Raw genomic sequence first — 58,030 nt, 5'->3', positions numbered from 1 at the left:
TAAGTAGAAAAGCCATAGAGCATTGGTGCCATGGTCATTTTAACAATCAAAACCCAGCCATGTAGTATCTTGCATGCATTCAGCCCTGTGGCATTTCCTGATGTGACTATTTCTTGAAGTTTTCTTTCTATTTGGTCAGTAAATTGAAGAATTGTGAAGCAATTAGTAAATAATTAAACATAAGGCCCTAATGGTATTAAAACTATAAATACTATTCAATTTGAGAAATGATGAACAAAATAATACTAAGCATGTAATTGATTAAAATTTTAAAAGATGGTAAAACCATTTGTGAGAAAGGGAAGAAAAGTTTTCTGTGAACCTTTTCTTCTATCAATATGCTAAGACAGGGTGCTTCCAAAAGGGGCAGTCTCCCTTGGATGGATGCCTTCCTCCACACGGTCCATGGAGACAAGACCAGGTCCATTTCATTTTCCTCTCACCACTGTTAATGAGGAGGAACTCCTCCATCATTCCAAGACTGTCAGTATCATTTATATATGACTTAAGCTGCCAAAATCGGCATATTTTATAAATATCATCTCAAACAAAATGTAAAGCAAGATTTCCCTTCACTGCTTAAGAGTTAGGGTATTGACTTACCTAAGAGATAAGAGTGATATAGCACTTACGTTTGGGTTTAGAAATGAACCCAGAAACCCAGGAAATGAGATTTAATAAATAAATAAGTAGAATAGAATATAGTTTGAGTCATAGCTCCAGCCCCGTATATTTACTTGAGGGGATAGCATTATTATGTGAATAAATGGGTTGTCTTAGAAAAGTTTTGTCAGGTGAAGGGAAAGAAAGACTTCAGGAAGACAGAGAGTATTTATAAACTTGTTTCAGAAAAAAAAATATTAAAAAAAATTTATTTTGGATTAGATGCTTCTGATTTCAATGTATTACCAATGCAACAATGTTTTATATATTTCTTCAATAAAAAATATGTGATAAAAACTGTTTTGTTTTCTCTGGTAAATGTAATATTCCATACACAACCGCACATCAAAAAAAACTTCCCATTGTGTTTTGGGTGAATATCATTTTTATCACTATGTATATAATACAGGAGCATGGATTCATTTGTAAATTGAAATTTAGAATTATTTATTTATTTATTTGTCAATAATAGAATTTCTCAATGTAATTATTATTACTAAATGCTTGCTATAAACTAATAAATCAATAGAATAATATTCAGATATTGTTCTAGATATCATGTAAATTATAGAATTAAATACTATCTCTTCCCATTGGATTTAAATGCAACAAAATTATTACTACTTTTCCTGTATCAGAGGCACCAAATTCTGTTGAAATAATAAAAGAATAATTAATTTCAAGAAAAGGGACTGAGTGAGGGAAGCTTTTGAACATGATGAGATCTGAAGTAGACCAAGTAGAATTTTGTCTAACAGGGATTTTAAAAGGTATAAAAATGAAAAACACAGGATATATCAGAGAATATTAAGTAGTCAAATTATATATTTTAACATGCCTGCATAAATTAAGGGTTATAAAATTATTGCATAGTCATTTTATATAATATTCACTATACTAATTACTCAAGACATATTATCCTATTGATTCTCAAAACACTATGTGGTACAACTTACACCAATGTCATAGATGAAGACACTAAAGCTAAGAGAAATTGTTGTTTTTTTGTTTGTTTTTTGTTTTTTGTTGTATTTTTCCAAAGTTAGAAGAGGGGAGGCAGGCAGACAGACTCCCACATATGCCCAACTGGGATCCACCTGGAGGCAGTGTTCTGCCCATCTGGGGCGTTGCTCTATTGCCTCCAGAGCCATTCTAGCTCCTGAGGTGAAGGCCACAGAGCTGTCTTCAGCCCCCAGGCAAACTTTGCTCTAGTGGAGCCTTGGCTGCGGGAGGGGAAGAGAGAAATAGAGAGGAAAGAGAGAAGGAAGGGTGGAGAAGCAGATGGGTGCTTCTGCTGTGTGCCCTGACCAGAAATCAACCTAGGACTTCCACACACCGGGCTGATGCTCTACCACTGAGCCGACTGGCCAGGGACAAGAAATTGTTGTTTTTATGTTAGAGTAGCAGCGTTAAAAGTCAAACCCAGGATAGCCTAACTCCAAAGATCTTATTCTTAGTAGTTACCAAATTTTCTAAAATTTAATTATGGAAAGATATGTGAGAAGCGAATGGAAGAAGAATCCCATTTAGGGGTGTGACCTTAACTTGGTAGAAAATGAGGATTCAATGAAATTCTTTGTGCTGGTGAATGGCTTGGTACTATTTGACAAGACAACACTGAGGCAGCCCTCAGTAGTCTTCATGATAGTTGCCATGGTGTTGAGCACCAGGACAGAGTCACCACCATGGCTGGATCACTAAGGCAGAGAACCTAGTATGGTGGTCAGGATCTCCTGAAAGCCAGCATTCCAAGGTGATCTTACTGGCCCCAAAACCTGAGAGATCCTCTAAATTACCACTGAGTTGGGCAGGTCCATGTTATGTTGTCTAAAGCGACAGCAATCAATCATTCTATATGCAAAGTATTTGTACATTGGAGCCCTTGACCCTTTTTCATTATTTTAGGTAAGGTGAATGGACTATTTGCAGTTTCTAGAATAGGGCATGCTTTCTCATAATTCTGTCACTCTGCCTTGCCCTGTTTCCTTAATCTGAAACCCTATTCATCCTCCTCATCTACTTAACTTTTTCATAATCATCCTTCCTAACTCCCCTGAAGTTTGCAACTTCCTAGGAGCATTTCTTGATATGTCTTCCACTGTCCCAACCTGCTTTGCTTAGCTAGCTCTCCTTCTTTACTCCCGCTCTTAACACATTATTTTAATATACACATGCCTGACAGAGAGCATCTGAGATAAAGACAATACTTTTCTCATTTCTATATCTCCAGCAGAGTAGAATGTCTAGCCCAGAGCCTGCACTTTTTAATTTTGGAAGTAATAAATATAGTCAAATTCTGTCAGGCACTGAAAAGAAAGTATCTGTAGTCTAACAGTGTTACCTCTAGATAGCACCCATTGGAAATCCCTGAGAAGCTAGTAAACACCACACTTAGCAATTGCAATTTCAGGAAAAATTTACCTTTTGCAAAAAGAATAAAATAAAATTATTGGAAACAACCTCATATTTCTTTTGAAAGAAATTACAGGATAGCTAAATAAAATAAATTCTAAAATGTTACAAAGAAATTAATTTTATGCTAAATAAATACTTTAGAGGACTTGAAATCTCTATAAATTTGAGAAAGACTGTTAAAAATAAGATTATCTTACACTATAGCCATTGGTTGGTTTATTTATTTATTTATTTATTTATTTATTTATTTATTTATTTTTGCAAGAGAGAGAAACAGAGACAGAGGGAGACAGGAAGGGAGAGAGATGAGAAGCATCAACTCATAGTTGCATCACTTCAGTTGTTCATTGATTGCTTTCTCATATGTGCCTCGACCAGGGGACTCCAGCTGAGCCAGTGATCCCTTGTTCAGGCTAGTGACCTTGCGCTTCAAGCCCATGACCATGGGATCATGTCGATGAGCCTGCACTCAAGCCTGCCACTTCGAGGTTTCAGAACCAGGACCACAACATCCCAGGTCAACACTCTAGCCACTGCACCACCTAAATTTATATATAAATTTAGTAATAAACATATACAACAGGGGGCAAAATACAGTTTCTGATATTAAAATAAAACAACCATAAAAATCAAATAAATAAACCCTAGACATTACACTTACATGTTACATGAAAAAAAAAATTCCCAGAAAGCCAGCACTCATTGCCACCAAATATAGAATATTTTTTTTACTTCTTGAATGTTACAGTGTGGGAACAATTGTTACAATATTTTAAACATGGACTAAATAGTTAGTACAGAAAATAAAAACTAATTTTCTAAGACAACTTCTTTAAATTCTATTTTGGCTTACTTAAATTAATAATAAATCTAAAGAAACTGCATTCATACTGGGAAGGAATTACCAGAGGGGATTTGCCAGTGTTTCTGTGGATTGTTAAGAAAGTTAATAAACAAAAGATTGTGATATGTCTTATCACTTTTAAATGTAATAAAGGAAAAGGCAATAAAAACCATTCCAATAATTATACAAATAAGCTCTGTATTACAGATAAAGATGGCAATTATGTGGTACTGAACTGTTGGCAGGCAGGCACCATGTGCTTGCATGAAGTGCCTGTTCATTAGCGCATATGTGGGCTGAACCATGCATAACAAAGGCACTGTAAGGCTGCCAAAATACAATGTGATGACGTGAGTTGAATGACCATGGAAAAATTGAAATCAAGGACTACCCATATTTATTGTTATTGACATAAAAGATCAACTGTAAGCATCAAAATTGTTTTCTTGAAAAGAGGACCATACTTGGGTTGGAAATTCATAGTTTCTCTGGGATTAGGAAGATGACTGAGTTATAGGTAAGAAAGATGCTGAATGTATACTTACTAGGGAGGAGGTGAATGTGTGTGGTGAGTGATGGTGAGGTGTTAGTACAAAAGTCACAGTGTGCACATGTGGTCAGCATAATTATTGGTTGACTGGAAAGTCTTCATCATGTATTTAACAGGAGGCCCTAACTGGGTGGGGACTTTGGTATCAGTGAGGCATGAGCCACCAGGTGTGGGGAACATAAAACTAGATAGAGGTTATAAAGTGAGAGAGAAGAAAAACAAATATGGACTATCCTATGCCAAACATTATACTACTTCCAAACACTTTTTTACTTAACCCACCTTTTTATCTTTATAGATAAAAAAGTTTTAAATAAAAATAAGATGGGAACTACTGCGACCTCATTTCAAAGCCCATTCATACATTAAGTATATTTTGAGCATTTCACTAGTTACTTGTGAGCTAAGGGCTAGAAGCAGAGAAGTAAACGAGGGTCCTTGTCATCAAAGATCTCACATCAGAGGCGAGAAGTAAAGAGTTAAAATACAGTATGTCAAGTGTTGCACAAGGGGAATGAGTGAAAGGACTATAGGAGAAGAGAAGGGGCCCCAGACCTGTGGAGTTGGAAAGGGCTTCTCAGAAGAAATGACCTTTGGCTGAGTATGGAAGCACCTATAGGAAATATGCAGATGAAGCAATGAGAAGGGCAATGTTGGCCAATAAAACAGATTGAGAAAGAAGAAGAGACACTGGGAATATAGACAAAGATTAGATCCTTTTGAAAACTCTAAGTGAACCACGGAAACACTAAAGGAGAATAGTGTATTTGACATCACTTGTGAAGTTTGCTCTGGGACATGGAGGAGGGGTGTGAGGCTGCCGGTAAGGAGATCGGGGAGGAAGTTGTTCCAATGAACCAACACAGTGAGGGAATGATTTGAGTTTCATCTGCACGTCATAATCCTTGGGATAACTGACTAATTAATGGTCCATATCACCAAATCATATTATAATTGTGCATTTCACAATTGGCAGCAGCAGTGGTGCCAATGATAAATGGCAGCAACCAATTATGCCAAAGATGTCACTGTAACCTAAAAACACCAAGCCCAGTAAAGGCTCTTGAGACAGTACGATCTCCCTGGAGGACTGTCTGAGGATATGCAGACTAAGACCCAGCCTTTCCCATTAAGAATAACAGACTTTCTACATTTACAAAGAATAAAATAAAAATTATAAACAAATCAGTGTTAAAATTTTAAGGTTGTTGCCTGACCAGGCGGTGGCGCAGTGGATAGAGTGTCGGACTGGGATTTGGAGGACCCAGGTTCGAGACCCCGAGGTCGCCAGTTTGAGCGCAGGCTTATCTGGCGTGAGCAAAAAAGCTCACCAGCTTGAACCCAAGGTCACTGGCTCAAGCAAGGGGTTACTCGGTGTGCTGAAGGCCCACGGTCAAGGCACATATGAGGAAGCAATCAATGAACAACTAAGGTGTCACAACGAAAAACTGATGATTGATACTTCTCATCTCTCTCTGTTCCTGTCAGTCTGTTCCTATCTATCCCTCTCTCTGACTCTCTCTCTGTCCTTGTAAAAAAAAAAAAAAGATTTTAAGCTTGTTTTTTGCTGTTAGTGTAGCCAGCATTATTTCCTAGCATAAAACTAATGTGTACTTATTTTAGAAAATGTAGAATTATTTTTAAAAATGAAAATCATATACCATTACCCAGAGCTGACTACTGCTAGCATCATGATAGCTTTCCTCTTACTCAACACAATCAATCACAGCTTACCCATTAGTTGACATGTAGTGCCTTAGAAACCCAAATTCATGAAGGTCACTATACCCTTTCTCTATGTCCTTATTTGTTATATATCATTTTAAAATAGAGATTATTATATATAAAAGTTTGTGTCTAATTTTTACATTTAAAATTATTTGTGAAAGTACTTTAAGGGATACCGTATCCCATGAATGGACGTTAAGGCTTCTTTCACTCCTTTTAAATTGTAAATAATGATGTGGAGCTTTGCACTTGCTATACATTGTTTCCATCGGGTCAAAGACCATGCACATAATTAAGAATCTGTATATTATAAGACATTATTAACAAGATAGCTTTGTATGTTAATGAAAATACCTTATACCTCAAAGTTCAATTATCATAGCTACACTATGTTTTTAAAATTTTTGGAGTTCCAGTTTCCCTTCCGGCTCCCAGAGTCAATCGTGAATCTGATATATCATTATAAAGCTTATATTCATCTGTAAGGATGCCAGTATTATAGAGAAATAGATAGATCCCCCAGCTATCAAGGCTTAATTGGTCACAGGCCCAATAAAGACAATAGTGGCTCTGCTATCTCTAATGTGTTCAGCCCTGATCTATGTATACTATAATCCCAGTTATGGGCTATAATTTTCTAAGAAAGTACCAAATTGTCATCTAACAATTTGAATCCTAAAAAAAGTCTCTCCCTCCAAATGGCAAGAGAAAAATCTAAACCACTACGCCACACGGGCATCTCCCAAGTGCCACCTGTTGGTTGATAGAATTAAGTTAACCATCCACCAAGAAAAATCCTGAGACTTAAATGTGCGCTTAAGGCAGGGGAAAATATTCCCAGCAAAGACTGGACATGATCTGACATGAAAATGGTAGATCCCATCCCAACATGGCACTAATTAGTTATCTTTGTTCTTAATTTCTAAAAGCTTGAGATTTGTTTCACTGTCCAGAATATATTACACTATGACTAATCTTTCCCTGTACTAGCCTGTTCCCTGTTATTTTCCATTTCCATAGTTTCAAACCAATGTTTGAAACTCATCTTTCCTCCCTTAATTTAGGGAATTTACTTTCTTTCTTTCACCTGCACTGACATATCAACAGGGGAGAAGTTACTGTGGCAACTGAAGATGAAAAACTAAGATAAAATATTATGTTTTAACCGTTGAACAAGGAGGATGGAAACCCTAGACACGGGAGGGAACATCTGGCTTATACAGCAATCACCGCCATAACAATTACAAGGTGGGGTGCGAACTTCCCCAAACTAATATCACAAGCTAAATAAGCCATTAATTCTTTCTGGTGGGTGTTATCAGCATACTCTTCACAAAACGGTTAGAGGCCAGATGCTTCCACCCACTGCTGAGATCTTGTAGCACGTTAGGATCAAACCACACAGCAAGTGCTACAAAAGGTTAACTGGAACTTTCATGCTTTTCACCCACCCCAATTTCATAAAATGTACCAGTGAAAAATAATTAGTTACCTAAAGAAATGAAAACAAGAATTCCTTTATCATATTCTGGTACTAGTCTAAGTAGTTAGTGCCTTCTTTCCTCCCTCAGTCTTCAGTATTTCTGTTGGGAGGCTGGAGGGGGGGGGTGTCTTTTTTCTGCTGAGAGGAAGCAAGCCTAAGATCTGAAAGAGGGAACAGTTCTCTGGCAGAAGATGGAGCAAGACACCTACCCTCCATTAACTCCAGCCTCTCCCAGTCTGTCTCCAAGCCAACAGATCCTTTCTGCCCTGCACCAGGGGCAACCTGAGAAAGGGAAACCCAGCAGGTCAAGAAACGAGCAGGCTCCTCCCAGATTCTTCCCCAACACTGTTCCCTCCTCTGGAGAGCAAAAGGAGGGAGGGCAGAAGAGACCACAGCAAATCCCACTGGTTTAGGACTATGGTTTCCACGGAAAGATGATCTTCCTCCGAAGATCAGGGTGTGTTCAGTTCATTGCATGTTTTGGCAAAGCACTCACTAGTCAAGTGCCCTCAGCCAAGGCAGGAAAGCATGCAGCTTAACAGGAAAAAGGCGGAAGCTGAAACCACTAAGCTCCATGATAGACTGAAGAGCAGTGAATACTTAAAAGAGAAAGCATCCATCACTTTGTCAACTGGAAAATCCAGCCAAAATACAACATGCTTTATAATGAGTTTGCAATGTGGAACAATTGATGGTTCTGAGGGTTATGTGCATAATTAACAGTAAGCATACCTCATAGATTTCCAGGACAGATTATTAATTATTGATGAATTATCACTATCCCTTTCAGTCTTAACTTAAAATCATCTACCTATTGCCCTCTTATATACTCATCTTGTTAGACTGAGTTGAGTTTTAGACAATATACCGTATTTCCCCATGTATAAAACGCACCTTAATTTTGGGGCCCGAAATTTGGGGGGAAAAATGTATTACATAAAGTTACTGAACTCAAGTTTTATTTATCATAGAATTCATACAACTCCTCATCACTGTCAAAACTCCCATCTATTAGCTTATCCTCATCTGTGTCTGATGATAAGTCACTGTCTTCATATATTGCCTGGTCCTCAGTTCCATCTATGGCATCTGAAATGACACAACCACTCTATAAAACGCATCCAATTTTTAGACCCCAAATTTTTTGAAAAAAAAGGTGCATCTTATTCATGGTGAAATACGGTAGTCACCATTTTAGGCATTCATTAAATGTTTGTCAATTTCACATGCCCAGTTAGTCATGTAAAATCCCTCACAGCATGAATTAAATTAGTTCCTTTCTTTCCAAGCACACCCTGATCCAAAATTCCACCACTATCTCCCTCATCTTTGTATCTGTAGGCCCAAACAGTGCTTGGAAACTGTTAGACACTTAATAAATGCCTGCAGAATATATATGTGCTAACTGAATTATCCTTCTCAATCACTTCTTAACATTGTTATTCAAAATTACTCCTCTACCATCTGTAAATTTTTGGACACTCTATCTTTCTAAAGGAGAAATTATAAAAAGATTTTAATAATCTATTGAGAGGAAATAATAATTAAATGCTTCAACTTCTCCCTACCAAGGCTTACTGCTCTGCATAACTAGACTGGGATTTCTATTCATATTTGGGTCCAATTCTTGGATAAATTACTTAAATCTGTTCACCTTTCCTTTTGTAAAATTAGAGAATTGGATTAAATTAGTGTTTTTCACACTGTGATCTATACCCCCCAATAATGATCATAAACTCAATTTAGTACATCTATCTAGACAAACGTTTTTCCATGGAATTAAATAGAATATATAAAAGAAAAAAGCAAAGTACATCACACAAAGTAAGAATCTGTGTCTGTGTACATGCGTATTGGTTGATGACAAACTAGTTTTGACCATGTTTAAGGAAGTTTGGACACCACTAGACTAGGTCATCTTCAGTGTCCTTGGTCTCTCAAATGCTTGGATTCTATGAATAAGTTGGAAGAAAGATAGGAAGGGTTTTAGTATTAGGAATGGGAAAGCTAGACAGGGGATAGTGCCTATTGGAGCAGAGCAAAAGCTGTGTGGCTGAGAGACCTAGCATAAGGTTGAGCTTTTGTACAGAATACCTCTCCCTAGAAAGCACTGGGAAATGAGGAAGTTATCAAAACCCTGGGATACTGAAGAAGAATTTGTAAAAATGCATCCTAAGTGATCCTCATCTACCATAGGCCTATTCTAATCATTACTAAGAAAAGACAGTTCATTGAGATGGGGAAAAGGCAGTGGGTTACAGATGCATCATATCTTCATTCATTTACATTGAACCTAGCAAGCCCCACTGTTGACTCTCTTGGCTTTGATCTTCAACTTTGGGAGTATGAAATAGATTGTACTTTATAGATGTTGAGACATTTGTCCATGATTCCTGCTCAGGGGCAATTTGTCATCTTAACCTGGCACTGGGGATGGGATTCTTGCCCAGGTTTTACCACAGATGAGCTATGCAGTGGTAGGTGAGTCCCTTATCTCTCTGGGCCTCATGATTATCATTTGCAAAATGTGAGTTTTGGGGACAACATATATTTCTCTGGGTATGAAATTGCCCGGCTCTCATCTCTTCCTACTTAACAAGATAATCCTGTTAGATGCTAAATTTTTCCTAAAATGAGAGTGATCCGAGGCCACTCCAGGCATTCTAGGTTTTTGAGTAAAACCCCAGGTATGTAATTCCCAGGATGTTTTATGATCAACTGAGAAAGTTGGGAATCAAGCCTTTTAGAGAACAATGTCCTCTGAGAGACAATGGCTCTAAAACGTCCTCCAGAACTCCTGAAACTTTGTGTTTCCTCACTTCTTTCCCTGTGCTGCTCTTCTCCATGGACCGGGTGGGGGGCAGGTGTCAGAATCAGTGCGGCCACGCCCACCAGCCTTACCCCACACATAGTAGCTCACTTATCTTCAAGCTCTAGCGGAGTGGGTTTTAATTAAATCTAAATGGGTATCAAGAAATTCGGGGTCTTCTTTTAACAGTAGAGATAGTTTGCTGGTGACATTTGCACTTTTTAAATAAAATACAAAGCATAAAATCTCCTGATAAAGGGGTTAATACAAACTTCAGATCTACATTTTACCCACAGGTAGTATGAAAGAGGGGAAAGAAAAATTTTAGAAAAGAAAAATAGAAAATGGAATGGATAGGCAGATGGGGGGGAGGGGGCTGGAGGGGGCTGAGGCAACAGGAAGGAGAAGGAGAGGGAGGGAGAGGGTATAGGAATGGAGAGAGGGAGAGAGGAGGAGGTAGGGACTGCCCTGAGCTGCTTAGGAGTCTGTTGTGCTGGGCAAGCCGGCCTCACTCGGGAACCAGCCACACCCGCCCAGCCTTCTCTGATCTCACCAGGAAGTCTGCAAAACAAAGAGCAGACTTAGTCTCATTCTAGGATAGAGACAGGTCCTGATTTGGAGCTGGGTGAATTGACTAGTTGCTGCTTCTGGTTTCTCAAGGATTGTTCCTAATTCACACTGCCATTTTTGTTTTTGTTTTGTTTTTTTCTCATCTAGTTCTATACGCCTAACTCTTGGCTTTTATTTATTTATTTTTTTATTTCTTCATTTTAGAGAGGAGAGAGAGGGAGAGAGAGAGACAGAGAGAGAGAGAGAGAGAGAAGAGAGACAGGGGGGAGGAGCTGGAAGCATCAACTCCCATATGTGCCTTGACCAGGCAAGCCCAGGGTTTTGAACCGGCGATCTCAGCATTTTCAGGTCGACACTTTATCCACTGCGCCACCACAGGTCAGGCCTTGGCTTTTATTTTGACTGCTTCTCCCTTCTACCTGATGTGGTTTTCTGACTGCTAAAATAACAAGAATTTTTTCAGACACTGACACTTGTCCACTTCTTAAAGTCTGACCTGGTATCTCTGATCATTATCTTAGATTTCCCCCTAGGACTCTCAAACCTGACCTTCCACTGTAAGGCTCCAGAGGCATGATTCCTAGCCCATAATTTGCTCAGACTTTCAATCCACTAAGTTCATTTCATTTCAACATATATTTATTGAGTATCCAATATGAACAGGCTGGGTACTGGTGCTACAAAGTCTCATCCTTGGGGATGTGATACACTTGTAAGAGAGATCAACTGTTAAGAAAGCTGCACACAGGTGCTTATGTGTGGGCACAGTGACAGCACAGGCTAGTTTGGAAGATCAGAGACAGAAGCTGAAGAAGATGAATCCTCAGCTTAGTGTTAGAGAAGCAGCCAGCAAAAAGGTGGGGAAAGGGGAGGAGAGAGGTGAGGGAACCCCCAGCAGTCTGCAGTTGGTGTGAAGCAAGCATGAAACACACAAAGTTCCCGCCCGGGAGAAGTAGGCCAGGAGACTTAGACATCCATTGGACCCAATCATGGAAAACCATGTGTCTACATTAATTGCAAGACACATGCAAGTTTAAGAAATTGCAAGTTTATCTTATAGAAGTTGAGGAGATCCTGAAGGGATTTAACCAAGAAAAACACATGCTCAGACTTGCGTTTCACATGAGTCTTTTCAGAGCCTCTGCTGCTGACTTGTGAGACGAAAACTTGATGAAGGAGGGAATTGGGCTGACCCTGCTTTTGGTTCTGCACACCCAGCCCTCCTCCTCCTGTGATATTCTGTGACTTGTGGTATCTTTTGACATTGAAGGATGTTACCAATGAGCCAGTGTAATAATAATGTATTTTTGCAATAGTAGGTATTAAATATTTTTGGAACTTGTCTCACAGGCTAAAAAAGACCACTACTTCAAATCACTGGACTCTGCCTTGAAGTCTGCATAAGCTGAATATAAATCAGCAGTGTTAAAACAGACAGACAGATAGACAGAGGCTAGTGGGTTACCCAGATATTATTCTGTTTCCTGATGGGATGCAAAGTGAACTACATAGGATGCAGTCTACACAAAAGTGCTTGATTTGAATTTGAAAAACCTTTAGATATAACCAGAAAAATCAAGTGATTGGGAATACAAGGATAGAGGGGCAAGTTAAACACCACAAGACCAATTCAAAAGTGAGACATTCTGTAAGATAACTGGCTCAGTCTCTTCAATGAATTGTTGTCATTTTATTTTAAATTTAAAAATAAATAGAATAACATAAATTTAAGGTAGTCCTGAATTAGGTGCTAATTTGGAATAGCTACGTATTTGAGAAAACATGTTTATTGACATGGAAAGGTAGAGATCAATCATATTAAAAAGCAAGTGACAAGAAAGCATGTTCAGTGGACCCTCGTTACAGCTAAAACAAAGTCACATATATGTGAACAGGAAAGTAAGTAGAAGAATTTCAAGCATAAAACAGAATATTTATCTTTCATGTGTTTAAATGTTGTGTATTTTTTTTACATCACTTATTGAATTATTTAATTCTCCCAAACACCCTGCAAAGAAAATGTAATTTTCCAGACAAGACATGCGCTACTTTAAAGGTTAACAGAAGTCATCTCGGATGATGATCAAAATTCAGTGACTTTCTTTTCTTTTTCACTTGTTTGTATTTTCTAACTTTCTGTATGGCACATTTACTGTTTACATAATAATAAAAAGATATTTTTATTTTTTAAAAAAAATAAGAAGTAAAGACAAAATAAGCAAATACAATACTATTCAACTTTTGCGAACCCACATCTTTTTTTGATAGACATAAAAATCTGTAGCCATTTGAATTTCAAAAAAAATAACATATTTTTTTAAAACCAAAGCAATGGAACAGAAAGCTGCTTTGTTTTCAGTCTATCAATAAGCACCATTGCAGACTAGAAATGCAGTCCCTGTCCAATTATGAAATGCTCCCTCATGTGGTTATAACCCTCCTTCTAGAGCCACTAGGGTTGTGAAAAGAACATAAACTTTGAAGGCAGACAGACCTGGTTAAAATTCTAGCTACATTACTTACCAAAATAGTGATCAAGAAGAAAGTACTAAAACTTGGTTGTCTTGTCTACAAAATGGGTTTAATAACATCTTCCTTGCTGGGTGTTTGGGGAAATTAAATAATTAAATAAATGATGTAAAAAAAATGCTTAACGCCACAATCAAGTACATAGAGGGTACTCAATAAGTAGCCTCCATCTTGTCTGCCTGAAATGAAAGTATGATAAATGTTCAAGGAGCTTGAGGCTCTATGTGCCCCAAGGGAGCCCCACTGCATATCATCATCAGTTCCCTAACAGGTCCTCTGCTCCACCTTGTACTCCTAGCTTCTATTTGACTTTCCTGCTCAATCTGGAGCCCAGCTAAAAATTATAATTCAATTCTCTTCCTCTCTACCCCTTCATCCAATGATTCATCCATCTACTTATTTACTCAACAAGTAACTGTTGAGAGCCAAGTAGTGGACCAGGTGAGAAGTGGTAAGAAGTGGGAAGGGGCAGTGTGTACAATTCCTACTTCCACTGTCACCAAATGATCTGTCCTCCATCCATAAACAGGAGCCCAGGAGGGATGGGGAATGAAGTCAGCTTTACTGCAGCTGAATTCCCCACACATAGAAATGTGAGTCCAAAGGCAACGTTTATATCTGACAGATGCTTTTTGAATGATAACTGCTTTATAACAAATTTTTCTACCTGGTTAAGGAAGTAGTACCCTTCAATACTTTTCATAATCATTCTTTTATTAGATGTTGAGGAGGCTTTTTCTTCCATATAGACTTTAAGATTTTTTTTTAGGTGAGAGGAAGGGAGATAGTGAGGCAGACTCCCACAGATGCCCTGACCAGGATCCATCTGGCAATCCCATCTGGCCAATATTTGAGTACCAATCTATTTTTTATTTATTTATTTATTTATTTTTTGGTGGAGATGCCGGGGATCGAACCTGGGGCCTCATACATGTACCAATCTATTTTTAGTGCCTGAGGCAGATGCTCTCTAATGGAGCCATCCTCAGAGCCCGAGGCCACACTCGAACCAATTGAGCCACTGTCTGCAGGAGGGGAAAAGATAGAGAAGGGTTAGAGCAGTGGTAGTCAACCTGGTCCTTACAGCCCACTAGTGGGCATTCCAGCTTTCATGGTGGGTAGTAGCAGAGCAACCAAAGTATAAATAAAAAGATAGATTTAACTATAGTAAGTTGTTTTATAAAGATTTATTCTGCTAAGCAGCGAAAATCTGACATAAAGTACTTGGTAAGTAATTATTATTATATGGTTTAACTTGCTATAACTCTGCTTTATAAATTTTATAAAGTAAAGTTACTTCCCAACTTTATAAGTCACCATTACTGTGGAACCGGTGGGTGGTTAGAAAATTTTACTACTAACGGAGATACAAAAGTGGGTGGTAAGTATAAAAAGGTTGAGAGTGGGGGGAGAGAAACAGATGGTCACTTCTCCCATGTGCCCTGACTTGTGATTGAACCTGGGAAATCCATACACTGAGCCAATGCTCTATCCACTGAGCTACCCGCCAGGGCCAAGATTTTTTTAATCTTCCTCCTGCCATCCCTCAAAAAGACAGTGGGTCAAGTCTGAGAACTGCATTAAGATTTTTTTTCTCTGAGAAATTGACATTTTATAATAGAAATTCTTATCATCCAGGAACAATATAATATCTTTCTATATTCTTAGATCTTACATCCATTCTTAATATTCTTCTATACAATTCCTGAGGAGGTTACTTCCAAAGAGTTTTTGGTTTTTAACTAAGGCTGTGAGTAGAGTATTTTTCCCATTTTACTTTCTAGATTTTTATTACTAAGGTAAAAAAAATTACTGAATTATTCTATAAAAAAAATCTACCTTAAAATTTCTTTTAGAAAGTGCTTTGTGCATATATGTGATGATAAATTTTAAAACACTAGAAGATACAAATAATTTCTTCTCAAAATATGAATTATCAAAATGTAGCCCCCCTCCAAAAAAATGGGAAACCTACAGGTTGGTGAAATTTAAAGTAATTAGAGATAAATTTCATAAGTTCAAAGCACTTCCTGTAAATGCAGGCTGACCAACCCAAATTAGTATAAATTGCATCACCTCAAAGTCTAAAGGACTAAAAGGGTGTTCTGAGAATCTGTCAACCTTGACTTCACATGGAGAACTGAAGATTAACATTAAGTCACCATGTTATACAAGTTAATCAACATGCACACACACATTCATAGAATTGGCCCTGTGTATAACGCATCAAAAATGAAGCCTTCACTGACTCATTAATGTGCTGTGCTAACAAGGAAGGGCAGAGACAGAGTTTCTCTACTTTTTTTGTTGTTTTTAGTATATTCTTCCAGAAACAGGCCAAATATGTTGCAGCTGAGCCAGCACTGGATCAAAGAACATAGATTCATATTGCATAGATTATGCTTCGGGAAATGTTTAGGTTTAATGCATCCATGAAATCTTCAGAAGTTTCAATAAAGAAAAGTAAATTGAAATGATATTGAAAAAAGTTACTGTGAAACAACATAGAAAAAAATTCTTTAGGGTCAACAACATTTTGCTGTACAATTTGGATTTATTACCACATCCGGTAGATAATGGATCCTGACCCTGTTCTTAATGACAGTGAATAGAATCATGGTGTTTATTCAAAGGAAGGCCAGTTAGACATGTCCGAACTGCAGGACAAAACATGTTCATGTGTTTGAACTGAAAGTTTCATGCTTTCCTGAGTAATTATGAGAATACAAAACAGTTCCACATGATAATGAAAGTTAATCTGCCCCTGAAAACGGCAGCAACCAAATACAATTGAAATATGTTTCCTCTAACTAACCTTTTTCAAGAGGTTCTGTAGCTCCTAGTCAGGACATCAATAATAAAATGCACAGTCTAATAAGTTGTGCAATTTGTACAGGTTTGCCAAACATACCTGGAACTTCTAACACAAAAGCATTAGCATATGAATCCTCACTAGGTAGAAAGCCAGGAACACATGAGTCTCTGGCAGAGAAATGCACTTAGCCTGAAGGATAATGAATGACAGTTTGCTCATTTTTTTAGAGGTGTCCCCTCTCCTTACATTAGAGGTAGTAGTTCTCAGCTGCAGTCATTCCTGAAATCTTTAGAGCTCATTTTTTTAATGTCCTATGGTGGTATTAGAGTCCAGTTTCTCCAGATTGGTCTGCGGCAGAGCAGGGAGCACAGCTTCGGCTCCGTCCATATCCGCAGCAGCCACGCCTCGCGGCATGTGGTTTGAGAAGCTAGTGAAGCATTTCACTTATTTCTTCCCATGGGTGGAGTACTGGGTTGTGGTTTAAATTAACACTATTATCAAAATAAATTTCCTTCCTCTGAAATTACTAGTAACAACACCAGTACAATTCTGAGTGGTAGAAAAGCATAAGTAATGGCTCTTATGATTTTTTTTTTTTTTTTACAGAGACAGAGAGAGAGTCAGAGAGAGGGACAGACAGGGACAGAGAGATGAGAAGCATCAATCATTAGTTTTTCGTTGCACATTGTGACCCCTTAGTTGTTCATTGATTGCTTTCTCATATGTGCCTTGACCGCGGGCCTGCAGCTGACCAAGTAACCCCCAGCTCCGGCCCCAAGCTGGTGAGCTTTGCTCAAACCAGATGAGCCCGCACTCAAGCTGGTGACCTCAGGATCTCGAACCTGGGTCCTCAGCATCCCAGTCCAACGCTCTATCCACTGCGCCACCACCTGGTCAGGCATGATTCTTAAAAATACTTGAGGACGTCTCTAAAATATTCTCTTTATAGTCAAAATAAAGATAAAAAATGTCAAAGTAAAAGAACCATGACAATAACTACAGAGCATAGAAAATTAATATTTGACTTTGTATATTTGATTGTCATTCTTTCACATCAGATTACCTGAGATGGTGAGGAGGCCAGGATGATGCTAGATCCAAGAATTATGCAGGTCCTGTGGAACTAACCAAGCTCCGGAACTTACTCTATGCTGAGTCCCATTTCTTAGAGCACTATACTCAGATCTTAATTTTATTTAAATTTATCATGATCTAATAAATTATTAGCATTCAAATAAACAACACTTAAATCTCTTAATAGTGCTAAAATATATTATATTTCATAAGAGTACTGTCTTCTCACTAAAAAAAAAGCGCAGAAGAATTACCTATAACAAACTTTATGCCTGACAGGAAAAGGACCAGGCATGTCCTTACACATTCCTCGGGGGGAATGTATATTGGTATATAGCAGTGGTTCTCAACCTGGGGGTCGCGACCCCGGCGGGGGTCGAACAACCAAAACACAGGGGTCGCCTAAAACCATCGGGAAAATACATTTTTCCCGATGGCTTTAGCCGCTGAGAAGCTGCGCTACCATCTGCAGCAGCGCTATTCAGCTTGAACGCACGCCATTATGGACCTGCGTTCCAAACTGAATGCCTGCGGTCATCCGCAGACGTGATTGCATCATCCCTCCGGGGCTTAAGGGGGGGGGGGGGGGAAGCAGGGGCGGGGATGCTCCACAGTCCATAGGAGCCCGGCTGCTCGTCCATAGCAGCGCATCACATGTGTCTGGCGCTTGCTGACATCATCAGTAGGCAGGTGCAGCAAGCACCGGAGGACAGAAGCCTAGGAGGCGGAGAGGCAAGAGGCGGAGAGCCAAGAGAGCCTGCGAGACAGCCTGCTGGTGTAAAAAAGGTTAATAATGTAAAAACAGTACACACACCATACACACAATACTGTGTAAGTTTAAGGTGCTTTGTGTGTAATCATTACACAGTACACAAAGCAGCTTACACTTACACAAAGCACCTCACACTGAGGAATCTGCTGTGCGGATTCTGCAGTGTAAAAGATCTGCCTCCTATAGAAGTCTATTGGGGGTGGCGGATTCCACTTTTGGAATTTTTCTGCTCTAGGAAAAGTTCTAGTGTGGAAAAAATTAAGCAACATGCTCTATATTTGAGCAGAATCTGCTGCGGCCTCCCATTGACTTGAATAGGAGAGGAAGAAATGTGTCGGAACTGCATTTCTGCCGTACAGGGGATCTCTCTTCTGCGGAATCCACGGGTCTCCCATTGAAGTAAATGAGATGTGGATTCCACCGCAGAAACCGCTGCTTTATAGTGTGCAAGAGCCCTGAAAGATACCATGCTGGGCAGAAACTGCAGTGTATCCTATGACGTAGTTCACACTGTTCTATATAGAAAACTTGCCACTAATCTGGAAAAAACAGACCCATTAGTTAAGCAGCTATTTACGGAATGGTAGCCCCAATACACTAGGTAAGGAGGTCCATTAGTAATAAATATTTCTCAATATATAATTAAATATTGTTTTTGTGATTAATCACTATGTTTAAATTATGTTTGATTTGTAGCAATGAGAATACATAATGCATATCAGGTATTTACATTCTGAATCATAACTGTAGCAAAATTACAGTTATGAAGTAGCTACCAAAATTAATTTTTGGTTTGGGGATACCGCAACATGAGGAACTGTAATGCGGGGTCACGGCATTAGAAAGGTTGAGAACCACTGGTATATAGCCTTTTAGATGACAATCAATTACAAACTTGAACTATGCATGCCCTTTGATCCAGTGGTCATACCTGCACAAAAATTTTAAAGATATATTCATTTATTCACTCTGCAAGTCCTGGGAATATACTGCAAAATAAGACAGACACGATTCCTCCCAGATAGAGCTCACAGTCAATGGTAGAGAAAGACAAAATAAGCAATGCCATCAAGAAATAAGAAGTTACATCTCTCTTATCCCTATACAGGAAGCAAACTGAAATGACTGATAAAAAAGAAGAATGGAGATGACAGTGCCCATGGGTGGGTAGTAGAAAGACCTCTCTAAGAAGGTCACATAAGCTACCACCTAATGGATGGGAAGCCAGCTAGGAGGGAGGGAGAGACACTAAGTGAAGACTTGAGGCAGATAAAGAGCTAAGGGTTTCTGAAGAACCAAAGAAGGCACCTGTGAGAGGAAGGAATGGTGTGATGTGGTTGTGGGGGAGGGGAACAGGGAATGGATCAGCCATGACAGGCAGCTTTGATTCTGTTCCATGTACATTGGAAGCCACATCTTTTTAAAAATAGCACTTAGGTTGCTGTGTGAGGGGTGGATTGGAGGAGGCGAGGAAGGAACAAGAGCTCAGTTATAGATTATAGACCCATTGCCTGAGCTACTTGAGAGATGTCTGGAATTTGGTGAGTGTGGAGAAAGCCCAGAGAAAGAGGGAACTTGATGGATTCTCACTGCATTTTGTCAGTAGATCTCACCTTGTCAATTTTATCTGCAACAAACCTTAAGAACCAAAGAAAAGCTTTTCCCTAGGAAACAATGTTGAATGAGGTATCTTTGGAAAATACCCCCTTCACACTGTTTATTACCTTATAAAACTATTACCACAAATAAATAAGTGCTTAATCAAACCAAGCCAAAACAAAAATATATTGACCCTGGTCCACAGCATAAGTAAAATATTTTTAATTGTGCATTCACTCAATTTACCATTCTGAAGTTTGGTCTTGATTCAATATACGATAAAAAATTACACAATTTTTAGAAGAAATAATCCATGGGATCTCAGAAGCATGGTGAACCATGTTCTGATAGAAAATTTGATCATCATCTAATAATACCATCATCTCATAATACCATCATCTAATGGAAAATTGGATTACCAAGTCTATTTTCACTAATTACAAAAGTGCAGACTGTTCTCTTCAGGCACATAATTCTCTAACATTTCTAGATGTCTTCAGGTAGTGATCCTAATGGAAGAGGTGTATGATTTCCATGACCTTGAATAACCAAAAGTGATGATCACAACTTCTGCAGCCATTTCAGGGTAGTTGTGTAATTTTGTCAATGCATAATTTGTGGAACTAATATCTTAAATCGTGAATGTGTAGACATTCAAATACAATTAAATATCAAAAGTAGTCATGTCTGACAAATAAAACATTAAATATATGCTTCCAGTTAAAACAAATAAAGACCAGAGAAGGCTCGCCTGTGAAAGCAAAGTCTCATTAGCATTCTCTACATGATGAATAATACAACTGCTGTAGATAATGAGCATTAGAAACACCATGGAAAACACCCAACCAAGAATCCTTAGATGGTACTTCAAAACACAAAAGTGAAATACCACTTAAATCCTTTACCTGTTCAGGTGAGGAAAGAATAAAATGATAGTTAATATTTTTAAGCCCCAATTAATTAAAATTGTCAAAGAACTAGAATTTTAGGGAAAGTAAATGAGGACAAATTAAGCCCTCTCTAGAATTTAGTCTACAATGCAGCATATGGGTGTGGCTATGGATATCATACTTCATTGCTATCATTTTTTTTTATCTCTTTTGTCTTCAGCACAATAAAACTTTGAAAAATTGCAAGATTTGAAATTCTGGAAAGAAATTAAAAGTTCATTACATTTTTTTTCTCTTTTTCCCTGGCCCAAAGTTTGTGAGGTTATTCATAAAAGATTGCTACACTCACATTATTCTTTAAATAACTTTCTTTTCTAATTTTGGTAATACATTCTCATTACCAAAAAAAAAAAAAATCATAAAATACATACAGGCATAATGAAGAAAATAAATTAAGTAAATCTATAATTGCTTCATTCAAAAACTAAGTTCTAGTATATTATGGTGGTATCTTCTAGCCTTTGCCTAGACATATGTATTTCCCCTCATTATGCTTTAAGAAAAAAAAGTACCAATATATAAACATTTAACCCAAAACCCTCACCACTGTTAAACAAATTCAAGCATTAATTCAGACAGTAACTAACGTTGTGATCACTGAATTCTGCATTCTATAAGTCATTAATAAATCTAATAATGCTGCCTGACCAGGTGGTGGTGCAGTGGATAGAGCATCGAACTGGGATGCAGAGGACCCAGGTTCGAGACCCCAAGGTCACCAGCTTGAGCGCAGGCTCATCTGGTTTGAGCAAAAGCCCACCAGCTTGAACCCAAGGTCACTGGCTCCAGCAAGGGGTTACTCAGTCTGCTGAAGGCCCGTGGTCAAGGCACATATGAGAAAGCAATCAATGAACAACTAAGGTATTACAACGCGCAACGAAAAACTAATGATTGATACTTCTCATCTCTCTCCATTCCTGTCTGTCTGTCCCTGTCTATCCCTCTCTCTGACTCACTGTCTCTGTAAAAAAATAATTAATTAATTAATTAATTTAATAATGCTCAGCCAGCTTCTATCCTCTCCTATTTGTTAATTAGTCCAGTCACAGAGAGACCATGTCCTAATTCAGAAAAGACTTCTCCCTACATTTCAGTCTTTCCGTGTTGGAAAGGATTCAGTAGTTGTTCACTTTTTGACTCCAATCAAAAAGTGCATAAAACGTGCATTATGAAATTTAGAGGGAACTTAAAAAAAAATAAGCCTGGATCTTTAGAAAATTTTTTCTCAAGTGAAAGCAGATTTAAAATATTTGTTAATGATTTCTCTGTAGGAGTCAACACCCATCAGATTGTCAGACAACATTAAGGTATACGGTGTCAACCAGGGGTCAGCAAACATTTTCTATAAATTAGTAAATATTTTTGACTTTGTGACCATATAGTCTCTGTCCAACTAGTCAGCTCTGCTCAAGTCACCCTGTACCACAAAAGCAGACATTCACAATACAATAGATAAACATGTGGGCCTGTCTTCTGATGAAAGTTTATTTACAAAAACCTTATTACAAAAAAAAAGATTTTTCTGGAGACAGGTGATGGTGATGGTTGCACAACAATGTTTATGTACTTCATGCCACTCAGCTGTACACCTAAAAACAGTTAAAATAGTAAAGGTTGTTATGAATATTTTACTATAATTTTAAAAAACACACACATACACATACACACAAGAAAAAAAAACCATTAGATTTTGTTTACAACGATGTTCTTTTCCAACTACTGGACTATGAAATACTTTCTGCCTAAAATATTGCAATTAAATGTTTCATCTGAAACTTAAAAAGCTTCCAAAATCTGATGCATAAACACTTTCAGAGATAAAATTGCTCTTTCACAAAAATTTTCTTTAAACATTCTGGAACATTTAAAACTGTGTTTAATTCTAGCATCACAAGTGAACTAGTTTTAATAGTTTTCTCTATCCCCTGAGTTGGGTCGGAGTCCGAATGTTTAGAAGTGCACAAGTACGCAGCAGAGAGCGGGTTGTCTGTTCCTGGGAAACGTCTTGAGTAATTCAAGTGCACAAAGATAACCTACTTTAACTAGGCAACCTACCTTTTTTTAAAACTTACAAATTAAATGAAATACAACAGGAGAGATGCCATCTGATTACTATCAGAGATCTGATTTGGCAATGCATTGTTTATGTAGTTCAAAAATACCCAAGGCACCATATAACTGTTTACCCCAATTTTATTTTGATGTTTTTGTTCAAAACCTGCCATTAATAGTTGCTTGATGTGGTGGTTTTCTTCTTCAGATTTCTATTTACTTCCAAAAAAATGTATTAGTACTTAACCTATGTTTTGTTTAACTTTAGACCTATCCACGTATACACAGGGTAAAAATAAATGCTCTTCCACAAGTTAGGTTTTGGGGAATTTTGTGTTTTGTTTTGCTTCTCAGTTTTAATTGAAACCCTGAGGAGAAGCCAACTGGATTTTTTTTTTTTCAGTGTAGTCAGGATTAGCTTTCGCTCTGCCATACCATGATTAATTTATTATTCACCTAGTACCTTCCCATTAAACGTTGTCTTTAGCCTGTGAACTCTCCTTTCAGCTTTTAACAAAGGATTTCATTGCTTTAGGAATTGAGGTGTGTCTAGTTTTTACCTGGGAGCAAAAGTGATTCAAGCGTTTCTGGTGAGACCAATCCTTGGGTTGGGGTGGGGAGGAACCTCCTTACAGGCCATCAGTGCACTCCTGAAGACAGCAGAGACCGATGCAGACGGGCAAGAGGGCTGAAGCGGCAGCTCCCTGGGATTTGCTCAGCAAGAGACTCGGAGACAATGGCTTGGTTTCTTTTCAGAATCACGGGGGCTCTGGCCATTTTAATGGTAAGTTCTACTTTTTCTTCTAACAATCGCAAACTTGCCCTTTTTCCTTCCTGTTAGAGCGTATCATATTTGAATGCTGAATCCCTATTACAAAGTCTAAGAGAGTACAGTAGAAACAAACCTTTTAAAATGCGATTGTAACGATTACCAATTTCTTCCTTCTGTTGTTTTAATGTATTTTATATAGAAAAATAAACCAAAAGAAATGAATTTGAAAGCAACCATTTAACATTTCATTAGTTAATGAATCAGATAACCCTGATTGCAGATCTATTTTTCACCACACCTTCACTTTCTTCAAAGTAATGTTTTTATTCATCTTTTTAATACACAAGCTAAAACACATAAAAGAGAACCAGGTCTCTTTTCCAAGGTTACATACCTGTTAAGCTATGGCTCAGAATTATACATGCCTGGTCTTGAAACCTGACATGTTTGTAAAATAGTCAAGGACCGTTGAATTAAAATCAAAGCAGTGTTTGACTCTAGAGAAATTGAGAGGGTTATTAAAAAACAGTGTTTATGTTTAGTTATTATGTGCAAACATATCCAGCCTTTGGGGGGGAAATACATGCAACATTTTATGAGACACTTTTCTGAGAGAGTAAGACTTCTGTTGGGTGGTACTCTTATTTATCTAGAAGAGAAGCGGAATCTGGAGAGCACAGCATTAGCCTATGTTACAGACTAGTTTGTTCCTTAATGGTCTTATTTTAGAGAGAAAAAATATGTCACAATATTATCAGTTATGTGAAGATATCAAAAATTGTAAAATATAAGTGCATATTAAAAAACATTCCTACTGCCTGGCTGATTGGCTCAGTGGTAGAGTATCGACCTGGCACTTGGAAGTCCCGCATACAATTTTCAGTCAGGGCACATGGAAGAACCAACCATATGCTTCTCCACTCCTCCCTTCTCCTTCTTGCTATCTCTTTCTCTCTCTCTCTCTCTCTCTCTCTCTCTCTCTCCCCCTCCTGCAGCCATGGCTCAATTGGTTTGAGAACGTTGGCCCTAGGCGCTGAGGATGACTCTGTGGAGCCTCCACCTCAGGTGCTAAAAATAGCTCGGTTGCAAGCATGGCCCCAGATGGGCAGAGCATCGGCCCAGACAGGGTTAGCCATGTGGCTCCCAGTCAGGGCACATGTAGAGTCTGTCTCTCTATCTCCCCTCCTCTCAGTTAAAAAAATAAATAGAAATTTTATAAAGTAAAAAAATTCCTAATCCTAATTCCTCACTTTATCAATAATAAACTGCATTAGCCTAGGCATCCATTTCCCTCACCTCCTTATAAAATTAAGATAACTGAACTTTAAGAAGTGACAGGGAGATAGATCTCAAGAAAGAACTTTCTAAAATTTAAAGGTATCTAAAATTAGAATAGGCATCATTGTGAGCCAGAGAGTTCCCCGCCTTCCCTCTCATGATGATGTTCAAGCAGAAGTTGGTATTATACTTTCTGTTAGAGTCTGTTTCTATTACGACAATGTAACTAGAGTTGAGTGTTGAACAACATGGTAACGGGTTCGGGCCACTAACCCCTACCCAGTCAAGAATCCTTGTATGACTTGACTCCTCAAAAATTTGACTACTAATAGCCTACTTTTGACTGGAACACTTACCAATAATATAAACAGTCAATTAACACACATTCTGCATGTTATATATGTTATTATTAAATTTTTACAATAAAGCTAGAGAAAAGAAAATGTTATTAAGAAAATCATAAGGAAGAGAAAATACATTTACAGTATTTATTGAAAAAAAATCACATCTAAATTGACCCATGTTGTTCAAGGGTTAACTATAATTGTTTTGGTTATCTAAGTATTTATTTGACCAAAGAATATTGTAAAGAGAAATGTGTCAGTAGTTTGACTTCCCACCTTTCCAAATGGTCTTTTCTAGACTAAACCACAGGTGCCTAATAACCCCTATGTCCAAGCTAATGACCAAGTTGGGAAGCTAAGAGGCAGTGGATATTGGAAGAGTGTTGTCATAAGGACATAAAATTGGATCCCCACAAGCTTAGGGGAGCTCTTTCCCTGCTTTGAAGTATATCACTCTAATTATCCCTCTGGTTCTACGTGACTGTGAGATCCTTATCCTGAGGGCTATTTCATTCACTTTTTGTATCCCCAATGTCTACTATAATATCTTCTTACAGTGGACACTCAATTTTCTCAAGAATGCATAAATGAATAATTAAGTAAGGTCTCTCTATAACTTCCCATGCACACACACATACACAGTGTCTCCGTAATGCTAATCATGAAGGAACTTATGAAAAGTTAAAACATTTTCTTCCCCTCAAGAAAATTATACACATATACACAAGCTACTTAAATGACAATACAACTTTATACATAATTGTTAAACTGAGTGGTCTAGACCTGCTCTGTCCAGAACGGTAGCCACAAGCCACATGGGGCTATTCATCACTTGAAGTAAGAATGGTCTGAGTGGAGATGTACTGTTAAGTGTGAAACATGCATCAGACTTTGAGGACTTTAAAAAAAAAAAGAATGGAAAATATATCATTAATAATTTTTATATTGCTTACATATTAAAATCATAGTATTTTGGATTAGATAAGATGTGTGTTAAAATTAATTTTATTCTTTTAAATATTTTAAATATGAGTTAGAAAATATCAAATTATACATGTGTTTCTCATTGTACTTCTACTGGATAATGTTGGTCTATGATTAATGGTATTAGTGGAAGGCAGGGCCAGTCAGGAGTGAGGCAGGCAAAAGAGGCTCCACGGACTAGGGAAGATTTGGTAAGTATAGACACGCCAAAGGGAGATTCCTTCTCTTGTCGAACCAAAGTGAGCAAAAACAGGTACAATTATGACATTTGCCTAGGAGCAATGAACAGACTGGTCTAGCCAGAATGAGAGTTTGCATTGGGGAATCTGGACATGAGTTGAAAAAGCAGATGAGGGTCACATTGAAAAGCGCATTCTGTGAAGGCTAATGGACTCCTTTCAGAAGTGGGGAACCACCCAGAGTTTTGAAATAGTGTGGTGATGGGGAAAAAAGAGCAATGTTTTTAAAAGCATTGTCTACTGGGAGTGTATATCTTTTGTTGTTGAAGGGTGCGGTCTGAAAGTTAGAAGACCTGTTTGGAGGTTTTGAACTAATTCTACCATCCTATGACCACACAAGGGTTGCCTAGAGAGGCAAATAATCATAGCCCCCTGCCTACATTAATGGCCATAGTGATAATGAAACAGTGATGTTTGTAAAAAAGTGCTTTGGAAAACATAAAGTGCTATCTAGACTGTAATACCTACCATTGTAATGTTTTGGAATTAAGATCATTCTTGATAATATCTTAATATTCTGCCTTACTATTTATTTAACAGTTTCCTGTTCTTGTTTGATCCATTTTGCACAATACAAAATATGGTTTGGGGGAAAGGATTTGTGATTGAAAAATGCTCGTCTTCAGAGAGTTAACCTTTTGAAATGAATCTTGGTCTTCAAAGGACACACTGTTTAGTGTTTCATTGTCCACAAAATATAAAAACAATTTGTCGTATAACACTCCTATTACCATCTGGACAATAAACTTTTTAATTTGATGTTTCTATATTATATAAAAAATTTACTCATTACAGAACTAATAGATATGTCTGAAATCCAAATATTTCCAAAGCACTTTTTAAAGTCAGTAGTGGTAGGACTGACAAGAAAAAGAAAGAGAAGTAGTTTAATATCAAGTTCTGAGAGAATCTGTTCTAAATACAGTGAAACTAACTTTAACCACTTTCTTCTACACAATATCCAAAAATGAAATTGTAGGCCAACTGGCCCACTTTTTTAACAGATATCTTTCCCTCTCTTGATTGCTGAAACAATCTGATTTCCAATGCTAATCAATGTATTAAAATCAGTTTCCTCTTGATCCTTTCTCCAAGTTAAGAGCCAAAATCAGAATAACCTTGCCATCCAACTCTGGCCAGCCCTGCCTGACTTGAGCAGAAGTAAGGAAAGATATAATTTCTTCCACCAATTACCACTCCCTCTTGCCTAGTATCTGGAACTGGTTTTCATTTGGAACCAGAACACTTAGTATCCATTAGGCTTCTCATAAACCTCTAGCCTTTGGTTTTTCCTTTCCTATTAAGAGTCAGTCTGATAGCCTAAGGAGAGGGCTTGCTTTGAGAAGTTCATCACAAGAAAAGTATACAGGCAATAGGTAATATCTATAAAAATATCATGAGTAATTGAATATGCGCATTTTTTTTGCATAGCGACTACGCAGTTGGCCAGGCTGTACACCGCACAATTCCAGGAGGTGCATTTACATAAAATACAATGTGAACAGTTCCCCCTGGAGTTGTGTAAGGAACAAATGGCACAATTGCACAGAGGAGAGCTGGTTCTTGTCTCTCACTGATGCTCAGAAAAGAGAAAGCTCTTACTTGCTTCCAGGGAATAGTAATGATAAGAGGTCACTCCGTGTCAAAGTGGATCTTTTATGCCCTTTTTAAGTTTGGTGACAGAACAGATAATGCTTATTAAGCACAGACTGTGGGCTGGGACTTCACTATGCACTTTATACCTCTTAATTCATTTAATCATCACAAGAAACCTATTAAAAAAAGTAGACTTATTATCCCTATTTTATAGATGAGAAAACTGAAAGATTAAGTATTGTTTCCAAGTTATGGAGTTGGTCCCTCATCAGACTGGAATTTACTACAGGGAGGACTCAGGATCCAGTGTCCAATCTTGTATTCCTATATTTCACTGCAACTTATACAGCATTTAAAATGAACGTTTGCAAATATCCATGGGCATTTGTTTCTATTAATATTTATATTATGACACAGATTTAACTTTCTAATTAATTGAGTATATTCTGAAAATCAGTTACTAAAATTGAATTCCCCTAAATTAAATAAGAATTTTCAAGGAAATTAGAATTTGTGGGGGTTGCATTTTAATTTTTAAAAGGATAGATAGATAGATAGATATCATAAAAGATAAATCATTCATTTCTTCTGAATGTAATCTATTTATGAAACATACATTGAATGACCTCTATGACCTGACATATTAATAATTACTGCATCTAACCAATTATAAAAATGACATCACCAACCTATGTATATATCACATAACTTTTTCCCAAAAATAATACAAAATCATGTTTAAAAATTGGAATGATTTCTTTAAATTACCTAATTCATTCTTTAAATTTCCCAGAGTGGTGATGAGGGGAGATCATCTCATATACCCATTCTAGAGATGAGAAGAGTTACTATGCCCTAGACCAGCTGGGACCGACTCCATGAATCTAATGCATAGTTCACTGTCTATTCCTCCCCTTCTAAAGCTTGAAATACTATGTATACAAACAATATTATAGCAAAACTAAATAAAGTAGCAGTTGTTATTAAAGTGGACCTTAGTAATCTAGTCAACCATATTCTCAAAATTTATTTATTTGTATCTACCATAGTCAGTACAAACCTTTATGATATTATTATATGCATTTTAATTAGCCATTAGGGCATGTGGATATCAAATCAGCTTATTTCATATGCTATTTTATTAATAATCTGAAAATCTTAATAAAATATTTCTAATTCTTATCTACATATATCAAGGTATTTATGGCATATCAGTGCTTTAAAAATCACATAATTAAAATTATCAAAATAACCACAAAATGAGAGGAAGAAAGAAAAATGTAGGAATTCCCAATATAACAAGTGGTTTCTCCACATTGGTATTTTCAATCCAGACCACCAAGAGAGACACCTTAGCCAATTTATATTGTCAGCAACTATTGAAATAGTTATTAAATGTTGAAAATAACTATATTAGCAAATTAACTAAAATAATTAAGTAGCCATAGATAAGTATTACCTAAAATAATTGTTTTTTAAAAACACTATTCTAAATAATATAAGGCTAAAATTATATTTTTTAATGTCTAAAGAGCACTTTAAGATTTAGAAGTGTTTCTTATTAACTACCCTATATCCCTAGAAGAGCAAAAATAATCACAGTTTTCACAATACTTCTTAAAATTAGGGGAAATTTTTGATTTTCAAAGAGAGGATGAGAAATAGTAAAGGTTTAGACTAAAAAACTTCTCTAAGGACTTCCATTCTATGTAAAGATTGAACAAGCAAGAAAAAATTCTCTGCAAGGCTTATTCTCCTTAGTTCAGGGCTTGTCCTTCCTATGCTTCCCAGGAAAACAGACATTGTACTTCATTGCAGTGTCTATTAGGAGAACAATTCTCTGCAGGGCTAGTACAAACACGACTCATATTTTCTGGATGACTCTTCACAGTTTTCCTGTAAAGGGGAGCATGCCTGGCCTATCCCTCCCCCGAGAAAGGAGTAGTGCAATTACAGCATTGCTCTGGTCTTCTCTCCCATGTAACTCATGACAGTGTTTAATAAACAGCAGTAGAGCTACAAAGTCATGTTGAGACCTGTTATAACAATATGGAATGGTTCTGTTTTATGACAATTTGAACACACACCCTTGGAAATAAAGATTTTGGTGAAATCCTTAAAATGGAAAGATCCTGGCATCCTATGTCTGATGTAGTTCTCCTTTGGCTCGGAGTTGGACTTGCCTCTTTATTCTAATCTTTCAAAATAAACACTGTAATAAATCTACATTGTTCAGGAGTAAACCCCAGCCTTTGCCAGGAATAAAATCAAACTATTTAAATCTTTCTGTCACTAGATTTGGGGGGGGGGGTATTTATTTATTTATGCCTACTTTGGTTAGAATCCAACGTAGTGGTGATGTACATACACACTTTGTTTGGAGTCAGATTGCCAAGGTTCAATTCTGGCTCTACTGGGTCTGTTAGCTGGTTAGCTGGGGCAAAGTACTCATTCTCTCATGTTTTCATTTCTTTATCCATAATACGGGGATATTACAATAGAACTCACTTCCGATTGCTGCTCTAAGTATTAAGTGAGATAATAAACATAAAGCTCTATGAATAGTAATAGATACAAAACCACACTAAACACATGCTACTATTACTTTGATATTTTTCTTATTGATTTTCATAATCTTTTGCCTAGCAGATTTTCTTCAGACCAGGTGATCAGTGGATCAGCAAATAGTAGTGAAATATCTGCTGAGGGACAGAAATTGTAAGGGTTTCAAAAAAACAATAATATAGAAGAGAAGCTCTGATGTGGAAAATTTACAATGTATTTGGCTTAGCACCATAATGCACATAGAATAATAAGTAATAAATTATGGCAAACCATTATGGACTAAATTGCATGGTTCAAACAGGTGCTGTATACACTTAGAAAAGGAAACATCATGGACTTTGCTGGAACTTGAATTGATCTTAAAGGATGAGTAATATTTAAGTGGGTGAAGGAGAAAGAAAAATGTACTCCCAGCAGAAAACACGATAGAAAATGACAAAGATGAAGGTCCCATATGCTCTTGAGAAAGTAAAGACCCTAGCCTGCCTGCCTTCCCATTTTATCTTCATTTAATGTTTCAGATAAGTAAGAAAATTAAGCTTAATATTTAAATTGACTAAGGCAGAGATGAATAGATCCATGTCCTACAGTAAACAGTACTTGTGTTTGGAATAGCAAAGGCCCATCTTTAATGTTCCATTCTCTAAACCAGACTAGTTCCATTCCATTAGGTCCACTCTTGAACAACTAAAAAGATGCCTTAACCTGCAGCTAACTCATACAAGACTGCCTTTGTACAAGTCAGTTGGGTAGGTCACGGTTTTTAGTAATTGCCTATGGAACTTGCTGAAGTTTATAACAATGACTGCCATAGTCTGCCAAAGCAATAATTTCTATAGCTCCTGAGAAGTATTTAGGACAGCCAGATTTGAAATGCCTGGTTGCTACAACCAGCTGTTAATAAGAGATTTTCAAAACCTAATAGATTCTTCTGTATATCTTTAAAATTCTGTAGTCAGATTAAAGTGGAAGATCTTGTTTATATTGAGAGCATTTTCTTTTCCCTGGGAAGATTTTATCTACTGAACACTGTTTTTCCAAAATCTACTTTTTTGAAATAAAAACAAACTATTATCTGAAAAGACAAATGTAAATATCACAATTGTTATCTTATGTAATTAGTATTTACTAGAAAAATTCACATTTAATTTGACTTTATTTAAATGTCTACAGGTGGTCTTATTGGTTCATGGAGAATTGAGAATAGAGGTAAAGTATGAAAACTTTTTTGTGATTAAAATAATAGTTTCATTAAAAAATTAAAATTGTGTTCAGGAAAATAAATATTATGTGTTTTAAATTAACAATTTTATTATGAAAATAAGTTAAAATTCTAACAACTAACCCAATAATATTTGAATATCTGCAATACATAAATGTTATTAGTGTAATTTATCTCATGTATTCTCTTATCTTAAATCAACAGGTTCTAATTAGTCAGTGTCTATGTGCCCAAAATAGTTAGATGTTGTGGAATATATAAGAAAAATAAAAATATATAATTAAATGCTATGATAAAAATCACATAGCTTTGTAATTGTTTTAGTTATTAATTTCTTTTCTTTAACAAAATAAAGCAACTTAGACACCTAACAAGTCTTAGATATCTTGAAATACAGGAGGCTCCTCACCCTATGTGTCTATAATTAACTCTCAAAGCAAAAGTGTCCAACAATGTGCATAATAAAATGCATCCCTTTTTACATAAGACAAAAGGACAACATGGAGAAAATGGAATAGCAGTACAAGCCAAAAGAAGATATAAACGTGAATGGGTGAAATTTGCAAGACCCTGCAGAGAAGAAGAAGATAACTCAAAAAGAAATCCAATTGCCAAAGTAAGTCTAATGAGCAGTGGCAGTGTGAGTTTTTAGAATAAATGTATTAAATATAAATTAAAATAATATAATTCCAATTAACAAAATGCAGACTGAGAAGTCCACAGAACAAGTAACGTGATATTTACAACCAAAAAATCAGCAGTAATAATAATAATAATAGAGATAGAGGAAGATGAAGGAACCATGGCCCCTGACCAATTTCAAGGGATAAGTCTTATTTAGATACAGATCCTAGCAATAGAAAAAAATATAGGATATGGCTAAGACAATTAGAAAAATGGTTAGGAGTCAACATTAGATTGATTATGTATTCTTCATTGTTGGATTTGGGTGATAAAATACATTGGGTTCATTATACTATTCTAAATTTATATATATTTAAATATTTTTCATATTCAAAAACTTAAAATTATAATAAAATGCAATACATTTTAATACATATTTTTAACTCTTACTATACAATCCTTTTCCCTTTTTTTTCTCTCTAGCTGTCCCTATTTACATTGAAATAAATGTCTTTTTTAATGTTGTATTAAGGAAGGGAGCATTCAGAAGAACCCTTGTCAATATTAAGTGTCTTTGACTTTTACCCTTTTAACCTCACCATGGTGGCTAAAATCTAGAAAATATTCTAAAGCCAAAATGAGTAATGAATATTGGTTCATGCCAGTCAACAGAAGCAACAGTTGGAATCTATGCCATATTTCTAGTATCTATCATGGCAAACAGCACAATGTCAAAAGAGTGAATAAAATGAACAAGTGACTTAAAACTATAGAGGTAGAGGGGGAAGGGGGAACAAAAAGGTCTGAGTGATAATCACCTTAATATTCTGGGTATTTTTGGCTGCAGATTAGTTCAGATTGCCAAGTAAATCAGAAAATTATCTACCGAATTTCTGGAATTGGAATTGATCGGCCTCCTTTGGGAATCTTTCGTGTTGACCAAAATACTGGAGAAATTAACATAACAGCCATTGTTGATCGTGAGAAAACCCCAAATTTCCATGTAAGTAGCGTCTTCAACATTAGGCACCCTTTTCCCTCTCATGAACCTTGGCTTCAGAAGATAATACTCTTCTACTGGTTAGAGGAGAGAACAGTGCATAAATCAATCCACCAACAATTAACAATATTAGTCCCTCAACAAAGAGCCTCCACTTATGGTCATGCCCCTGCAGAAGTACACCAGCAGGTCCACGAGTGAGTGCTAAAGTTGAGCATGCAGCATGTCAAGAGCTTCACCCTGCCATGAGTCAGTATCAGCCTGGAGGAAGGGGCAGCTAGCCCTGTGGGTCTGCCCACAGTGGGCACTTTCCCCTATTTTTTTCTACTCCTCCAGGAAATATTTTTCTCCTTTGCACAACAGTTCTATACATGCCAGGACAGGCCCATAGTGTGCAAATTAAATTTGTTGAGTGAGCATTAACATTTTTCTTTTTTTTTCTAGATCACATGTCATGCTCTAAATGCCCAAGGACAAGATGTAGAGAAACCACTTATATTAACGGTCAAAATCTTAGATATCAATGACAACCCTCCAGTATTTTCACACAGTATATTCATGGGTGAAATTGAAGAAAATAGTCCTACAAGTAAGTCTTTTTGCAGTACCTATCACAGCTAATTTAAAAAATATCCAAATACAACTATTACTATAGTACATCATTTTTATAAGCTAATTTATACTTAGTTTCATCAGTATTCCAGAAAGACTCATCATGATAACCTGAATCTTCTTATGTTTGTGTGTGTGTGACAGAGACAGAGAGAGGGACAGATAGGGACAGACAGATAGAAAGAGAGAGCAATGAGAAATATCAGTTCTTCATTGTGGCACATTAGTTGTTCATTGATTGCTTTCTCATATGTGCCTTGATGGTGGGGGCTACAGCAGAGCGAGTGAACCCTTGCTCAAGCCAGTGACCTTGGGCTCAAGCCAGTAACCTTGGGTTTCAAGCCAGTGACCTTTGGGCTTTAGCTAGTGACCATGGGGTCACGTCTATAATCCCATTCTCAAGCCAGCAACCCTGTACTCAAGCTGGTGAGTCCACTCTCAAGCTGGTGAGGTCACCCTCAAGCTGGTGAGCCCACGCTCAAGCTGGATGAGCCTGCGCTCAAGCTGGCAACCTCGGGGTTTCGAACCTGGGTCCTCCGCATCCCAGTCCAGTGCTCTATCTACTGTGCCACTGCCTGGTCAGGCTGAATCTTCTTTCTAGTATTTTTAGTTGAGCTAATTATTCACTGCCATTTTATTTCAAGGTGGGGCTCTGTTATGAGGTCAGTAGTATCTTATTCTATATATACAAGTTACATGAGTCCTCAGCAGTTGCAAAGTTAAAGAGGAGGCCTTAGAAAGCATCCTTTCTAAGGATATAGCAGGGCTTTTTCTTAGGTTATAAGAGACAGAGACACACTCGCATTACTTGAATAATTTGGGGAAAAGGGAGAATTATAAGGTCATCCATAAAGAATAGAAATAAAGACAGAAAATACTCTCAATCCCAACACAGCCAAGACTTAAAAAAACTGGAGAATTATTATGGAAGGTAGTACAATTCTACCTGATTAAGGCAGATATGAAGTGACATATAATATTTTTTTAAATAAATTTTTATTAATGGTAATGGGATGACATTAATAAATCAGGGTACATATATTCAAAGAAAACATGTCTAGGTTATTTTGTCATTAAATTATGTTGCGTACCCCTCGCCCAAAGTCAGATTGTCCTCCGCCACCCTCTATCTAGTTCTCTGTGCCCCTCCCCCTCCCCCTAACTCTCTCCCTCCCTCCCTCCCATATCCTCCCTCCCCCCACCCCTGGTAACCCCCACACTCTTGTCCATGTCTCTTAGTCTCATTTTTATGTTCCACCAATGTATGGAATCATGTAGTTCTTGTTTTTTTCTGATTTACTTATTTCACTCCTTATAATGTTATCAAGATCCCACCATTTTGCTGTAAATGATCTGATGTCATCATTTCTTATGGCTGAGTAGTATTCCATAGTGTATATGTGCCACATCTTCTTTATCCAGTCTTCTATTGAAGGGCTTTTTGGTTGTTTCCATGTCTTGGCCACTGTGAACAGTGCTGCAATGAACATGGGGCTACATGTGTCTTCACATATCAATGTTTCTGAGGTTTTGGGGTATATACCCAGTAGAGGGATTGCTGGGTCATAAGGTAGTTCTATTTGCAGTTTTTTGAGGAACCACCATACTTTCCTCCATAATGGTTGTACTACTTTACAGTCTCACCAACAGTGAATGAGGGTTCCTTTTTCTCCACAGCCTCTCCAACATTTGCTATTACCCGTCTTGTTGATAATAACTAATCTAACAGGGGTGAGGTGGTATCTCATATAATATTTTTGAGCACATATATAATGATAACATTTTATAAAACAAAATTCATTTGAAATTGTGTTGAATATTGAATATATAATATCAATGGTTACATATTCTTTCATGAATTTCTGTATCCCTAGACTCACTGGTGATGATACTGAATGCCACAGATGCAGATGAACCAAACCACATGAACTCTCTTGTTGCCTTTAAAATCATCTCTCAGGAACCTGCAGGCATACCCATGTTCCTCCTAAGCAGACACACTGGGGAAATCCGTACTTTGACCAACACTCTTGATCGAGAGGTAAAGCAGGGCATTTGGGAGTATTTCATGGTAAAAGTTTTATTCGAGAAAGCCAAAAGAGGGGACTCTGCTTTACCTGAGAATGAAAAAAATAAATAAAAAGAGGGTCCCCGTACTCAATTGGGCCAACCTAGGGAAATTGTCTGTGTTCTAATGTGATTGCTATGGGGTGCAGTATGTGCCTGGCACCTGCATAATCAATTGAACCCTCAATAAACAAGTATCAGTATACTAATGGGCATTAAAGTGGGAGAGTAAAAGAAGGCATTGGCATACATGGACAAAGACCAACTGACTACTTCTTCATATGATGAAAGAAAGGAAATTTCCTAGATGAAGAGAGAAATTTCTATCTGGTAAAAAAGCCTTCTCTGATGTCACATGTTTTTCTTCTGACTTCTTTTCATTTTAACCCCTGCTTTCAGAACACTAAAGAATCTGCTTCCTCTCTTTTCTCCACCATTCTATCACCACATTGCCGTCATTATACACTACCACATCGTACTCCATGGTACTTATATATAAATGATTTCTGAACAGACCTACAGGAAAGCTCTGTCAGTGGGCTTCCCTCAGATAAGCATCCCACCATCATTGCCCATTTGTGTTCTAAGTGTACTTTCTTGCCCTAAGAAGCTCACAGAAAAGAAAACCTGTTCTAGCCCCTGAAAGACTTCCACCCACCCAACCATCCAAAGCCTCACATACCTCCTCTATGATGGACAGTAAACCGTGCATGTGATCCAATAAACCATAAACTTGAATATTTTCTCCTCCTTAGTCTTAGAAAGCAAGTAGTTGTCACTCATATTTTTGGCACTATCGATGAATTATTTTCCTTTCTTTATTCAAATTTAGCAAATTAGCAGCTATCGTCTGATTGTGAGTGGTGCAGACCGAGATGGAGAAGGACTATCAAGTCAATGTGAAAGCAATATCAAAGTGAAAGATGTCAATGATAATTTCCCAGTGTTCAAAGACTCTCAGGTACACCCTTTACTCCTTCAAGACTAATTTATATTTTTTATTATATACTTTGCCACCTTAATTCAGCATTTGCCTGCTTGCTGCCGGCTTCTATTTAAGTTCTCTGCATTTTCTTTGAAAAATAAGCTTTTGTAAAATACAAGAATTCAGTAGCTGGCAATGCATAGTTTGAGAATTAAATGATTAATACCATTCAGAATAAATAGAATCACTTTCAATAAAACCTGACATTGAATCTTAAATTCTGCTTCTGTCCTTTTCAGTATGTAGCACGTATTGAGGAAAATTCTTTAAGTTCTGAGTTGCTTCGATTTCAAGTAATAGATTTGGATGAAGAGTTCACAGATAATTGGCTTGCAGAGTATTTTTTTACCTCTGGAAATGAAGGGGGTTGGTTTGAAATACAAACTGATCCCAGAACTAATGAAGGCATCCTGATGGTGGTTCAGGTAAGGTCTGATTTCTCTTCAGTGGCAAAAATATTCTGTATTAGCCAAAACTATAATTTCTACAAATAAACTTCACATACTTTTAATAAGACCACTTCTTTATAGAAAATTTAGAAAAAAAGTAAAAGTAGATCAAATTTTTTAAAAAAACACATACACATAGCCCCATTACCTGAGAACAGCCCTTTTTTTTTCACATGTTGGTTTATTTCCTTCCAAGCTACCATACTGTCTTTAGTAAACACAAACACACTAATACAGCTATACACATATATTTATAAGTTTGCCTGATTTAAGCACAAGAAAGTAAGACATACTTCTTGACTTAATCTCATTCCCTCTCCACAAATGGAAGTTAGCAAGAGATACAAATACATGAAATTGTGGCTTTTAAATTTCTCAACTTTTTAAAAATGGGTTAGCTACAGTTGTCAAAGAAGAGAAAAGGCAAGTTTTTCTAGAAGATATTTAACTAAAGCTGCAAGATGCGAAATGAGGCATGGAGTCAAGTTTCCATTTGACATGCTTGCCTACAGTAGACCACACGTACACACACACACACAAATACGCATGGCACCCACTGGAATAATGTAGGCATATTTCTGCCTGGGTACTGTATAGACTAGAAGAATAACCACTACTCAGGGATGTTCATGGGCATAGGATATTGGAGGATATGGCAGCTTCTTTCTTTAATTCCTTGAGTCCAGCAGAGTAACAGATTCATAATATACCCTTAACAAGGATATATTATGGAATCCCGAATTGCTGGAAGTTGTGAAAGCAGTTCTCAGTACTCTGCTTTTCAGAGGTTGGACTATAGCCAACCTCAGTTGCAAAAGTTTTGTCATCAATTCCCATCAGTGCCTGAGAATAAATATTCCCTTCTCTAGTATTTTTTTCATTAGCCTCCCAAACTAGAAACCTGGGCCTTACCCTTTGATGGTAGCATTTCCACACAACTTACAGCCACTCATCAACTTCTGCCCTAGAGCCTATCCTTAAACTATGGCCCTGGTCTCCCTTTTCCTGGCCTGTGCTCTAGCCGGACTTGGCTTCCTCCTGACTGAGACTACAGTCCCTCCTGAAAGAGGTCCCTATCTCCTCTTTCTACCTCCCTTTGTCCTCCTACTGCCAAACCACTTCACTGCCATGTTTTTCTTAAAACCAATTTGGCCCAGTTACTCTCCTTTGTAAAATCTTTCTTATTATCCACTGGCTGTAAAAGTAGCCTTCAATCCTGACTGCTCGTTTGAATCCCCTACGTTCCCCAGCTAGTGGGAATATGAGAACTATCGATTCCCATGGTCTGTGGGAAGCCCCGGTAGTAGTTCTTCAAGGCATCCCTGGAGACTGTGATAGGCATCCAGGGTTGATGACCACCTGCTGGTCTTTAAGATGAGGGTCACCTCCCTCAGGCGCCAGCCCACTCCGCATCACTTCTGTGATGCCCGCCCCTCTGCCTGAATAAGTCATCACCGGACACTCAGCTCACCCCTTGTATAATGAATGACCTGTTTACACATTTTTCTCTTCCTCTACACTAAAAAATGCTTGAGCCTAAAGTCATTGTAAAGTTAAACTCAAATCCAGATTTCTTACTGTAATTGATTTTCAGTAATACACAAATGCAACCAAAATGAGCACTTCCTTATCTCATCACCCTCAGAAAATTGACTAGTGGATAGACAAGGCTATCCTGGGACTCCTCAGGCCATGGTTTGGCCACCTCTATAAGAGGGTTGAACAAACAGTTCTCGTGCAAGACCATCTGCAAAGGGCTCTACAAAAAGCTGATGGGCCCCCACTCACTGCTTTGCAGAGGCCTCTTTGCCAGCCAGATTTATTAAGATAGTGTGCCTTTGCCACCTGAGAATTTTTTAAGTCAGAAAAGACATTGTGCATGACTCGAATGACTGTCCTGTGAATGGCCTGAGCTGCCATTTATAGGAATGGATTACAGGCCTGAATTTGTTCAGTCCTTACAACACTCTGATGAGGTAAGGGAATTTGCTTCTTCAGAAGTGAAAACTTGAGGATCAGAGATACTACATAATGTGCCCTGAGTCACACAGATTGTATGTAGCAGAGCCAGAATTCAAACCATGCTGCCATAATAACTTGAGGTTCTCTCCATTGCGCCACACAGCCTACAGAAGCTACAATGATGATTTGCTAGTTGAAAAAGACATAGCTTGCTTTGTGGGTATGTTACCAAACTCAGGTTTCATGAGTTAAGAATTCTAAAGGTTTCTCTATCTCAACAGTACAATGATTTCTGAAACTATTGTGCTATTTCTGTTTCTCTCTTTACAGATATAAAAGGATCCATTCCTAGAATAAAAGAGTTCTCTTTTCCTCTTCTGGGTTTGTCGGACCATATTTTCGTGACACTTTTCTCCTAATTTTATTTTTACTCTAGCCTCTAGATTATGAACAACTACAAAATGCGCAATTTAGTGTCGGCGTCAAAAACAAAGCTGCATTTCACCAATCAGTAATCTCTCAATATCGAATCCAGTCAACTCAAGTCAAAATTCAAGTCATAAATGTGCAAGAAGGAATTACATTCCGTCCTGCTTCCAAGAAATTTACTGTACAGAAAGGCATAAGTAGTAAAAATTTGGTCAATTACATCCTGGGAACATATCAAGCCATTGATGAAGACACTGGCAAAGCTGCCTCAAATGTCAGGTATGGTTATTATAATAACATTGTATCATTCCTTGATGTTGTTTTAATCTATAAATTATTATAAAATAACCCCTAAACTCTTAATGGCAAGAATACACAGATATACAAAGGTGGCCAACTCAAGAATCTGGATATCTAGAGAAGAGATATGTTGCTAAAGCATTAGATAATATTGTAATAAGAGCAAAGATAACATAAGTATGAGTTAAAGTGAAAACTAAAAGAAAAATGTTTTAGCCTGTCTAGAGAGGTCAGGAAAAACTTTCACAGAAATTTTTAATTCTTAAAGAGTAGAAGTTCACAAGAAGACTATAATGCAATGAGATAGACTAGTATGTACAAAAATCACCATGCAAAAGTAATTACTGTGATATAAAGAGCAACGACACAGTTATGTAATTGCACAGAGTATAAATTTGCAAAATCAGGCTAATACATACTTACGGATCATAAAACACTGCTTGTCCATGCTAATATGCTAATTTTCTACTGCTTTTTATAAAAGCATATTTCAATGTCTTATATTCAATATAGATGCATTAAATAAAAAATGAGTCATTTTCATTAACTAGGTAACATTCCATATTTGAAAGAAAACTATTACCTTTTTCTATTATAAAACAGATATATCCTGGGACGTAATGATGGTGGTTTGCTAATTATTGATTCAAAAACGGCTCAAATAAAATTTGCCAGAAACATCGATCGGGATTCTAGTTTCATAGTTAACAAGACAATCACAGCTGAGGTTCTGGCCATAGATGGTAAGAAAAATATTTCAATCATATTTAGAGAAGTGTTACTTCAATTGCATTTATTTATGAATCAATGATTATGATTGTTCAACAAACTACTTTTATCACTAGATAAATGATCTTAGGGCCTTGAGTTGCAAGTCCACGGCAGCTAAATCTAGAAAACTGGGCATTCCTGCATCCAATGGAGTTTGTAGTACCAGTGAATCTACTATTCTGTCCCCGTGGTTTGCTTGTGGTTGGGACAGGAATTTTTAGAACCCTCCCCTAGAATTTCTGGGTCCTCTGTTCCATCCTCATGGTTTGCTTGTGGTTGAGACAGGAATTTTTAGAACCCTCCCCTAGAATTTCTGGGTCCTCTGTTCCATCCTCATGGCTTGCTTGTGGTTGAGACAGGAATTTTTAGAACCCTCCCCTAGAATTTCTGGATCCTCTGTTCCATCCTCATGGTTTGCTTGTGGTTGAGACAGGAATTTTTAGAACCCTCCCCTAGAATTTCTGAGTTTGAGAAGGATGGATAAAGATTGATACTGAAAGCCTATGAGAGAAGCTCAACTCAAATGTGAGCTTTTGTGAGTTACTTATAGAATGAGTTACTTATAGAGACCTCATGTGCTTATATCATTAAACAATAAAATCTTCTGAGATGTTTTAAAAATATTATCCATTGAGTGTGTGTTTCCCCAAGTAAAAAATTAATTTATGTTCAAGGCAATAAGCAAACATAAAAAATAAAACAAAAGAGGCCCTGACCAGTTGGCTCAGTGGTAGAGCATCGGCCCGGCGTGTGGAAGTCCCAGGTTTGATTCCCAGTCAGGGCACATAGGAGAAGCACCCATCTGCTTCTCCGCCCCTCCCCCTCTTGCTTCTCTCTCTCTCTTTCTCTCTCTCTCTCTCTCTCTCTCTCTCTCTCTCTCTCTTTCTCTCCCCTTCCTGCAGCCATAGCTCGACTGGAGCGAGTTGGCACCAGGCACTGAGGATGGCTCCATGGCCTCCGCCTCAGGTTCTAAGAAGAGCTTAGTTGCTGAGCAATGGAGAAATTCCCCAGATAGGAAGAGCATCGCCCCCTAGTGGGCTTGCCGGATGGATCCTCGCTGGGGTGCATGCGGGAATCTGTCTCTCTGCCTCCCCTCCTCTCACTGAATAATAATAAAATAAAAAAAAGAAGAAACACCCAAAATCATTTTATCTGGGAAAACAGCAAAATGCACAGAGGGAAAAAACAAAAACAACTCGATCCCACTGTTGAGAGATTTTATTGATTTTGATTGGCAACATATTTAAATTTTCCTTCAATAAACTTTTATATCATAGGTAACAAAAATAAATCATTTTAATCCATATACTTTGGCTCAAGCTTTAGAAGCAAAAATCTTCCACAGATTGCTGGATTCATAAAGTAGGATACATTTAAGAAAACAATTATTTTTATGTTGATTTCACTTGTAGTTAGTGAATTCATCACCTTACAGGTCTTGGTTCCAAGGATTTTAAATTAATAGCCAATGATACAAATCAGAGAAGCTAGCCTGGTTAATAAATTAAATTTGCTTTTTATAAGATGTGAAGATTGTAGGACATTTTTACCTGTAAAAATAGGAAATATGACCTCTCATGAGAAGACACAATAACTTGTCTGCACGCAAGAGAAATATAAAAGGTTAAATTTTGGGACTTGTTCTATATATCTTTTTAACTCTAAAATTTCATTCTTACAGAAAACACACAAAAAACATCTACAGGCACCATATATGTTGAAGTACCTGGCTATAATGAAAATTGTCCAACAACTATCCTGGGAAATGAAATAACTTGCAGCTCATTGCCTTCCGTGACCATCTCAACTATAGCACAGTCCAGGGATAAATATACCGGCCCCTATACATTTTTACTGGAGGATCAGTCTGCATGGAGTATCACAACAATTAATGGTAAGTAATAGTAAAGGTGCATCCATAAATGGAAGTTGTTGCTTCTCTGTAAATCCAGGACAGGAGAGCTCATATGGATGGGATCACGTTCTTCCCAAGAACATGTGAATAAATTTTTTCCATTGAAGATGTGGTTCTTCTCTTTTCAGAAGAGGAAAGAAATGATAGGATATAACATTAGCATTATTTAATATCTTCTATTTTCATGTGGACTCCAATTTTTTTAATGTTATTTAAACCTCCAGCTGTTTAAATTTCTAAATTCATAAACTTTTCTTACTGGGCAGGCTGTGAACAGACAAGAAGCACCGGAGGGATCCGCTTGCTCGAGGCTCATGGGAAGTGCCACTTAGTCACGGATCTTGAGCATTTGTAAACCCATTAGCCAAGTGGGAAAGAGCTAATCCATCCCTCCTTTTCTTCTGACCTTTATCGTGCCAATTTTATATTTCCTATCTTTCCCAGGAGTCTCATAGAAGCAGCCAATAGACTTACTAACAAATTCCTCCCTTTCTAAATTTTTTTTTTTTACAGAGACAGAGAGAGAGTCAGAGAGAGGGATAGACAGGGACAGACAAACAGGAACGGAGAGATGAGAAGCATCAATCATTAGTTTTTCGTTGCAACACCTTTGTTGTTCATTGATTGCTTTCTCATATGTGCCTTGACCGCAGGCTTTCAGCAGACCGAGTAACCCCTTGCTCGAACCAGCGACCTTGGGCTCAAGCTGGTGAGCTTTTGCTCAAACCAGATGAGCCCGCGCTCAAGCTGGCGACCTCGGGGTCTCGAACCTGGGTCCTCAGCATCCCAGTCCGATGCTCTATCCACTGCGCCACCACCTGGTCAGGCCCTTTCTAAATTTTATAGTGGCATCAAGCCACTTCAAATTCCTTGTAAATGAACTCACTTTTCTCTCTTTTTTGAACCAATCTTGCTTTTTCTATAGATGTGCTCTGTGGTGCCCTAGTCATCGGTATCAGTCATCGCTAGCATCACCAAAGGGATCTGTTCGCCATGGCCTTCCTTCCTGGGGCCTTACTGACCCTGGTGTAAGGTTTTAACTCCCAATTATGCATGTGGTATTTAGCTCCAAAAGGGTTTACTAGACACAGAGCCAACGAAAAGGCCGCAAAAGAAACATCAAAGAGAGGCAGATAGGATGTGGCAATATCAGCCTGGGTGAGGCAGGGCCAGACAACTGTGGTTGGGTTGGCAGACCGGCTACAATGGCAAAGAGCATAGTGGAGTCAAGACTGATTCAAGGCCCTGGCCGGTTGGCTCAGCGGTAGAGCGTCGGCCTGGCGTGCGGGGGACCCGGGATCGATTCCCGGCCAGGGCACATAGGAGAAGCGCCCATTTGCTTCTCCACCCCCACCCCCTCCTTCCTCTCTGTCTCTCTCTTCCCCTCCCGCAGCCAAGGCTCCATTGGAGCAAAGATGGCCCGGGCGCTGGGGATGGCTCCTTGGCCTCTGCCCCAGGCGCTAGAGTGGCTCTGGTCGCAGCAGAGCGACACCCCGGAGGGGCAGAGCATCGCCCCCTGGTGGGCAGAGCATGGCCCCTGGTGGGCGTGCCGGGTGGATCCCGGTCGGGTGCATGCGGGAGTCTGTCTGACTATCTCTCCCCATTTCCAGCTTCAGAAAAATACAAAAAAAAAAAAAAAAGACTGATTCAACACTAGGCTATACACCTAAAACTAAGAGAAATGATATTGAATGTAAAATAAATAAATAGAAAGACTGATTCAAGCAACATAGCCCTGCAAGCTCCCGAGAGCTACTGCTGGACTCCACTTAAAAAGGGACAACAGAGCAACAGAGAATGGAGAACAATCCATGTTCACAAGTCAAACAGACAACAGGCCTTCACCACAGGGAATCCCATATACCCAGCGTTAGGCTCATGGGACCAGGACTGACCGGAGTGGTTGGAATAGCATGAGCTAAAGCAGAAATTTAGCCTTGATAAATCAGGACAAAAACATGGAGTTAGGCAGAAGGGATACATTCAGACGGCTGCACAAGAATAAAAAGGTTGGTACAGACATAGAGGGAGAGTGGATAAGCCCCAGAAGAGAGACATCTGGGATTTAAATGATGCCTGCCTCCCTCCTCCTAGTGGAGAAATTCAGGGTAAGATTGAGTCTTCATGGGGAAGAATAATAGGCCCATCTGGGGCAAGGAGGAAATGCAACCCAATTTACCCAACTGAATCCCTTAGAGCCCTCATAACTGATCAAATCACACCCTACCATTAGCCTCACTATTTTTGTCAGTGATGTCTATGGAAACTCTGGTTTTGTTAACAAAAATTAGTTGCTTTAAGAGCAAAAGACACCTTGTCTTACTGTTGATTTGTATGATTGTTTCTCTACAGCTACCGCTGCACTCCTGAGAGCCCCGCAGTCGTTGACCCCTGGAGAGTACAGAATCCCCCTCATAATTAAAGACAGACTAGACAGGGAGTGCGAGCCCCCAGAGAGTCTGACTGTGCAGGTCTGTCAATGTGACAACAGGGACACCTGTACATCCACACGCCCTGGGCCCTGGTATGGAGATGAGCCGTCATCTGTAAGGCTGGGGCCTGCTGCCATCGGCCTGATATTCCTTGGTCTTCTGCTGTTGCCATGTGAGTACACCAAAGCTTTGTTCTGTTTTTCACAGGAAGTCGGCATTTGCAGAAGCCTTTACTCTGCACAAGAGATGTATCTCTGCAATGCAGAAGAACTGTTCCCTATTTGTTTTATAGCCAAAGCTGGGAGAAAGGGCATTTTCAGGAAGAATCTGAAATGATTACAGTTAACATGTCACTTGGCAACAGTGTGTATTCCTACACAGCAAAGCAGGTCATCTATGTTAGTCATACCGATAGTCATAAATGTTAGATATTAGCTTAAGACATATAAGCAAGTCATAAATGGTGGGCATTTAGAAAATTGCACAAGAGAATCAATCAAGAGGGAACAAATAGAGCATGAACATTCTCTGCACACTGCCAGTAACATAAATGGTCAAAATAATGACTGTATCCATGAGAGACACTTTCTAAAATGTCTTCACCATATTCAAGTTTCATGAGATTCTAAAATAAAAAGAGAACCGTGGACAAATGAATTTGGGAAAAATATATAGGATATCATAGGCTTTGAGCTTTACAACACATATTAAAGTATCACAGACTCTGAGACGTTATTGTTTAATCCAACACTTCCTCAAAATAGCCTACCACCTCAATACACATCTCTTTTAAAGCTTCTACACTTAATATGACTAAGTTTATTGAACACATTCAGGGAAACTACACACATGTATTCTTTTTCAGTAAGAGTAAAATGTATTTTATTCAATAGATATGTTTCTAAAAAGTGGCATTTAAGTCAAAATCTGGTGATTCAAATTATATTTTTAATTTAAAAGAACTTTTGGTAAATTCTTCTATAAATAAGAGAAATCCTTGATAAATTCACCATCACTTCCCTAATTATAAAACTATAGATTTTAGAGTTAAGGTGATTTTTCATTATTATCAAATCCACTTCAACCCATTCATTTAAATTATAATTTATGAAATATATTTAAGCCACAAAGAAGTACAGAAAATTACATGACAGGCACAAATATAACCATAACATAGAATTAACAGACATTAATATTTGCACACATATAACTGTATACCTATAACCATCATCGAGACTTGACAGCTAATAAAATTAGCCATATTTTCTCAAATCATTTTTTAAAAAAGTAATTATTATTATACAGCTAATGGACTACACATTCCATATATTCTCCTTCCTCTTTCCCCAAAAAGGTTTACTATTCTGAAGACATCGTGCAGCATTTTGTTTACTAGCTGAAATTGACACCCAGAGTTTGTTTTTCAATATCATATTAGTTTCAACAAATAAAGCTTTTTTAAGTGCATATATGTGAGTCTTTCTGCTAGCTTCCAAGTGAAATGGAAACTTGATTCTGGTTTTCATACAACTCACAGATTTATGCATGTCTAACTACATGGGGGAAATTATGCCATGATAAAGCTATAATAGAAAAGAACACAAAAGTATATTGCAGAAGCTTTACAGAAGCTTGAGCCTTGGAAAGTAAGTAGGTTATGGTAAGTACAAGAAGAAGGAAAGGTGTTCCCGAAGAGTAACAGTGTGAGCCAAAGCCAGAAAACACACAGCATGCCCTGGGAGTCACACGGCCATAGGAGGCTAACATATGAGCAAACGGTGGAGTGAGGAAGATGAAACTGGAGAATGCATTGGGACTAATCAGAAAGGGCTTACGAACAATGGTGTTTGTACCTTATGATCTGAGAAAGGGGAGTTGGTGACAGTATTGAAATAAAAGACTAGCATGATCATATTTATATTTTAGAAAGATAACACTGGCAGCAGGAAAGAAGAGATAGGTTATTGTAACAGTTCAGAAGATATGGGGCCAACTTTAGATCCTTGGCAGGAGACTAGAAAGAGGCGTTCCAGGGGCACATGGAGATTTGCAGACTAATGGACAGGAAAAGTGGGTAAGATGTCAGGTGAACCATTTAATTCAGTTGTTGCTGAAATCATTAAGTGAAATTGAAAAGAGCAGTAGAAGCACAGATATAAGGTGACAATAATGAGTTTGATATTGAAATGTTAAATTTAGAGGTGTGGCTATGTCCTGCAAGCCACTGAATCTTTGGGATTGTGGCTTAGGATGGCAGTCACAGAAAAATGTTGTGTTATTCCCACAGTCATATTTGTTTGTGTGATCCTACCATTTGCAAAATGCCATGTTTTGAATTCTGTAAAGAACAGAACATACATTTTTCAGTCTATAGAAATACATCCAACATTTTGAAAAACTTTCAGTGGATAGATATAAAAACCAAATACATATTACACATACAATGATTAATATGCAAGTTTCCTAAGATTATAATTATAATGCCCACCTAAAAATACTGACCATACACGTGTACATTCATCACCTTTCAAAACTAACTTATCAATTCACAATATTCAATCCTTCCCAAACATTTAGTAAACATATAATTGAAAATGGCAATTTTCAATTTTAGAAGCATCTTTTATATAAACATTATATTAAATTTTGAGAAAATGTGCTCGCTTTGGCAGCACATATACTGAATTTTGAGAAAACATATAAACTACACAAACCTACTTTATTTTATACACTTGGCCTAGATATAGATAGATAGATAGATAGATAGATGACTGACCTAATTTGCATAATCATATAGCCCATCCAAACAATACTAGCAAATCCTCATAGAGCTCACTACTGTTTCTTACCCATACGAACTCATTTAATCTCCACAGCAATCTTTGATGTAGATACTACTTATTTTCCCATTCTTTGTCTGAGTTAATGGAAGCAAGAAAAGATGACATTATGTCCAGCTGGTGAGTGGTAGAAACAAAAATTCAAACCCTAGAAGTCTAACTCCGAGGCTGTGCTCTTAAACTCCTCTCTTAATTTGCCTCTAAGTGGACAGAGTTCAAACATTAGAATTCAAGTGGCCTTACAGGCCAGAGGCAGGAGAATGTGGTCACTGACTACCTAGACAGGGACTTTCTCCCTTCATTAGCACGACAATGATGTTAATCTTTACTGCCAAGAGGTGACCCATAGGCACGGACAGAATGATAAACACCCTGGCAGGAAGGCCCTTCCAAGTTAGGGGTTCTTAAATCACAAGAGTGCACTGACATTAGATCAGGCTACTAGCTGAGGGAGTTTTCTGGTTTAATTGCTGTTTACTAAGAGAATATTAGAGACCAAGTTACTAAAACATGCCAACTGAAAATCTTGACCATCCAGATGCGTACTCACTTAACACCATATATGTAGCCTAAACATGTAAAAATAAATGCATAACAATAAAACATATTTTGGAAAAAAATTGAGGAATTGAACAACCACCTTTATCAATTATCAAACAATACCTATTTTAAGATACCAATATACATATCAAAGAATGATCTGTCTCCTTCCGTTTCATAATCATATGAAATTTTAATATGCTTAATTTACAAAATTTTATTTTATAGACACTAACTGTGCTTTGTTAGATTTTCCATGAATACTAAAAATATTGCATTTTTTATAACATTTCTAATGATTGTCATGTCAAATCATTTCCAAGTGATTCAAATGTCTTGCTATTTTGTTCTCCTTTATGCCAGTGGCCTTCCTTCCACTGCTGACCTGTGACTGTGGGACAAGTCCTATTGGGGGAGGGACAGCTGGATTTATCCCAGTTCCTGAGGGTTCAGAAGGAACCATTCATGCATGGGGAATTGAAGGAGCCCAACCTGAAGACAAGGTGAGTTTGTAAAATGCTTATTTCAATTACATAGAGCAAAATTCTATTTCTATTCAGATAGGAAAAAGGGGTAATCGGGTAGAAAGATAAGAGACTCCTTGACTCTCAAGGACCTCTGTGAGTCAGTGTTGAAATGAATGGGCCTTTTAGATCTTAGTTCCTTAGATTTCAAATCATAAAAATGTTTATTCCTCTAAGAGTTTGGGTTTCCAATAATGTCGCCATTTGCAAAGGGCCACATTTCACCTACATTGCCATGAATCTGGTTCATTTTTTTAATGTATTTATTTTTCAAACATGGTTTGCAGGAAATCACAAATATTTGTGTGCCACTTATAACCTCCAATGGAACTGATTTCATGGAAAATTCTGGTAAGTGAACATGACATTTATTTTTGAAAGGGATAGTGGGTTAAATAAGAAATATTGGCAAATGAGAAGTGTTTGTTCTAAATTGTTTTCTTAATAATTTGCATATATGTGTATATTCTGGGAGGTGGTACCATTGAAATAGGGTTTCAATGAGATGGTTTATTATTAGTATATTAGTTAATTCCATGACTTAGCTCCAGCTTCAATAAGTTCATTTGTCCACTGATGCCCCATTTTAATGTCTGAAGCTCAGAGATTGATGGCTCAATTCCTAGTCAGGGCACATACAGGCACAAATCAAAGTTCCTGTCTCTCTCTCTCCCTTCCTCTCTCTCTAAAAAAAATTTAATAAATACTTTTTAAAAAAGAAACTATAGTTCTCAGTCAATTATGAATTTTTTAATTAGAAAAGTTCACACATATAGAAAAATATAAAGGAAAACATAATACACTATGTACTCACCACCAAACTTGACTATTCTTGACACTGGTAATATTTGCAATTAAAGCCTTATGTGTGCACATTGTTCATCTTGTCCTTGGTCCTTCCCCAGAACTAATCCCCAGATTTAAATTCAATGACCTATTCTTCTTTCAGTCATAATGGGACAAAATCACATATGCTGTCACATAAGTGAAATTATTTATTTGGTTTTACAAAGACTATTTTATTCATATTATCTCAATGCCACAACTAAGGAATAAACTAGAGAAACAATAAAACCTCATCCCTAATATTAAATTTTTTCTTAATTCTATAATTAGCAATATATTGTTTTTAAATATCCAGTCTGCAAAATCTGCATGAGATGTCCCAAAAAATGTAGCTGTCTGCCTTTATTAGCAATCCCAATCCTCACCTGCTCTCCTGTTATATATAATTACATAGCAAAAACTATATTCAGAATTCTCTAGAAAATAAAGAACTTTCCATAAAAGTGTAATATAAAGGTAACAGGCAGAATAGTCACAACTCATTAAATTTTCCTTAGGTACCAAGACACCAAATCAGCATCTTCTAATTTGCATGATTACACTATGCATATTTCCTCTTCAGTTTTCATATTGAGCCAATATGGCAGCTTAATTATAAGTTTTCCCCTGCAAACAAACAAGCATTGCATTAGAGACATTCCATAGGTGTGTACTGAATGTTCTGTTTCCACATTTCCATTTCTAACTATTGTTGCTGAAAAATCATTTCTTTTGTATATTTTTCAATTAGTATGTTTCAGAGCTATTTTATCCACTAATAGTCTCTGTTGTACCCTCACTTCCTGTTACTCTCACACAGCAGACTGTGGGATGTACTTATCACCTCTAGTTATATAATTGTGTTTTCTTTTGCTGATATGCTTTACTTGATATCACAGATCTCAAAGACCAGTAAAAAAAAAAAAAAAAGTCACAGAAAGAAAAATCACAGTGTGAGATGTTACAGAATTTTCTCCCCTGTTTTTAGAAGTTTGTGCAAATGCATGTGCCAGAGGAATGGTGGTGGAAGATGCTTCGGGAATGGAACTGACCACCAAGCTTGATGCAGCTGCAGGGTCCGGAGCGGCGGCAGGGTTTGGAGCAACCACAGGACTCGGCTTCTGTTCTACTGGACAGTCGGGAACCATGCAAACAAGGCATTTCACTGGAGGAACCCTAAAGGACTATGGTGAAGGAAGAGCAAGCATGAGTTTCTTGGATTCCTACTTCTCTCAGGTAATTTGGTGGAAAATTTTGTGGTTCTGATATCTTCATGACATTAGAGATCTTTTTACTGGACTATACTATTTCAGTTTTGAAGTTTATTGTTTTTACAGCTTGTTAAAATGTAGGGAAAAAAACAGGGGTTCTTTGCCTAAATAATACAATAACCTAGGATGGCTGCCCAAACTGGGCTACTGGTCAAAAGGAATAACAGGGAGGCCCTGGCCAGTTGGCTTAGCAGTAGAGCGTTGGCCCGGTGTGTGGAAGTCCCGGGTTCGATTCCCAGTGAGGGCACACAGGAGAAGTGCCCATCTGCTTCTCCACCCTTCCCCCTCTCCTTCCTCTCTATCTCTCTCTTCCCCTCCCGCAGCCAAGGCTCCACTGGAGCAAAGGTGGCCCGGGCGCTGAGGATGGCTCCATAGCCTCTGCCTCAGGCACTAGGATGACACAGCAACACCTCATATGGGCAGAGTGTCGCCCCCTAGTGGGCATGCTGGGTGGATCCTGGTCAGGCGCATGTGGGAGTCTATCTCTCTGCCTCCCTGCTTCTCACTTCAGAAAAAAATATAAATAAATAAATAAATAAATAAATAAGGAATGACAGGGAAACAGACACAAAGTGAGAGACTATAGCAAGTGGCACCAGCAGCTTCTTCTTTAGGAATACAAAGCAGCTTATTTTATATTTCCTATACCATTAAGGATGTCAGAACACATGTGCATATATTTTTATGAGAAAGGGTTATAGTATTCTTCACATCTTTAAAGGAGTGCATGTCCAAAAATATTGAATAACCATTGAATCACTATTGAATCAATGACCTAAAAATAAAAGAGGGAAGAAGGGATGTGACTGAAGACCAGATGAACAGAAAACGCCAGCAGCCTGCCTCCCAAAGTTGCACAGGGTGCGAGAACAGATTGGACTTTGGGAGGCAGGCTGCTGGCGTCCTGGTTGGTGTGTCATCAGAACAAGTTTCACATATAGTTTTGGTATCAGAACTGGTAAGTGCCAATATCTTGCCCTTGGATGAGCTGACAAAGGCTGACGCTGTGTTTGAGTGTTTGACTGGCAGGGAACACTTGTTTGGGATGAGGATCCTTGGGATATTCTGAGGTGGTGTGGACTCTAGTTATGAGACAGGCTCCCACAAGAGCTGCAGGGCAAAGGCCTCAGCCTGGGGGAGAATTGTCCCAGATGGGGCACAGTGGGATGCCTTCCCTGCGACCCCGAAACACAAAAACATGCATTCACACAAGGACACACAGGGACCCTCACACGTGGCTCAGGGAGCAGCCTCCAGGCTTTGTACCCATTAGCTTGGTAGGCCTAAATCCATGCGAGTGCCTTCAAAATTGAGAATTAAAACATGAGTCTTCTAGGCCCTGCTCAACTGTGATATAATATCAGCTACACCACTCTCCAAACACCAGGTAATTTCTGTAAGGAGATTGTTGGTACAAAGAGTATGTCCTTGAGACTACTGATTACCTAATTATGCACTTATGATCAAGCCTCTAGCTCTATGAATGGTATTATAGTCTTCAACAGAGTCTTTTATGAAATTCATTTTCCTACGTTTTTCCACCTTTAGAAAGCAATCGCCTGTGCAGAGGAAGACGATGGCCAGGAAGCAAACGACTGCTTGCTGATCTATGACAACGAGGGGCTGCCGAGCTCCCCTGTGGGCTCCTTGGGTTGTTGCAGTTTTATTGCTGATGAGCTGGATGAGAGTTTCTTGGACTCACTGGGCCCAAAATTTAAACAACTTGCAGAGATAAGCCTTGGGCTTGATGACAATGCCAAACAATCTCAGCCACCCACCCAAAACAGCGGTGCTGGGATTGGATCGTGTGGCCACTCGGTAGAAATCCCGCAGTCAGAACATTTCAGGTGCCAGACTTTGTCAGGCAGTCAAGGAGCTTGCGCTTTGTCCGCTTCGGGCTCTGTCCTCCAGCCAGCCATCTCCATCCCTGACCCTTTGCAGCAGGGTAGCTATGTGGTGACGGAGACCTACTCCACTTCCGGTTCCTTCCTGCAACCTTGCGCTGCAACCTTTGATCCACTGCTCACGCAAAATGTCATAGTGACAGAAAGAGTGATTTGTCCCGTTTCCAGTGGTACTGGCAACCTACTTGGTACGACTGAGCTACGAGGGTCACGTAATATGATCTATACAGAAGATCCTTGTCCCCGTCTGATATGACCAGAATGAACTGGAATAACATACTGGCCGCATAAAGATATAGCTGGAACAAATTACCCATCGTAGCATAGCAAGTCTCACAGTATCGCTCTAATTTGGCACTTACTTGCAGCTCTCATAGTGTGATCAGAATTACAGTTGAAATTTTCTAGTTCAGACCTCCAAAGTGAATATGTTGCCACTTTTAATTGGCAAATAGTATTCAAGTGGTAGTAAATTTTAATGTTTTTTGAAAAATCTTATATTCAGAAGAAAATTTTCTTAACGGTTTTTAAACTTCTACTTTTGCAGTGCCAAATAAAGTTGTCTATCCTTTAAAATGCAAGGTACTTTTAGTAGATTAAGCCCTTGGAGTCAAGGGCCCCAGTTCTTGTCTCTCTCACCTTATTTTATATCATTAATAATGATGTAAGGGTCCTAAAATGTTTGCTAAAACATTTTGAGCTGCTGGGGGTAAGGGGATACTAGTCGAAGTTGAATTTGTTTCATTCTCTTGGTGTTGGGAGACCCTAAGTTCATCTTTTGCTCAAGCTAAGGGCTATTGGCTTATGCATTAAACTTACTACATCTGTATGCCTCTAACAATAAAACAATTTTATCGTATAACATTTAGGAAAGTTTAGTATGGTGTAAATAATATTTTGGGTTTCTTTAATCATCTTGAAATGATCTGTCCATAAAAATGTTTTACACTCAACTCCTTCCTGCACACTTCTCAGTAACAAATCCTGTGTTAATAGTTAAAAATCCTCCTTACTTTTTAAATGTCACTAAGATGTAACTTACATATGACATATCTTGATGTTTTATTTTTTATTATTTTTTTTTTCATTTTTCTGAAGCTGGAAACAGGGAGAGACAGTCAGACAGACTCCCGCATGCGCCCGACCGGGATCCACCCGGCACGCCCACCAGGGGCGATGCTCTGCCCACCAGGGGGCGATGCTCTGCCCATCCTGGGCGTCGCCATGTTGCGACCAGAGCCACTCTAGCGCCTGGGGCAGAGGCCACAGAGCCATCCCCAGTGCCCGGGCCATCTTTGCTCCAACGGAGCCTCGGCTGCGGGAGGGAAAGAGAGAGACAGAGAGGGAAAGCGTGGCGGAGGGGTGGAGAAGCAAATGGGCGCTTCTCCTGTGTGCCCTGGCCGGAATCGAACCCGGGTCCTCCGCACGCTAGGCTGACGCTCTACCGCTGTCTTGATGTTTTTTATGTTAACAATGTCTACAGACTTTGTGGGAATACAAAATTGTGGCTTTTCTCATAAGATAGGGGCCTCTGACTAGAATAACACAAGATAAAATTTGTGAATATGTATTATAAGCAGCATTTTAAGCCAAATAAGATAGGAAGGGGATTACTAAAAACCTCTAATTTTTTTAAGCCTCCCTTCTTTTAAATTAAGCAGCTATAGCAATTTAATTCTTGAGTGTGATGATGTTAGGTTAGTGAAGCTTTAGGATATATTATTTCATTCACGTTACCACAATGGCAGTGCAGCTCTTCAAATCCATTCTGGTCACTCCAGATCTTCAGTGTTTAACCCATAGAGAGCTGAGTCTTTACAAGGTCATTGTCCAGCTCCATTTTCTCTAATTGCATATAAAATCTCTTGTATCATTTTTTTTTTGCCATATTCCAAACAGATATTTGTTTTCCCTAGTGGAATGCAAAGTAATAAAGTATTTGTGTTTTAACCCAGAGTGCTGTCTTGAGGATATGTTGAGGGAAAGAAGCCCCCTAAATGTCCTTACACCTGGCATTCTCCCCTCTCCCAGATGTCATTACTGCCAGGAAGGCATGTGTTAGGACTAGCCAGAGAAGCTCAGGCAGCCTGTTCTTCCAAGACAAGGCTGCTGCTGCAGTAGATGCACTTGGAAGTGAGGGGAACTGGACCCTATGGAGCAGCCTGCCACACCCTAAGGAAGTCTCCTGGCTATTATCACTGGGCACCTCTTCTCTCGCTTCTCAAAATAAGCTTCCTCTGGGATCTAGCACACAGACAATTAAAACCCAAATTATCAGGAAATGGGAATTTTGCTGCATTGACAGACTGCAGAGGAAACCATGCCATAGTAGTAAAGGTTATATAATGAATGATTGAAATTAAATGTATTTTGAAACAAAAATAGATCAGTCTCATCTAGGAGGACCTAAGATTGATTTACCATGTAAAACTAAATTCAAAGCAAAAATGGGTCTGTATTTTTCATCAAAAATAAGAATTGTTTTAAGTAGAAAAAAAATTTAAACTGTCTTTTTACTTGATGTATCATCAATTTTAAATGGTATATATTAAAACTTGAACAGTATAACATTGTTATAATAAAACTGTTTGGCAACAAATTTATGAGTTCTTCCTTGATCACTCACTAAAAGCTAAACTACTATCTATAATTATCTCTAAAATTAATAGCTATTTAAAAATACAATAAAATGACTTACATAAATGTTTTTATCAGTATATTACATTTTTTTCTAGCCAATACCTATTCTGCATTCTCCCAGGCAAGAAGGAAATGCCTGGAGACTCGAATCTCTTCTTTGGGTGAATCTAGATGGTACTGGATGAGGTCAGAGCTAACTTTTACTAACTGGATGCTTTGACTCATTTATTTGTTTGGTAATTAGAATCATCTTTCAGGAAAAAGTTTTGACAGTCTATGATGACTCAGAGAGAAAAGTTAGAATAAAAGAAGGTAAGAACCAAGCCTAACATGATAAAAAAAAGATATTACCATAGCTCTGGCGACAGCCATCGTGGTGGGTTTGCTCCCCAGTAAATGCCTGTTATTTTTGTGTCTTCTTTTTAAAGAGATGCTACAAAATAAGTTCCTTCAGAACTTTGGATCTTGCTTCTGACTGACCTTCCTCATTCTGAAATGCAGCCTTGGACCTGGGTATGGGAAGCAGAGAGTGGATTAGAGTGGAAGGTGAGTGAAAAAAATGGATGGCTTAACTTGGCCTTTCCAAGTTTCAGGAAGGAGGAGAGCCATGGAGGGAAATTCCAAAAATATCACCAGTTTCTCCTATTCTTACAAAATTTAAGGAATAAAAACCTTAACTTTCAAAAATTAAGAGGGTAAAAGAAATGCATTCAACCAGCTGCTTCAAAGCAACTAACAATTAAGAATCACATATAAAAAAGAAAAAGTTCAGAGTCTTTTCTTCTTGTTCTTGGCAATTCAGCATTTTCTCAACTCCTTTGTGGGGTATTCAAAGAGTAATTCTGAATCAGCCTAAGATTGTTTTACGTAAGGGGGGAAAACTGATCAAAAAGCAAGACAAAGAATCATTTAAATTCCAGGTGACAGAAATGACACATTTTCCATGAAAAATACTGAGATTCCTTCTGCTTTACCTGAATCAAACTGCACTGAGATTCTTTATGACAAGACATCAAGACACTGGCCATTATAGGTTGGTGCCTTTATCTTTTTTTTTCCACTTATACGTTGACTTTATTTTTATAAATACAAACCAAAATATTTAAACACAACACAAATGTAGTTAAAACACCAGAGCCTGACGCTCTACAACAACAAGCAAAGATAAATGCAGTTCCCAGATTAGGAAGAAATGAGACATGGCTAAGGGCCACCTACATTATGAGAGTTACATAATCTAGTTCAATTCTGAAAGTAACTCTAAGATTACAGTCATGAAAACAGACTCAGGAAAAGCAAAGTAACTTTCTCAGGTCATACAATAATGTGACACAAATGTAAAGGTTTATCTAATTATTCAGCCCTACTGATAAGTTTTACCCTCAGAATAATCTGTTTGTTTTTAACACTAAGACTTGAGCAGGACATGAAAATTTGAAAAGAATTTAAAAAAATAAAATTATTTTTAAAAATTTAAAAAGATTAGAAATCTAAATATAATTCTAAATATTAGAGAAGCAGTATTATATATATGCATTAAGCAAAAGTAGGTTTACAGTTGTGAATATGCAAAACAGTTTATTCTTGCATTATTATTTATTAATTATTGAATTATTTTCCCATGTGAACACTGTAAACCTACTGTTGCCTGCCCCGTGTGTATATGCATATTATGAGAGAGAACAAAGAGTTCTATATATTTCTCTATGTATCTAACATTGAGAGAAATAGAGAGATAAAGAGGTAGAGGCAGAGAGATTGATAAAAAGAATGCCAATACATGATTTGCTGCTATTTTTGAAGTATATGTGAGGTTATTTTCAGGGCACAATGACCAGTTCTTTTCCACATTTAATAATAAAAACAAGCTATGTACAAGTCATGAAATCCCTTTTTTGGTAAATTCTTTATAATTACTTCGACGGTGCACTTTTGAAAAGAAGTTTTATGACGTGTCTAGATATAAAAACAACCATTTAAAAATGTTGTATGATCACCACTGTAAGTCTAGCTGACATCCGTCACCCTACATAGTTACAAAAAAACTGTTTCTTTTTACATGATGAGGACTTTTAAGATCTATTCTT

General features: G+C 37.9%; 1 protein-coding gene across 2 annotated transcripts; it reads left to right on the top strand.

Annotated features, from left to right (window-relative positions):
• The first annotated feature begins 23,407 nt into the window (after positions 1-23,407).
• On the top strand, positions 23,408-55,902 carry DSG3 (desmoglein 3). 2 transcript variants are annotated; one of them, XM_066246791.1, is made up of 16 exons: positions 23,408-23,637; positions 31,805-31,840; positions 32,341-32,469; positions 33,325-33,480; positions 33,922-34,066; positions 35,964-36,130; positions 36,989-37,117; positions 37,381-37,566; positions 39,989-40,260; positions 40,885-41,024; positions 42,734-42,946; positions 45,320-45,571; positions 49,143-49,282; positions 49,591-49,654; positions 51,120-51,364; positions 52,948-55,902. In XM_066246791.1, the coding sequence occupies exons 1-16, from the start codon at positions 23,590-23,592 to the stop codon at positions 53,557-53,559; spliced, it is 2,934 nt and encodes a 977-aa protein (XP_066102888.1). In that variant the 5' UTR covers positions 23,408-23,589; the 3' UTR covers positions 53,560-55,902. The 2 variants fall into 2 exon arrangements, with proteins under 2 accessions (XP_066102888.1, XP_066102887.1); XM_066246790.1 differs by having other exon boundaries at positions 23,411-23,637; positions 51,117-51,364.
• Positions 55,903-58,030: the final 2,128 nt, after the last annotated feature.

This window comes from Saccopteryx bilineata, chromosome 11 (assembly GCF_036850765.1).
Source record: "Saccopteryx bilineata isolate mSacBil1 chromosome 11, mSacBil1_pri_phased_curated, whole genome shotgun sequence".
Lineage (NCBI taxonomy): Eukaryota > Metazoa > Chordata > Mammalia > Chiroptera > Emballonuridae > Saccopteryx > Saccopteryx bilineata.
Note: the sequence above shows the minus strand (reverse complement) of the source record. Positions and strands in the feature narration are given on the sequence as shown.

What these genes read in the sequence shown, in the direction of transcription:
- DSG3 (XM_066246790.1), top strand. Translation starts at nt 23,590, where the DNA reads ATGGCTTGGTTTCTTTTCAGAATCACGGGGGCTCTGGCCATTTTAATG. An exon ending in ATGGAGAATTGAGAATAGAG is followed by an intron (nt 31,841 to 32,340) that starts GTAAAGTATGAA and finishes TTTTTACATAAG; the next exon opens with ACAAAAGGACAACATGGAGA. An exon ending in AAAGCTGCCTCAAATGTCAG is followed by an intron (nt 40,261 to 40,884) that starts GTATGGTTATTA and finishes ATTATAAAACAG; the next exon opens with ATATATCCTGGGACGTAATG.